Raw genomic sequence first — 72,089 nt, forward strand, 5'->3', positions numbered from 1 at the left:
AGATCCTCCTGCCACTCTGCATTTTAATTTCCTGGGTGTTCAAAGTAATCTTACCTCAATAAAGCTGAATTTGAGGGACCTGGGAAGCCCAGGGTCCTCCTATTTCTCTGCAATTTTAAATCAAGCCTCAACTTTGGTAGTTTTAATCCTCACTATTATTACCTCACTAGGTATTTCCTATATTAGGAATTTCTATATACTATATATACATAGGTAGATATATATATATATATATATATATATATATATATATATACTATATACTCCTATATATATAGGAGTATAATATATATACTCCTATATATATTCTTATATACTATATATACGAATACCTATATACATAGGTAATTCCTATATTACTGCTGAGGAATCTGAGGCTCAAATAGATGAGCTACTTATTTAGAATCACTCAGCTAAGAAATGGCTGAGCCTGGATTCGAGTCTGTCAGACTCTAAAGTTCATGCTGTTTCTCCACTGTGTTACATGTTACTTCTTTGCTCTATCCTTTCTTAGTTCAGTTCTTCTGATCTGATTCTTGGCCCAGTGGACTGTGAGAGAATCACATGGATTTAGAGAGGCCCTGGGAGAGGAAGAGGTCTAGGGACATAGCCCTATTATTTATATAAGGTGTGAGCCAGTGAAGGTATTCTCCCAGAATTTGTATGACTTTTGTGTGACAATCAGATTATGAGTGGTAAACAAGAAAAGTGACACCTCTACAGATCAGGGCACAAACTGAGATCTACAGATTTACATTAAGGAACCAGGTATTCTATGGGGGCTAAAAAGTTGCCTATTGAGTCTATTTGTAGTGACTGGGGCAAGTGAGATTTAGGTGCAGGGGATAAAGCATGCCATCTTTGACAAGCTTGTAGTGATACACCTTTTTGATAAACTCCAGTCAAAGATGGCTCTAGAGCTATAAAATTCAATGGGAAATTTAGTACATTGGATTAATTGCAATGTTTCAGTCTCCTGCCTTTTGTCTTTTATTATGAACTCAAGTGTTCACACAAGGCATATTTGGTTGCCAGTTACAGAAATTAACACAAGTAAAAAGGATGTTATTGTAATGATATGGTAGATAATATTGTGGAACCCAGTTAGAGGAACTCAGTCATGTCTCAAGGGACTGGAAACCCTTTCTATCTTTTGTTCTCACTCAGCCTCTTGGACTGCATGATATCTTATCTTTTTTTTTTTGAAACATCTGTTCAACAATCCTATTCTTGCAAACCAGTGTCCTCTTCTCATTTATCAGAACCAATCACAAATTTACCACAGCCAACGAGGACTATTCAAACATGAAAGTTTCAGCCCTCCAGTCTGTATGACTGCAGAAGATACGTATGCTTTCAGCAACAATAAACAGGAACAACGATAGTAACTTAAACAAATAAGTTTTTTTTTTTCATATAATAAGTCTAACAATGGATGAATCGGTAAAGAAACTGTGATACACACACATACATACATACACTGGAATATTATTCAGCCATAAAATAATTAAATCTTGCCATTTAGTACAACATAGGTGGACTTTGATGTGGGGGATAAGCTTAGGAATCCCCCAGGCTTACACCAATGGGTTAACAAGGCACAAAGAAATACAAAGTCAATAAAATGCTCATACCCAAGTTTGGGTAAACCAGATTGGCACTCCAAGAATAGGGGAGTGCAAAGACACCCCAAGCATAAGAGCAACAAAGGTGCCAGGAATAGGGAGGTGCAAAGGCACCCCAAAATAGAGAGGGGGTGCTGAGCCCCCCAAAATAGAGAGAGAGTGGCAAAGGCCTGAAATAGAAATGGCACAAAGGCGCCCAATACATAGGAATAACAAGACTAGATATTCACGGTGAAAGCACTACAAATTTAGTACTATAGAAGAACGCTATAGGAGAATATAGGAGAATAATATAGGAGAATAGGGCCAGGTTAGGTAAATTGGTGAATTGGACTTTGGAACGATGCGCTGCAGGCAAAGCAGCCCAGAGCGAGATGGTTAAAAAAAGAAAAGGTGTCTTATTAACCCTGAGGTTAATGCCCCTATCTGTCTCATCCCCTAGGCTAGCAAAGATAAACAGGCATTTATTTCACCTCCTGTCTGCTGTTAACAATCATCTACCCATCTGCCCGGCGCCTGGATTTTGTTTTATATTGACCCAAAACCCAAACACTGTATATCTTCAAAATAACCCTTTCCCCCTCACATCCACAAGTTAATGTGCCTAGTTTCTTTGTCTCTTTGTACACACCCATCACGTTTGCAAGCCTTCTGATCTGAATAAATACAGGGCAAGGACCCTTATTCAGGGTTCTTGTCTTTTTCCCGGACATTAGCCATCTCTCATTTTAATCCTGTGTCAGCTCTTTTGCTGGTCAAAAGAGAACTTTAGATTTAGAGTTTACAACATTTTAAGGGCATTATACTAAGTGAAATAAGTAAGACAGAGAAAGACAATTACCATATGATCTCTCTTATATGTGGAAATCTAAAAGTGAATACATTAATAATAAAGCTTAAAGATACAGAGAACAGATTTAGTGGATACCAAAGGTGGGGGGTGATGGGGTAGGGGAACTGGGTGAATTGTTCTTGTTTTTGTTTAAGTAAACTGAATTAAACAAATAAGCCTAGATATAGGGGGTTATTGGTGTTAATAGACTACTTCAATGATGTTAAAGCTAGTATTTCAGGGTTCTACCTCACATGGTTGCAAGACGGCTGCTTGAATTCCAGCTATCATAGCCATGATCATGGTGGGAAAAAGGAGGAAAGGTATAAAAGGAACTGATGTTTATCAGGAAAGGAAAGTATTTCCAGAAATGCTTACCAGGTCTTTCCTTACATTTTACTGGCCAGAACTAAGTCTTATAGCCACCCCAAGTTACAAAGGGGGCAGAGAAAAAGAGCTAGGCACACTGTTTCCCTGGAGAAAAATCTCAGTTCTGCTATCAAGAAACAATATGAAAATGGATAAAATTGGCAGCTAAAGATCTCTGCTACAATGACCTGCCAAGCTCAGTTCCCTGAAGCAAGTAACCTGGTCTCTGTTTACCCTAATCTAAGTCATTGTCCAACTCAGGGAAATGAGGGAACATGGTGATAAGGGCTGTCTTGTTGGGGCTGTGGTTAGGATAGCTTGTCTAGGAAGGAATATAGAAGGATCTGTGTGGTAGGTAGACTTCTACAAGGACTTCCAATAACCCCTGCCTCCTGGTATCCAATGCCTTGTGAAATCCTCTCTACTTGAGGGTAGGCTTGGTCAAGTGACTTGCTTCTGATGAATAGAATATGGTTAAAGTTATGCGATGTCTCTTCCAAGATTATGTTACGAAATATTGTGACTTCTGTCTTGCTAGCCAACTCTATCAACTTCTTAGCATACACCGTTTATAAAACATATGTCTATGTTGAAGAGACTCATGTGTTAATGAAATTAGAGCAGTCTCTGGCCAAGGGCTAGCAAGGAACTGAGGCACCCCCTCCAACCCAAAATCCATGGTTGAATCCTGACAACAACGATGTGAACTGGGAAGTAGATTTTTCCAAAGTTGAGCCCTGAGATAACTAGTCTATCCAATATCTTGATAATTGCCTTTGAGAGACCCTGAAGTGGTAGACCCAATCAAGCTGTGTCTGGATTCCTGACCTACAGAAACCATGAGATAATAAATATGAGTTGTTTTAAGCTGCTAGATTTTGAGAGCAAGTTGTTTTAGTGCAAAAAATGATACAGAAGTGGGGGCCTCAGTGGCTCAGTTAGTTAAAGTGCCCAACTGTTGGTTTGGCTCAGGTTATTATCTCATGGTTCATGGGTTTGAGCCCCTCATCGGACTCTGTGCTGACAGTGTGGAGCCTGCTTGGGATTCTGTCTGTCCATCTCCCTCTACCCCTCCCCCACTCGCACTGTCTCTGTCTCTCTCAAAATAAATAAATAAATTTAAAAAAATGATACAGAAGGAAATGACAGACATATCCAAAACATCAAACTTTGCCTAATGAATCAGGTATTTTCTCTTTTACTCTCCCTTACCCCAGCTTTCTGCTTGTGTAGAGAAAAAAAAAATCTGATATTTAGGTTAGAGAAGTCTAAAATGAAACTGAATTTAAAAAAATGGGTGAATGTTTCCCCACATCTAGAGGTATTTAAGCAAAAGCTATATAACCATCTGTTACAGGTATAAAAAAAGATTCAGGCATCATATAAATGATTGGACCATATTAGTGCTTTCTAACTCTTTTACATTATAGAAAAACAAATAAGGAATAAACAACAAGGATGTTTTTGGTCCAAGAAAACCAGTTATTCCAGGTACCCCCCAACCATTCTAAGGGCAAAAGAGATTCAATACACACCAGGTACATACATTGCTACATACCTGTCATTCTTTACTGGTATATCACTGTGCCTTAGTCCACTGATTTGGAAGCTCAAGCCTAGATTACTTAAGGCTTTCACAATGCTTGATTCTCCAGAGTAATGGATTTCATGGTGCAATCCCCATAACAGTAGGGTGAGCATAACCTGAAAACTCTCAGTCCCACCCTAAATCTACTTAATCAGAAATCTGGGATGCGGCTCAGCAATTTGTGTTTTACCACACCATCCAGAAAAAAAAAATACTGGGTTTAAATCTTTATAATTGAACTTTCCAGCTGTATTCTGGGGAAAAACATTTATTGGGATTCAATTACATCATCTATAAAATTGGCTGAATAATATGAAGAATGAAATCTTACCATTTGCAACAACATGGATGGAGCTAGAGAGTATAATGCTAAGCAAAATAAGTCAGTCAGACAAAGACAAATATCATATGATTCCATTCATATGTGAAAATTACAAACAAAACAAATGAGCACAGGAAAAAAAGAGAGACAAACTAAGAAAGACTCTCAGTTATAGAGAACAAACTGATGGTTATCAGAGGGGAGGTGGGACAGGGGAATGGGTGAAATAGGTTATGGGGATTAAAGAGTACACTTATCATGATGAACACTAAGTAATATATAGAATCATTGAATCACTATATTGTACAGTTGAAACTAATATAACACTGGATGTTAACTATACTGGAATTAGATAAAAGACTTAATAAAAAAAGAAAAAATGGCTGAATAAGGTACCACAAAAGATTAAATAATGTTACATTTTTAAAGCGCCTTGTATAGTGCTTGACATATAATAAGCATTTAATAAATGTTAATTCTATTCTTATTGAAAAAAATAAACTGAATTTATTTTTAAAAGTGTTTATGCCAAGAGTATACTGTATACACTGTATGTTAGCCAACTTGATAAAAAATTATATTAAAATATAAAAGTGTTCATGAACATATTGTACAGTTTACAATTTGCATATAAGGATAGAAAAGAAAAAAAACACCCATAATTTCACTTCATAAAGATTTTCATACTCAACATTATAATCTCTATCATTCCAGTATTTTTCTACACCTAGTTATACTTATGATAAATTAACTACAATTTCTTATTTCTTATTTCTAATACTTCCAACTCTTGATTATCTGTTTGACTACCTATTTTACGGATCATTGGTGACAAATAAAAATCTCTTTTCCCTCTGCCACACAGCAGGTGTCTGTGCTACCTTCCCCTAACATCAATTAATATTTGCCTGGGAATAAAATTTAATTTTCATACCGGCCTAAGGAAAACAAGCTGCCAAGAAATCAGAGTCTACATTCTAGAGCACACTAGAAATGTGATTTAGATTACCCAAGACTTTATCCTTCTCCATTAAGTCAGGGTTCTGAAAATTGGCCCTTTAAGCACCTACCATGTTAAAGGCATTTTATTTAATAAAAAATGAATCAGACACACTCTTAATGGAGATTTCAATTTACTTAGGGGAGTTAAGGTAGGTATATTGAGAATGAAAATATAGGGCAGGTTAGTTTAATTTAAGAAATATTTATAGACTATCCATCATGTTTCATGCATCTGGCTAAGTGCTGGAATGCATTGATGACTGTTATTCTAGTCCTTTTCCTGCTTTCTCCTCTAGGGTTTTGATGGTGTTATTCTAGGCCTAAAGGAGCTCACCACTTAGTGAGGACAAGAAATATATGTAACTCAGATGTTGGCTTGGCCTGCCATACTTCTCAGGGATCTTGAAATAATTGGTTTTGGCCTCTATCATTCGATGATATATGAACTCTTGACTCTCCTTATGATTTCTATTGTCACAGTTGGGGCTTATACCTTCTTGCTTTCCTCGGGCTCTGGCCTATTGCTCCTGTATCTACACATGCTGTCTGTGTTTTACTCCAGCACAATTTATACATAGAGCTCAATCCTTCACCAACTTTCAAATAAATCTATTCACAACAATCTTCTCATGAGTTCTAGACTCTATTGAAGATTTGGAGGTAATAGGCGAAGCTCAGAACACAAACCATGTGGCTTTCCACCATCTATTTTCTCCTATCTCTTCTCTTATCCCATTCCATCCCAGATTGCTTACATAGTTCCAAACACTTCTTCCTCTGTTATGCACAGCTTTCTCTCTTCCCCAGCTTCTCCATATTAGCTTGACTACCCCAACCCATAAAAGGTATGCAGCCAAAAAAAAAGATCCCCCTTCTTAAATGGATAGTTTTTTAGGGGTAGCTGGGTGGCTCAGTTGGTTGAGCATCTGACTTCGGCTCAGGTCATGATCTCACAGATCATGAGTTTCAGCCCTGCATCAGGCTCTGTGTTGACAGCTCAGAACCTGAAGCCTGCTTTAAATCCTGTATGTCCCTCTCTCTCCCCCTCCCCTGCTCATGTTCTCAATCTCTCTCTCTCTCTCAAAAGTAAACATAAAAAAATTAAAATTAAAAAAAATAAATGGATAGTTTTCCTTATAAGGCAGTTAGGTTTCTATTTAGTAGTTTTTTTGTATTACATTCTATACATGAATGTATTAATGTGGCAGACCATGTAAATTGGTTCCCCAATATTCATGCCCCACGTTTTCCTTGCCAGCATAATGCTAAATGTGACTAGCTGAGGCAAGATACTGACTTTTCCGGTTTCCTGAAAGACAGAGTGGCTATGCATCCAGTTTTGACCAATGATCATAAGGAGGAATCAGCTTAGGGGGCTCCAGTGAAAGTTTTTGCTCTTTTAATAAAAAGAACATGGACAGCTGGTGCTACCTTCTTACCCTAGGGAAAAGAGCCACCTGAAATAATGTGCTCACCACTCACGCCCATCCAATCAATGATGGTTAAGGGATATGATTATGTTGTAATATTATGACAGCTTTTATTACAACCATGTAGATGTTGGAGTGGAGGAACAAGATAAGGGGAACAGAATTCCTAGAGATAATTTCTGGATAGATAATTAGAGGTACCTGTTACAACAAAGATAAAAGATATATTGGGAAGAGGCTTTTTGGTATTGGCTAGAATACTCAAGACTGCCCCAATTCTGCCTTACTTTTATTCCTCAATTGCTCACCAAGGAAAGAACAATAAAAACTTGTAAACAGAGCACCATGTTATTATTAATCATACCAGGGCCTAATATGTCCAATAAAGAATTCTGGTAAACCTAATTGGAAGTGCATGGCATAAGCTTGAGGCCTAAGATAGCCTGCTACCTCCTCAACTCAGCATGAATAAAAATACTACAATTATTTTATTACGCAGGGCACAAGAACTTTAGATGAAGAGAAAAAACTTTGACAATCCCAGCAGAATTAAAGGAGGAGCAGCTGACAACAAGGCCATGCCTAGTTGCCTGGTCTTTAGTCTAGTGACCCCATTCCTCAACTCACAAGTAAATGTGACCCAGGCAGTGTATTGATATATGATCTATCAGTTTGGCATTCCCTTCTGCTTAGGAGGGAAGAAAATAGTAGGAAAAAGTGTGGAAACCATCTGTTAGAGATTTTTCTGGTGTGAGGAAAAGGAATGGGAGCTCCTCTCCCCTTATATTCCTCTACATTAGATTCTCTTTTAATCCTTTGGGCTTAAGCCAAGATGATGGTCAACAGAATGGTAATAGACCCCTGTGGGAGAAGACCCATGGAATATCAGGGAAGTTCTGCTTCTCTTTTTGTCAGGGAGTTCACCATCTCCCTGACATTCATCATTCTTTTATTTTATACTCCCAGGACCATAGTTCCATAGCAGGACAAATTTTTATCCATTATTTTATCTCCCACCTCAAATTATGCTTATCTACAGTTTTCCAACATGGATCAATAAGTATTACATGGTAGCAAAGCCCAGATAATGCAGCACTAGCCCAGCAATATAATATTCTACGTTTGAACAATATAAAACTCCTCAAAGTTAAAGTTTTCACATAGAATCCCACATGGAAAACTACTTCCTTTGTAGAAATTAATTTCCAAAAGAAATTAAAGCCAAAAATTATCTTCTCCCCAATATTTAATTTTTCCTTATCTCAGCCAAAGGAGGTGTCATCCAGATGCCTGGTTGGAGTCTGGCTTCCTTCAGCAGCTACAGACTTGGCTCCATTTCACTGGGCTTATAACTTTTCTAACACTTTTGAAGTTGGATTGATACAACTCCAAGTCTCCTTTGAGTTTCCCTTTTCTCAAATTTCAGTCCCATACTCACAAAATGTATAACCAATGACAATCTTGACCAGTGAAAATCCTAAGCAAAAGTGCATTCCCATTTACTATTAACAGTCCTGTTGCTTGGAGAATGAGAACAGAGGGTGAACAGATAAAAACCAAAAATTTTGCTTTAAACTTTATCCATGTGCCTGCCAATTTGTGCTAATAGTGCATTGTCTATAACTATTAACTAAAAATATCCTCCGAGAAATTGTCCGTCAAGAAAACAAGTGAGCTTCCATATTTATTTTCTAAAATCCTTGTGTAATCTCAAATATTTATTAGCTCTGAGTTGCTGCTCTTGGCACTATCAAGCATGGATCTATGTCAGTATTGTTTTCCCTCAGCTTTTGAATTTCCCAAGCTTTGGTTACCTAAATAGAAACACAAAATTTCTTCTAGTACTTTTTTCATACCATGGTAGGATGTGACTTGTTTTGGAGAAATATACCATTATTTAGCTCCAAGTGAGTGAGAGACATGTTGTCATGGGAGGTGAGGAGAGCAAGGTACTACCTCTCCAATCAATGCCTAAAAGCATGTGCACAAAAATGTTTTTCTATGTAAAGGGTCCTTTGCTAGCTAGCCATAAGGAGAACTTTCCTTTCTCTGTGAGGGACTCTGCTTTCTTTTTTTAAATTTTTTTTCAATGTTTATTTATTTTTGAGAGACAGAGACAGAGTGTGGGCAGGGGAGGGACAGAGAGAGAAGGAGACACAGAATATGAAGCAGGATCTAGGCTCTGAGCTGTCAGCACAGAGCCCGATGTGGGGCTTCAATTCACAAACCATGAGATCATGATCTGAGCTGAAGTCAGACACTTAATCCACTGAGCCACCCAGGCGCCCCGGGACTCTGCTTTCTAATGTAGCTTCAGCAGAAGTGCAGCTGTCTCTTCAGTCTATGTTCCCCAAAAGATGTCCTACTTTATGACAGAATCTCTTTTCATCCTAATATGAGTTGCAACTGTGATTACTAAATACAGGGGGCTGCACAAAATATTTCCCGGTGTAGATTGATGGGAAAGCATGGTTAAAATGTGGCTTATTTAAAACCTATGTCAGGTTCCCTAATGGCACTTTTGTTCCCAAGTTCAAATCAAAATGTTAGTATTCTTTGGCCAGCCACAAGTCGCAGGAATATTAATTAATGCCAGGAAGGAGAGAGAGAGACAGAGACAGAGACAGAGACAGAGAGAGAAAGTGCACAGCTGGACCTGCTATAGAGTAGGCTCTGCAAACTGAAGCAGCTACTCAGGAAAACAGTATAGAGGTTCATCAAAAAGTTAAAAATTGCACTACTAGGTACTCATTCAAAGTATGCAAAAATGCTCATTCTAAGGGGCACATGCACTCCAAAGTTTATAGCAGTGCTATCAACAATAGGCAAATTATGGAAAGAGCCTAAATGTCCACTGACTGATGAATGGATAAAGATGTGGCATATATATATATATATATACACACACACACACACACACACACACACACACAGTATAATATTTCTCGGTGATCAAAAAGAATGAAATATTGCCATTTGCAATAACTTGGATGGAACTAGAATTTATGATGCTAAATGAAATAAGTCAGTCAGAGAAAGACAAATATCATATGATTTCACTCATATGTGGAATTTAAGAAACACAACAGATGAACATGGGGGAAGGGGAAGGAAAAATAAGATAAAAACAGAGGGAGGCAAACCATAAGAGACTCAAATACAGAGAACAGCAACTATGGGTTGCTGGAGTGGAGGTGTGTGTGTGGGGGGGGGAAGGGAAGGGATAAATGGGTGATGGGCATTAAGGAGGGTACTTCTTGGGATGAGCACTGGGTATTACATGTAAGTGATGAATCACTGGGTTCTACTCCTGAAACCAATACTACAGTGTATGTTAACTAACTTGAATTTAAATAAAAAAATAAAATAAATAAATAAATAAATAAATAAATAAATAAATAAAGTAGGCTCTGGCTGTCTTACAATATCCACAACAAAGATATGGTAAGAATAGGAAAAGAAGAACTTTGCATGAGCATGGGACTTATTTGCAGACAATTACCCCACCTGCTATTAAGTCTGATCCAATCATGGTTATGTCATCTGACGTATAATATCAGTATTCCCTTTTCTTGAGAAGGAATGAGGAAAGGGTAGAGTAGAAAGGCAGATACCTTCCTGGTACAGGTAGAGGGCCTGAGGACTACTTTCTCTGTAAAGATAAGAATTATTCAGGCAAAATGTTTGTGAGGGGAAGTACAGTTTTCCAGTTAAAGGGAAAAGAATAAACAAAGACATGAGTGTTAAAGAACATGATATGGGAGAACAGTATTTTTTCTTTCAAGAAAGAGAAATTCAACTCAAACTAGCTTGAGTAATAAAATAAATTTAGCATGAGTGTTTTATGGAACCCAAGAATAAGGCAGATGAGCTTAAAAGAATAACCTGGAACTAAGGACTCAATTGTTTTCTGGGCCTCTCTTTCTCATCTCTGCATCTCTTTGTATATATGCTTCATCTTTCATAGCAGACCACCTTTTCCTCTTTCCCAGACCATATGGCATAAAAATGGCCGCTGCCAACAGCTCTGAAAGGTACACTACTTAGCATAAGAAAACAGCCAAAGTGGGCTGAAATCTCAGTCTAGAATCCAAATTTCTGAGGAAGGGCTACAATAGACCTAGATTGGTCAACTGTGGCCAAGGGGTCACATAACATGAAAAGTTCTACAGTAATATTGGGATGGAGTTTGTGGCAAGTGAAACTCCCAGAAGAAGGGGTATGTTTATCAAAGGAGAATTGCAAACAATGAATTTCAGAACATAATATAGAAGGCAGGCAATGGTAGGAGATAAGGCTAGAGAAGAGACAAGTTATAAAGAGTATTATATAGCTTGAAGTGAATTCAGCAGGCACTGTGGAGTACTTGAAATGTTTTTAATCAGGGAGGAATTTGTTAAGATTTGCATTTTAGGTAATTCATTAAAGGAGCAGTGTTGAAGATAGTTTGGAGGAGAGTTAAGAATGAAGGCAGGAGCCCAATTAGAAAGTTGTTGAAATAGTCCTAAAATAAATGATGAGGGTCAAAATTGGTGGCAGAGGAAGTATAAAGGAAATATAGATATGTGAAATATTTAGGAACTAGAATTAACAGGGTGTATTAACTTAATTAGATGGGGTGGGTGAAATAAACTTTTGTTCTTTATTTACCACTGAATACAAAAAAGATCCAGATATTACCCACAGTCCTTCCAACCTTCTTGAAGTAGAGCTAGCATTGATCATTCAGGCCCTGGAAGTAAACCTTGGAGGAATCTTGCCCATAAGCAGACATCTGAGCCCCTGGAAGAAGTAACTGCCAATTGAAATTTCCAAGTGATAGAGGGAGTATTTTATCTCACCTGCCACTGGTCCTTTTCCTTTACTTCCAATGGGCAGAAATCTGAATGAAGTGCAGATATAATTTCATTTTTCCTTATTTAAGATAGAAAAAGACACATTTCTCGCTAATATATGGATAGGTTATAGACACACACACGAATATAGATAGATATAGATATAGATGTAGATATACATATACATATACCCTAGTAGAATTCCTAAACAAAGTCTCTTTAATCAAGGGATATGCAGATTAATTCATTTATTGAGGACTTTCTATGTGCCAGGTACTACTCTAAGCACCTGGAGACACAACAGTAAACAAAACAGACAAAAATCTCTGTCCTCGTTGAGCTTCCATTCAAGCAATACAACTTATTCTTCCTCAATGCATATATGCAGTCTATTTTTCAGTAAAAGACACAGTAGTCTTGACATAACTCATAAAATGTCATATTCTAGTCATTTCATCTGTTTCTGTGAAATGTGTGATGATGACAAGGTCTCCCTTTGGTTAATTTTTTTGAGGCAGATTCTTCCTTAACAAGGAAAAAGAACACATTAGCATGGGAAGATGGTGAGTTCAGTTGTGGACAAAATAAATTTAAATTGTTTTGGGTCATCCAGATAAGGATGTCTATTAGACAGTTGGATCTACTTATCTACATATCAGGAGGCAGGTCTGAACTGTCTACATAGGTTTGAAAGTCATCCATGTGTAGGTAATAGAGTATGGACATAGGCCATGGACAGAGCCATTGGAAAATATAAATATTTAAGAGGTAAGTAGAAGAATAGGAATCCATGAAAGTTACACAAATGTAAAATCTAAAGAGTAAGGAAAAGAACAAGGAGAATGTATGTCTGAAGGTCAACTGAGCAGAGAATTTTAAGCAAAGTGCAGTAATCAACACTATTATATGTGGCAGTAAGATCCAATAAGAAAGGGGTTTAAAAGTGCCCATTAAAAAGAGAAGTTTGGCAGTAAATGGTGTTCTTAACAAATGAGGTTTTCATGGAGAAGTGTAGGTAAAAACCTTATTACAGTGGTTGAAAGGTGAATGGGAAGTGATAAAAGCAGTAAATGTAGATATCCACTTTTGACACCTGTGTGTGAAAAGGAAAGGTGATAACAGTGGACACTTCAAGGAAACTAGAGGAGGCTCCAGGATAAAGGGAAGTGTTTCTTTTAAGGATGGAAAATACTTGAGTATGTTTATAGGCTGTGAGGAATGGGGCAGTGTGTGAGGGTGAGAGGTGTAAGATATTAAAGACAGAAAACCTAATAAAGCAAGATCTCTGAAAGGCTGGGTGAGACAAGGTTCAGGAGCTCAGATGGAAAATTTAGTTTTACACAGTCTATGTAAGGGTGAAGGAATCAAAGTATAGTATGGGAGCAGATAAAGATTGTGAGAAGAAAGCCTGATAACTTCAATTTTTTTTAAGCAAGGCAGGTGATGAAGTAATCAGTTGGATGGTAGGTTTGGTGGTTGAGTGATGAAGTCATCAGTAATAGTGGAGAATGGTTAACATTTGGAATAATAGCTGAGGAGAATTGGAGAGGGACTGACCAAGAAAAAGTTAAAAGATTGCCATATTGTGCCAAGTGATAAGATGAGAAATTAAATCTGTGGTAAGGTCAATTTGCATTGAAAGGTCAGAGTGATTTTCTTTAGCAGAGCCAGAATGGAAACAGGGAACAAAGAGGGTGAGAACTACAGCATATAGACACACAGGGTTCAATCATTTGAAATTCCAGGAGCTACTCCAATTATGGACACCCTTTACATTATAAGTCAAGATGAAATTATCCAAGGAGCTTTCTCAGAAACTTTATCCAAAGTCTATCCACAATACTATATCTGTCCCCTCAAATACACTTCAAATATACCTGTCAACTTATGGTATTTCATTTATGTTAATTATTATCTTGACTTTTACATCCAATCAATTGTAAGCTCTTTGGGGTTGGGGCACTGTTTAATATTTGTGCCAGACCCCCAAACAAGTATGAGTATGTTATCCTATTTTAGTTATTAGATATAGACCTTTTCCAAACTCTGGCATGGTATCAAAGGCATTTCTCAATCTTTCACCAATCTGTGTCTCTATACTGCATTGCACCCTTAGACTGCTCAGCCCCTAAATACAGATATAGTATGGGTAAATCCAACTTTTCTACTTTCACTGAACATACCATGGGCTTTAAAATTTTCTGGCCTTTGAACAGACTTTTTTATTCACTTGAAATATTCTATTTCATTCTGGAAAATTCCTACTCATCTGTCAACAGCCAGAGCAATGCCACCTCTTCTATGACTTTTTTTAAGAAAGACCTCCTCATGATTTACTAGAAGCCATCTACTGTGTGAGCACAGAGTTCTGTTTTAGAACAACTCACTAAATTATAAAGGTAAATAAAGGTGAGTAAACAGAAAAACTATTTCTTCCATTCCACTTAATGCATCTCTTTGGTGGGGACACAGTGGGTGTGTATCCTTTCTCTAATTTTTGGAATGCAGATAAATCTCTCCAGGTACTAGAAAGGCTCAGTCTCCAGTTTTAGAATGTAGACGTTTTTTTAAGTTCATGAGCCATATTCCCCTCTGAAATGTAAAGACATATCTACAGAGATAATGTGGGAGCCCATCTCCAGATGTAACCATTTGACTTCCAGGAAGATTCAAAGTGTCTTTTGGGGAAATAGATGTTTTGTTACTCTTTTGGAGGAAGTCAATTAACTAAACACATAGCCACTACAATTTTTAAGTGAACTTTGTATTTGCTTTTCTCTATAAATTGTGTGGAATTTTATACCGACTTTATAATCTCTCTAAGTCTATTTATATGCATGCACTGTGCTGTGCTTACTCAATAATAAATGTTTTTTTTTCTTTCCATATTGATGTGGATAGGTCTCTCTTTGTTGATAGGTGTTTCTACTTTGCTAACATAGTAGAGGCAGATACACTGATGTGTGCAAAGGAGCTCAGATTTTATATTGAAACCCAAGGAAAAATATTGAAGGAGTTTAAGTGCAGCAGTGACACAGTTCTATATGTAAAAAAGGAAGAATTAGTGACTAGTAGAATTTTATGTATTTATTCCTCTGTCTCACTATAGAATGTAATGAGCTCAATAAGTGAACAGAAAATACAGGTTATTTCACTTAGCATAACACTCTCCAGTTCCATCCATGTTGCTACAAAAGGCCATATTTCATTCTTTCTCACTGCCACGTAGGGTGGGTGATGGGTATCAAGGAGGGCACCTGTTGGGATGAGCACTGGAAACCAATTTGACAATAAATTTCATATTAAAATTAAAAAAATAAAGAAACCCTTTTGTGTAGGTAAAAAAAAAAAAGAAAATACAGGTTTTATATGACTAAGTACAGATTTTAGAAGATCTAAGCAAATTGTTTTAAAAGTCTGTCCCTTTGAGTTGCTGATGGTCCTTGGAAAAGGCTGAACACCAATAAATTGTTTTACTTTGAACTTGAAAGGCATATTTGTATCTTATGGAAGGAAAGGTATGAAGTCTATCCAAGCTCACTGCCATATTCACAGTTGTAATACATATTCCCTATGTTGTGATCTTCCCTGTTGATTACAGTTTGTTGATTATTTTCATCTGGTACTTCTATTTAATTAGTCTTAGAGTGATTCACTCTTTTTCACGTTTCCAATTGTTCTTCTCCTTTTTCAATATTTTCTGGCAGCCTGGTTCTCAAAGTTTCATTTTAATTTTTTTAATGTTTATTTATTTTTGAGAGAGGGAGAGAGACAGAGCGTGAGTGGGGAGGGGCAGAGAGGGAGACAAAGAATCCAAGGCAGACTCCAGGCTCTGAGCTGTCAGCATGGAGCCCAACAGGGCTTGAACTTACAAGCCTTGAGATCATGACCTGAGCCGAAGCTGGACGCTTAACCACAAAGCACCAGGCGCCCCTCATTTTAGTTTTATATTCCATTTGAACTTTTCACTGATGTTTCTGTAGCAGTTCTAGGGCCTCTCAGACTTCCTACACATGGTACAGCTATTTTTACACTTCCTAAAATGTTTAAACCTTTTATTAAATAAACATACAGCAGGGCCCATGATGTTTGTAAATACATTCATGCATTGTATTAAGTTCAAAATTGGTGACATATTTTTGTCACTATACATTATAGAAACTCTAAGCCTAATTTCAAAAAATTGAGTAAATAAGCCTCCAGAAAAACCACACAAATTTGTAAACAATCAGTATCTATGTGTCAATTCTCAGTGTCAATATTTAAAAATTAGCATGTGTATTTTGGGAAAGATCACTTACACATTTATTAATTGGAGGTATTTCATAGAATTCTTTCCCAGATGAACCTGGGGAAAATATATCTAAGAACTTTATAGATCTAGATGTATCCCCAAAATTGCAAGGACTGATTTGGGGCTAGGTGCCCAAAGGGGAGTGGAAAAGAACTAGAGCTAGAAAAGTAGAGGCAAGATCTCAGGGGACCTTGAATACTAAGTTAGGGAGTTTATGCTTCAACCTTTATTATAGGCAACGTGATTAACTTAAAATAGCTCCAATTTTTACTGCTTATTCTGGTGCCAGAGTAAGTTGTGTATGTTAAATGCTTTACTTGCAGTCTCTCATTTAATCCTCATAACTACTCTGTAGGTATTATAACAATCCCCATTTTACAGATGAGGAAACAGATTCAGAGAGGTTAAGCATCCTGGCTCTAGGAAACATAGATATCCAGTGTTAGGGCAGAAATTCAAAACTGGCTCTAACTCCAAAGCCCTTCTCTAAACCAGAGGGAAGTGAGAGTAGATTTATGTTTTACAAAGATCACTGTGATGGAAGTATGTGAACGGACTGTAGAAAGACAAGTCTAAAGGTGAGGAGACCAAAGACAATGCTGTTGCAGTACTCTAGAACTGTTAGGCCCTATTAAGGTGGCTGTTCCTTAACCACCAGAGTTATGCAGATGAGTGACACGGTCGGAGAGGTTATTTAGACAATTCCCCTGGAATTCCTGTTAAGAATGGATTCGAGAAGGCAAGACTAAATAATAAGTTAGGAGGTCGTTTGACTGTCACTCTCAGCCACCGAGATTCCTGTCGAGGAGTCGGGAAATTGTGGCACCCTAAGTCTTCTAGCCTCTTCCATTTGCAGAGCATCTGCACCTCTCCTCACCTCACCTTGACGTCGCTCTATCCAGTATCTAGGAAGTGCGCTCTAGGAAGTGGGATTTTACGTACTTTCTGTAGGTCGTGGACTGAGCCAGGACAGAAGCGCCAGCGGTGGCGGCAGTCGCCGGCGGGGGTGGGGCGCATGCGCGCGGTTGCTAGGCGACGGCAGCCTGGGCGCAGTTGCTCTAAAGGCGCTGGGGTTGTGTGTGTAGGCAGCGGCGCCAGAGGAGGAGGAGCACAAGGATGCAGCTGCGACCGCGGCCCGGAGAGGGAGCCGCCGCTGCTCTGTGGCCGCGGGGGCTGAGGGACGGGAATCAGGCCTGGGGGTCGGGTCTCTGAGGGGGCCGGGGGCGGCGGTCCCGCCTGAGCTCTGGCCTAGTATCCCAGGAAGGTACTGGCCGCTGGGCGAGGGCCTCTTCCCCAGTGCCTCCTCTGGCTCCTCCACGTCGATGGTGGTGAAGTTGGCGCCAGGGAGCGCAAGGCACCAGGCTGCCTCCTTTGCACCCAGCTCCTCCTGGGGCGCATCTCTGGCCCCGGCTCACGGACACCTGCGCCGCCATCTCCTCTCGCCCGCTGAGCCCACCCCTGGCGGCGGGCGGGGGAGGGGCTCCCTTGCAGGGGCTTTGTCCAGCAGGGCGACGACGGGGACCATAGGAGAGTAGGGGTGAGTAGTGGCACCGCACTCGCCAGGTGCTGGGACGCCTTTCTGGCCTCCGGGGCTCTGGGAGACGACCAACGCGCTGCTTTCTCCTGCAGAAGCTTCTAACGCCTCTCTTACATCTGCTCGCTGCTCCCTATTTCCTTCGAGGTAGTTTTCCTTCTAAAAATCACCACTCTCTGGTCTCAACCTCGGCATCCAGAAATGAGTGTCTTAGGCCTAGCTTTGCTTCCTAGGTGCTATAAATGCTTATAATTCTACGTACAATCACGCAGCTTGGTCTCTGATTCCGGGACAGACTTTCCCAATACCGTTCTCACCTTTTCCCTCGCTCTTGCTCTCCAAAAGCTCAGTCAGACCGGAGGCTTCTTAAGAGGCATTTCTCAGACTGCTGTCTCTCCATGCCTCAAAGCTTGAATGGCAGATGGCCTGGCCCCTTTTTAGTTTTCTTGATACTGCTGTGCTGACAGCTTCTGAAAGTTCCTGGCTTCTGAATCGTGACGTATAAAGAGTTAGAAGTCAGTACTTACATTAAATAATAATAATAAAACTAGCAAACACACACACACCACTTGACTTCCAAAGTGGCATCAAATTTGAAGAGAAGTAGACAGTGACTGATTGATAACAGGGAAACAGGTTTTATGAAATAACTACTCTTCATTCAGAATGACATAACTTCCTTTTTAGTAAATGTGATGAAACCTAAAATGTCCCTAGTAAAAGCAAGGATGTGTTATGATCTATCTGTTCTTCCTGGGCTTTCCTGCAATTGAGAATAGTTGCTTCCCAAAAACATGGCCATGAGGGACCTGAAGTGGTGTTTTGGACAGGATGATTAGATGAGGATCTAAAGTTGTAAGATGCTTTTTTAAAATTAGCAATATTATCTTTGAGTAGTGAAGTTATTTCTTTAAAAGCAAATGGCTGAAAAAAATCACAGTTCACACTTGACCGTTTCTAAAAGTGGAATGAATTTAGATCAACTAGTAATTTTGATTTTAAGGTACTTTCATGCACAATGAAAGATGGGTTCCTTGTTTTATTTGGCTCTCTTCCCTCCCTACCAGTTTTTAAGTTATTTCATGTTTCTTTTATTAAAAAAAGAAGAAAGAATTAAAAAAAGAAGTGCAGTATTAAAAAAACAAAATTCAGTTTTGGGCAAATGCTTTTAGGCTAAAAGGTTTTAAAAAGGATATACATGCCATTTGTGATTAAATAACTTTAGCTAGGGAATCAGTCAAGACTTGATAGTTTTGGGTAAAATGTAGCTTTCATGTTGTTTGAGGTTCTTTGGATATGGTTTAAAGCACAGTATAATTCTAGTATCACTACAAAGTAATCTTGGGGCTCAGGGAGTATTTTATGTTGTTGTTGTTGTTGGTGGTGGTGGTGGTGGTGGTGAATTGTCAATTGTCATGCTTCTAGTTGCTAGATTCCAAAGTTAGAGATGTTATGTTTTGGAAAAGCTCTTGATCAAGTCAAGTCTGAACTATGAAATAAAATGTACTATGTGGATACTTGCTGTTCATTTCACACACTTTTAGAACCAAGCAGTAATTTGGATCCAATTTAGAATTTGATTTTAGTGAATATGGTTGTAATGCTGCCACATACTCAAGAGCATTTACCTAGAGTGTCATAAACACATTATAAGATAATATTAATAGTTAATTTTACAAGTACAACAAAGCACTTAGCCAGTGAACTCTGGAAAGAATTAGGTATTTTTTTAAATTAATTGATTTTCAACATGTTTTCTTTTTCCCTAGCTTCACTGAGTGTCCATTACTATACTAGTTACTGTGGAGAATAGTAGAGTAATAGGCCCCAGGAGAAAAGTTGCTTACCTGTTGCTGAAAGAAAAAAATATGTATGTGGTCATGGTCAACAGTTGGAACACACTGTAGTACAGAATAAGAAATAAAATAATTATAGGGTAAAATAAGAGCTTTGGAGGCTGGCATTTGTCTAAGAAGGCTTTGTAGAGAAAGTCAAACATTATTTGATTCTTTATAGAATTATAGATTTTGTTGGAAGGTGGCAGAGTCAGCATAGAATGAACTGAGGCACTTGATTTTCTAATCTTCCTAAATATTCCTCTCATGGATAAGCCTAAAGGGCACTATCTGTGGCAATTAACTCCTTTGTAGTGGGAATAGTGTTTAATGATAAATTATATATTAAATCAATAAATTAATATTAAATAATTTGTCAAATGTTCATTATAGAAGTCAGATTTCAAATAAACATTCTATTTCTTTGGGCAAGTGAAAATTTTTTCTAAGCAGATATAGATAGAGTGTTAAGTTCACATATTATCACCTGTATGTTTTCACTATCTCCTAAAGCAGTTATAATCTAAGTATTTTTATAAGACTTATATTATTATTACAACTTTAGATTAATAGTATTTTCCAAAGACTATTTCTTAATTAGGTAAATTGGGAAATTCTTTAAGCAACATTAATTTTGGTCTATGAAGTATATGATAGCTTAGTTTTTAGTACTGCTAACTAGTATTGCTATTTCTATTATTTTCTGAAAACAAAGGGAGATATGCCAGAGTCCTACAAATTGATATCTGTCAAAGTTCTAATATAATGCTACTAATAGCATTGTGTTAATAATTGTGTTAATAATTGGCAACTAGCCTCAGTGTTTAAACTGGAATTACAAACCTTTATAAAACTTATTTTAGTGCTTTTCTAACAACTTTCTACTGTGTTGAGAATTAGTTACATGAGTTCTTGGTTTTAGTCAACCACTGTAAGTTGCTGTTTGTATATAGAAAAATAACAATAAGAAAGTGTGCTATAATTATTATGTCAAAAGAGAGTATGCCTCCCAACAGAAAGCGAAAGAATTTTTGAGTTAATTTATAGATTTACCCTAGGGAACAATATTCCAAAACTTGAAAAATGTTTGAGACTTCTATATACCACCTTATACCTTTCATGTAGTATCTTTGCTGCTAGCAAGTCTTCTTTGATTATAGTTATTACTAATGAATGTTAATTCACAGTAGATAATAGTTTTGACAAATATAATTGTTGTTTTGAGCATCCTCTGCTTAGAATGTCAGCTATTAGCTAAATAAATAAATTATTTGAGAACAGAATAGTCCGCACAGACATACCGAATGAATATTGGATCATTGGAAATTAACTAGTTGATTAGTCTCCTTTGCTAAGCAAGTGTTGCTCATTTCTGTCCTTAGTTGATTAGGTTGGTATCAATAGGGTAATTTTTTGGAAAGAAAACTGGTGAATTTAAATGTTGGGGAAACTGCTGCAAAAATTAAAATTAGTTTGTATGTCGTGTTCTATGTACTATGATGATTTAAGGCAGGTAAACATCTTAGGTAAACTGCTAAATCTCAGTGGTGGCTGCATGTGAAATAGGGTAAAGAATTGTCAGTTTCTATTACTATATACTAGAAATTTCTCAATATATGTGTCATATTTGAGTCTGGAGGTAGAGCAGCATTACACTGAGTAGCAAAGATGTATCCATAAGTTATAATTTTCTTTAAATATGTAGTTTTTTTTTTTAATTTTTTTTTTCAACGTTTATTTATTTTTGGGACAGAGAGAGACAGAGCATGAACGGGGGAGGGGCAGAGAGAGAGGGAGACACAGAATCGGAAACAGGCTCCAGGCTCTGAGCCATCAGCCCAGAGCCTGACGCGGGGCTCAAACTCACGGACCGTGAGATCGTGACCTGGCTGAAGTCGGACGCTTAACCGACTGCGCCACCCAGGCGCCCCAAAATATGTAGTTTTAAAAGTGTCATATTTTTTCAAATATTTTTTCAATATTTATTTTTGAAAGAGAGTGCAAGCCTGTTGGTGGGAATGCAAATTGGTGCAGCCGCTCTGGAAAGCAGTGTGGAGGTTCCTCAGAAAATTAAAAATAGACCTACCCTATGACCCAGCAATAGCACTGCTAGGAATTTATCCAAGGGATACAGGAGTACTGATGCATAGGGGCACTTGTACCCCAATGTTCATAGCAGCACTCTCAACAATAGCCAAATTATGGAAAGAGCCTAAATGTCCATCAACTGATGAATGGATAAAGAAATTGTGGTTTATATACACAATGGAATACTACGTGGCAATGAGAAAAAATGAAATATGGCCTTTTGTAGCAATGTGGATGGAACTGGAGAGTGTGATGCTAAGTGAAATAAGCCATACAGAGAAAGACAGATACCATATGTTTTCACTCTTATGTGGACCCTGAGAAACTTAACAGGAACCCATGGGGGAGGGGGAGGAAAAAAGAAAAAAAAAAAAAGAGGTTAGAGTGGGAGAGAGCCAAAGCATAAGAGACTGTTAAAAACTGAGAACAAACTGAGGGTAGATGGGGAGTGGGAGGGAGGAGAGGGTGGGTGATGGGTATTGAGGAGGGCACCTTTTGGGATGAGCACTGGGTGTTGTATGGAAACCAATTTGACAATAAATTTCATATATTAAAAAAAAAAATAAATAAATAAAAAGGAAAAAAAAAAGAAAGAAAGAGAGTGCAAGCAAGGGAGGGGCAGAGGGCGAGGGAGACACAGAATCTGAAGCAGGCTCCAGGCTCTGAGCTGTCAGCACAGAGCCTGACACAGGGCTCAAACCCATGCATGGTGAAAACATGACCTGAGCCGAAGTCGGATGCCTAACTGACTGAGCCACCCAGGCACCTCTTTTTCATATTTTTAAATGTTTATTTATTTTTCAGATTGAGAGAGAGAGAGAGCATGAGTGGGGGAGGAGCAGAGAGAGAGGGGGAGACACAGAATCTGAAGCAGGCTCCAGGCTTGGAGCTGTCAGCACAGAGCCTGATGCAGGGCTCAAACTCACGAACCTGGAGATCATGACCTAAGCCGAAGTTGGATGCTTAACCAACTGAGCCACCCAGGCACCCCAAAAGTGTTATTATATTCTTAAGTATGATATTTATTATGTCAATGGATTGAAAAATTTCCCAGATGAGCACATCTCTAGATTTTATCATGGAAGCTTATGGGAATCTTTTCCACAAAGTGAAAAATACTAACAGCCAATTCAATGCAGGAAGAAAAGTGGAGAGTAGAATTCTTTCTTAAAGAATGGTACCTACAAACAAAATAAAACAAAACATTCATATATAAGTTCTAAAGTAATATTCACAAGAACTTACACACAATTATTGTTTTCTTAATATCACATCATATATTATAAATTGTTAACTGTCTTTGGACTGTTGGCACCCAAGAGTTCCCCTGTGGTCTGATTCATTCCTTTTTTCTTAATAACAAATGCATCTCAGGTATTTGATGGTGAGATTTCATTACTGAAATGCAAACTTTTTGTAGTAGCTTTTAAAATGAGATATATATTAACTGAAAACCTGAAGTTGAATTTTGAAATGATTCATAATGAGGAAAATGGATATTTTTAAACAGTCTTCACTAAAGCTATTGTACATTAAGTTGTTAGTATCTCCATAACCTTTCAAATCCCTAAATTATATAGTTGGCTCATTATGTTCACTTTCTGTACCTCATTTCCACTTTTCCTAACAAATATGGATATTGGTTTGTTCTCACTGGTACTTTTGAGCTACTTCTGTGACCCCCTAAATGAATTTTACAAAATACATTTATATTGTTAAAAAAGTTATTTAAGAGGAGCACCTGGGTGACTCAGTCAGTTGAGCATCCAACTTCAGCTCAGGTCAAGATCTTGCGGTCTGTGAGTTCAAGCCCCACATCAGGTTTGTCGCTATCAGCACAGAGCCTGCTTCAGATCCTCTGTCCACCCCCTCTCTGCCCCTCCTGTGCTTGTGCTCTCTTAAAATAATATATATATATATATATATATATATATATATATATATATATATATATATAGTTATTTAGGAAAGATTTCCTGTCATAGTCAAGAAGCTGAATCCATACCAGATAAACTGCATTTGAAACTGGGTGATTTGACTGGAAGTAGTGACAAGAAGATGACTAAAGCAAATTCTTTGAAAATACTGTGTCTAACTTAGGCAATTTTTTTAATTACTAGATTCAAAAATAATTTCTGTTTTTCTTTCAAATTGAAAATCAGTTGATAGGTGTGACATAAGTAGTAAGTTTAATTCCAGAGATCATATATAAGCCATTCTTATTACTTATTAGTTGCTCCTTGACCTTTGATGGGCATTTAATTGTTCTTGTTGAGTTTAATTTCTAAATGTGCACACAGGTCCTTATATTCCTTTTCTCTTCCTGTGTACTTTCAAGGCTATAATTACTGACCAGGTGTTTTTGCTTATTATCAATAGACTTAATTATCATGGATTGTACTGGTTTTGCTGCCAAATTAGTTTAGATACCTGTGATTCCATAGAAGAAGAGGAAAAGTAGGGGTATAAGAAAAATGGATATTAGATTTACATATTTAATTTTTTTCTTAATTTGCAATAACTTCAGTAGGATAGGTATAAAATTGTTGAAGTTTTGAGGCACCTGGGTGGCTTAGTTGGTTAAGTGTCTGACTCTAGATTTTGGTTTAGGTCATGATCTCACAGTTTGTGAATTTGAGCCCCACATTGCCTCTGCTATGGCAGTGTGGAGCCTGCTTAGGATTCTCTCTCTCTCTCTCTCTCTCTCTCTCTCTCTCCCTCCCTCCCTCCCTCCCTCTCCCTCCCTCTCTGCCCCTCCTCAGCTCACCCTCTCTCTCAAAGTAAATAAAAATAAACATAAAAAATGGTTGAAGTTTTGTATTTTAGAATATTTTTTATGTACTGCAGTTTTTATGACTTCCTTGTATATGTTGTAATCAGAACTAGGTTAACAAAGTATAAAAAAAATAACTCTTAAGGATCTTGCTTTAATAAATATATGAGAATGATTTTTAGTTAGTATATCTATGAATTATATGTAAAGAAATATTTCTAAGGTATTAAAATGTGCCTGGAAGCACGTATTTTCTCTACTATTTGTTTACACTATTAATTTGCTTAGCAAAATCTTTGTTAATAAGTAATACTAAGGTCAATTTAATATCAGCCCCTGTTTGAATTATCTCAAATTTTAGATCAGTGGGGTCCAATGATAGTACAACAAAATTTCCTTAATTCAGGCTCGACTAATCAAAATTTGTTACAGCCTGGATATAATAATTATGCTAAAAAATATATTGCTGTAGAGTGCCAAACCCATGCTGGTGTTCTCCATGGGAGAAGCAGGCAGAGCCCTACCAGAGGTTAGGAAATGTCAGAGCTTCTTTGCTGGCTGTGAAAGTATTGCCAGGTGAACTGGGGAGACCCCAGGCCCTGAGGCCTTGATCTAGCCTGTTCTAAAGATGGTGCCAAAGGCTCTTGGTCTTGTCAGGAGAGAGAATTCAAGGGCAGACACAACATAGTGGATGATGGACACAGGTGGGAAAGTTTATTAAAGGAAAAGTGCACTCTCAATATGTGAGAGTGGGTGAGCTCGAGAGAGGATGAGAACTGCAACTTGAGGTTTAGGTTTCCATCTTTTCTGCAGTTGTTAACAAGGTAGTGGAATATTCATTACTTGGGGAGGGGATTTTTCTTGGAAGCAGGGTTTCAGGGCTTTTCTTATTTGGTTAGGAGTGGGTCTACTTGTCAGCCATCTTGGGCCTGTCTGGTTTGATCCAGCTTCTTGTGGCTTTGTTTTGGAGTGCTGCCAGAATAGTCCTCTGACTTTCCAGATAGCTGGCCATGGCTTCCTCTTTGCTGGCCTCCAGGCCTCCTGTTTGAACCTAATCGCCGCTAACAAAAGCAGTTTGAATTATTTTTATTGAATTAAAATAAGTGAATTAAGGTAGGAACCACTAAATTTTATGTATTTAAAAATGTCTCTTGGGGTGCCTGGCTGGCTGCCAGTTGGTTGAGAAGCCTACTCTTGATTTCAGCTCAGGTCGTGATCCCAGGGTTGTGGGATCAAGCCCCACATCAGGCTCTGTGTTGACCATGAAGCCTGCTTAATATTCATTTTCTCTCTCTCTCTCTCTCTCTCTCTCTCTCTCCCTCTCTCTCTCCCTTTGCCTCTGTGCCCCCAAAATAAAAAAAAGAAAAAACACTGTCTACTAAGTGCTGTGTTGAGCATATGAGGATTTGTTTATTAATTACATTGGGCTGTTGACAAGAAAAGAGTTTGAACATCAGTTAATAGTGTAAGCAAAATTGCGACAATAGTTATGATGAACTGCTCTCAGATGTTTTAAAAACTGTAGTAGCGATATTATTTGCATATAAATTCTGTGCACTTAAATTCTTATCATTTCTTCAGAGTAAGAAAGTGAAGTAAGTGTGCATTTAAAGTTACACTCAGTAGTCTTAATATGTTAATGGTGTTCCAACAGCTCTGAAAGTAGTAAAACTTTAGGACCTCCTTTTCTCTAGTTTTGAATTAATAATCATATAATGCATGCATGCATATTGATATAGCTTTGTTCCATTTATGTGATGATACAAAAAGTTGTAAAAACCAGCATTACTGATATCATGGGATGAAATTCTTCTAACAAGAAACCAAAATAAAAGTGAAAGTTAACCAAGACAGAGCACAACTACACCTAATGATAGGGTTGCTAGAGGCTTGTTATTTACTACTGATGGTCTTTGGGGAGGGGAAAAACTAGTTCTTTGTTTCATGCCTTTTACAGTAATGATAATTTGCCTCTACTGTGCAACTCATTGCTCTCCACTGATAGATTTTAGGAGTAAGAGCAAAGGAAGCAATAACACAGAGGTTATTAGATCAACTTGAATAAAAATTTAGCTCCCCGGAAGTTTTAACTAATTAGAACTCTCCATCTCCCACCCCCTTTGCTATTATAGATGAGAGGAAAAGAGACTATTTATGTAACACTTTTCTCATAGCTAAACGTACAATGCAAAATAGGAATTAGTGAACTCTAATTCTTAGTCTTTGCTAACAGAGGGGAGCTGAAACTTAGAAAATATTTAAAATCAATTGATTTAGGAAGGAAATTTTTATGTTTGCATTTGAATATGAATGTTTCTAATCTAGGTAGTCCCAGAGACTCAGTTAACTAAAGGCTATTGAATGAAATATCTTGCTTAATGAATTTTCTAATTAATGATTAATCTAAGTATGCAATGAAACTGAGGCAAGGATGCTTTGCATAAGATGTCTCGAACTTTGTGTACAGTTTTTTGTTGTTGTTGACCACTGACCCAATTGTGTCTGTTTTAATTAAGTTTTTTTGTTGCAAATAATAAAGGTCTAATTCAAACTAAATGAGAACAAAACAGGACTTTATATTAAAGATATGAGTGATTCTCAAGGAACCCAAGGGCAGAAAGTATAATCCAGGCACATGAGAAAGTGTAACTAGGAATGAGAAGCCGTCAATGGCTAAGGGAGCTTTCCTCTTTCTTTCTCTCCTCCTTTCCCATCCCTGGGGCCTTTGGGTCTCTTGTTTTTCTTTGTTTCTTTCTACCCAAGAGCTCCCAAGTTTTACATTCTAAATTCAGGCAACCAGCAAAGACTGCATTTCTGAATCCCCAATTTCCAATTCTGATTGACCCAGTTTGGACCAGATGTCAGCCCAGGATTTGATTATCTATGGCTGGGTTCGAAAGATCATGTGGTATAAATATGGTTATTAGGCCCCAAACCTAAGTGAGGGGACATAAAGTTCTTACAGAAAGGGAGGTGGTGGGATGAAAAGAACATCAAATGCTGTCCGCCATTAAGTATAATCAGAAATAGAGCACATTTGCCTGTGCCTCTCTGCTTATCTTCATGCATTAAACAAGAATGAATGTCAGATTGCATATTATCTAGTTTTATATTAAGGACTATCAACCTAAGGCCCAGAGATATTTTAAAAATTATTGAGGGCCACATGAAAAACTGTTACTGGAATCCTAACCTTGTGGTTTCTAGTCTTCCTAACTGCTAATAACCAAGTAAGCAGAATATCTAATAAAATGTTAACATACTTTAAAAGAGATCTCATAAAATATAAAGTAATCTTGATGAATATTTTTGCCTAAGCAAAGTAAATATAGAGGAAAAGCAACATCATTTTCCCATGTTATTACAACGAAGCAGAGGTCTGTGGATAATGGCCATTATTTTCAAAAGTAAATTAAAAAAAATTTTTTTTTACGTTTATTTATTTTTGAGACAGAGAGAGAGAGAGAGAGAGAGAGAGAGCATGAACGGGGGAGGGGCAGAGAGAGAGGGAGACACAGAATCGCAAGCAGGCTCCAGGCTCTGAGCCATCAGCCCAGAGCCCCACGCGGGGCTCGAACTCACGGACAGCGAGATCGTGACCTGAGCTGAAGTCAGACACTCAACCGACGGAGCCACCCAGGCGCCCCTCAAAAGTAAATTTTTAAAAGAATATAAAAACATAAAAACAGAGGGTGATTTTGAAGAACAAATAATTGGTCTATATGACTTAATGTTGCTAGGCTTAAAGAAGGAGTCATGTAAATATGATATTTTGGCTACTGGGAAACACAGATTATAAACTGAATCTGTCTTCCCCTTTTGACCTGTGCATTCATTCAGTTTTTATTTATTGAATGTCTGCTATGTGCTGAGCCCTATTTTAGGCACTGAGGATACAGTGATGAACAGAACAAAGTTCCTGCACTCAGGGAGTTTGCATTGTAGAGACCAATGCAGGCAATGAACAACAAAATAGTAAAGAACATATAATGTCAAATAGTGATAAGGGCTATAAGTCTAATAAACCAAGATAATGGGATAAAGAATTATAAGTGGTGCTACTTTAGGTAACAGTGGTCAAGGAAGGTGTCTCTGATGAGGTGACATTGAATAGAGATTGGAATGAAACAAGGGAACAGGGTATCTGAATATCCAGTAGAAGAGTATTTGAGGCAGAGAGAATAGCAAATGTAAAGGCCTTGAGGTGGGAATCTGCTTGGCCTATTTATGAAACAATAAGGAGGCCAATTTATAGAGCAAGGGAGACAGTGGTAGAAAATGTCAGAGATGTATTCAGAAACCAAATCATGTAGGCCTTTTAGGACAAAATAGGAGTTTTGGATTTTACTCTTTGTATTGCAAAGGCATTGGGAGGTTTGGAGAATAAGAACTTGATTTGATTTATATGTAGAGAATATTCTGGCCGTTGTGTGGAGAATAAACTTCAAGAGGAAAAGAGAAGAAGCAGGGAGACCAGGGAAGAGAACGTTATAGTAACCCAGGCAAGAAAATGCTTGAGTTAAGGTGTAGTAGTGAGGGAAGTAAAAAGTAGTTATATTCTGAAGGCACACATACATGTACATAAATACATATGTATGATTTTTGAAATAATTTTAGATTCATAGGAAGTTGCAATAAATGTACAAGAGAGCCTGTATAACTTTCACCTGGCTTCCCTCAATGTTATGGTACATAACTATAGTACAATATCAAAACCCAGAAAATTGACATTGATCTTACTTAGATTTCCCACTTATATAAATAGTTATGTATGTATGTGTATATCTACTTTGATGTAATCACCACCACATCAAGATACTTCACTGTACCATCACAAGGCTCTCTCATTCTATTTATAAAGCCATACTCACCTCCTTTGTCCTCTTCCCTTACCTCTTACCTCTAATCTGTTCTCTGTCTCTATATGTTATTTCATGAATGTTGTGTAATGTTCCTCTTTATCCCTTGTAATTTTCTTTGCTCTGAAATGTACTTTATGGGAAAGTGATTTTTTTTCCTCCAAAGTTTTATTTAAATTCTAGTTAGTTAGCATATAGTGTAATATTCATTTCAAGAGTAGAATTTAGTGATTCATCACTTACATATAATACCCAGTGCTCATCATAACAAGTGCCCTCCTTACTACCCATCCCTCATTCCCCACTGACCTCCCTCCATCAATCCTCAGTTTGTTCTTTATAGTTAAGAGTCTCTTATGGTTTGCTTCTCTCTCTCTCTTTTTTATGGGAAAGTAATTTATTTATTTATTTATTTTTCAATATATGAAGTTTATTGTCAAATTGGTTTCCATACAACACCCAGTGCTCATCCCAAAAGGTGCCCTCCTCAATACCCATCACTCACCCTCCCCTCCCTCCCACCCCCCATCAACCCTCAGTTTGTTCTCAGTTTTTAAGAGTCTCTTATGCTTTGGCTATCTTCCACTCTAACCTCTTTTTTTTTTCTTCCCCTCCCCCATGGGTTTCTGTTAAGTTTCTCAGGATCCACATAAGAGTGAAAACATATGGTATCTGTCTTTCTCTGTATGGCTTATTTCACTTAGCATCACACTCTCCAGTTCCATCCATGTTGCTACAAAGGGCCATATTTCATTCTTTCTCATTGCCACGTAGTACTCCATTGTGTATATAAACCACAATTTTTTTATCCATTCATCAGTTGATGGACATTTAGGCTCTTTCCATAATTTGGCTATTGTTGAGAGTGCTGCTATAAACATTGGGGTACAAGTGCCCCTATGCATCAGTACTCCTGTATTCCTTGGGTAAATTCCTAGCAGTGCTATTGCTGGGTCATAGGGTAGGTCTATTTTTAATTTTTTGAGGAACCTCCACACTGTTTTCCAGAGCGGCTGCACCAATTTGCATTCCCACCAACAGTGCAAGAGGGTTCCCGTTTCTCCACATCCTCTCCAGCATCTATAGTCTCCTGATTTGTTCATTTTGGCCACTTTGACTGGCATGAGGTGATATCTGAGTGTAGTTTTGATTTGTATTTCCCTGATGAGGAGCGACGTTGAACATCTTTTCATGTGCCTGTTGGCCATCCGGATATCTTCTTTAGAGAAGTGTCTATTCATGTTTTCTGCCCATTTCTTCACTGGGTTATTTTTTTTTTGGGGGGGTGTGGAGTTTGGTGAGCTCTTTATAGATTTTGGATACTAGCCCTTTGTCCGATATGTCATTTGCAAATATCTTTGTGGGAAAGTAATTTAAAAAAAAATTTTTTTTAACGTTTATTTATTTTTGAGACAGAGAGAGACAGAGCATGAACAGGGGAGAGGCAGAGAGAGAGGGAGACAGAGAATCTGAAACAGGCTCCAGGCTCTGAGCTGTCAGCACAGAGCCCGACGCGGGGCTCGAACTCACAGACCGCGAGATCATGACCTGGGCTGAAGTCAGACGCTTAACTGACCGAGCCACCCAGGCGCCCCTGTGGGAAAGTAATTTTTAAAAAAATCTATGTATATCTATGTACATCTTTTTTTTTTCCCTATCCATTTGCTTTTAGTCTACACATGTCTTTATGTTTGAAGTAAATTTCTTGTAGACAGCATATACTGGACCATATTGGTTTTATCCACCATGCCAATCTCTTTTAATTGGTGGATTTGGACTATTTACATATTAGAATAATTATTGATATGTTAGGGCTGTCTTCCAAATTTTTAAAAGTTTTTTTTTAAGTTTATTTATTTATTTTTGAGAGAGAGAAAGAGAGAGAAGCAGAGAGAGAGGGAGACAGAAAATCCCAAGCAGGCTCCACTCAGTCAGCACAGAGCCTGATGCAGGGCTCTAACTCATGAGTTGTGAGATCATGACCTGAGCCGAAACCAAGACTTGGTTGTTAAAGCGACTGAGCCACCCAGGCACCCCTCCAATTTTTTTTTATTGTGGTAAAAACATATGAAACCTACCTTTTTTTAAAATTTATTCTTGAGCGAGAGAGCTCTAGTGGGGGAGGGGAAGAGAGAGAGGGTGACTGAGAATCAGAAGCAGGCTCTGTGCTGACATCAGCAAACCTGGTGCAGGGCACCAACTTATGAACCCTGAGATCATAATCTGAGCTGAAGTCAGATGCACAAACAACTGAGCCACCCAGGTGCCCTGAGACCTACCTTCTTAACATAAATTTAAGTGTTCAGTAGAGTGTTGTTCCACGAGAGTTCTCCAGAACTTTTTCATCTTGTGTGACAAACTCTATACCCATTGAATAGTAATTCCCCATTTCTCTCGCCCCAAGCCTTTGGCAAATACTATTCAACTTTCTGTTTCTATAAGCCTGACTACTTTAGATATCTCACATAAGGGGAGTTATTCAGTATTTGTCCTTCTGTGACTGACTCCTTTCACTTAATGTAATGTCCTCAAGGTATATATGTTGTTGTGCATGTAATAGCATTTCCTTCTTTTTTAAGGCTGAATGATATACAATTGCATATTTCTATCACATTGTCTTTATCCACTCATCTGTCAATGGACATTTAGGTTGTTTCCACACTTTATCTATTGTAAATAATGCTGCAGTGAACGTGGGAGTACAAATATTTCTTGGATATCCTATTTTCAATACTTTTGGATAAATACCCAGAAGTGAGGTTGTTGGATCATGTGGTAGTTTATTTTTTTATTTTTTGGGGGGCTCTAAATACTTTTTCCCCCAAGTTTTTTATAATGATTTTTTAATGTTTATTTTTAATTTTTTAAGAGAGAGAAATCAGGGGAGGGGCAGGGAAAGAGGAGAGAGAGAATCCCAGGCAGGCTCTCTGCTGTCAGCAGAGCCCATGTGGGGATTCAATACCAGGAACTGTGAAATCATGACCTGAGCTGAAATTAAGAGTCAGGTGCTCAACCAACTGAGTCACCCAGGCACCTGCCCCAAGTTTTTATTTAAGTTCCAGTTACTTAACATACATTGTAATAATAGTTTCAGGTTTAGAATTTAGTGATTCAGCAATTACGTACAACACCAGGTGCTCATCACAAGTGCCCTCCTTAATTCCCATCACCTATTAACCCATCCACCACCCACCTCCCCTCCAGTAACCCTCAGTTTGTTCTCTATAGTTAAGAGTCTGTTTCCTGGTTTGTCTCTCTTATTTTCCCCCATGTTCATCTGTTTTGTTTATTTTTTTTTAAGTTTATTTATTTTGAGAGAGAGAGCGAGAGAGCAGGGCAGTGGCAGAGAGAAAGGGAGAGAGAAAATCTAAAGCAGGCTCCTTGCTGTCAGCCCAGAGCCCAATGCTAGGCTCCCTGTCAAGAACAAAGAGAGCTGAATCAAGAGTTGGCCACTTAGCCTACTGAGCCACATGGGCGCCCCCATCTGTTTTGTTTCTTAAATTCCAAATATGAGTGAAATCATATGGTATTTATGTTTCACTGACTGAATTATTTCACTTGGCATAATACTCTCTAGCTCCATCCATGTCATTGCAAAATGCAAGATTTCATTCTATTTTATGGCTGAGTAATATTCTATTGTATATAAATACCACATCTTTAAAAAATTAATTTATTTAAATTCAAGTTAGTTAACATGCAGTGTAGCATTGGTTTCAGTAGAGCCCAGTGATTTACCACTTACATATAACATCCAGTGCTCATCCCAACAAGTGCCCTCTTTAATGCCCATCACCCATTCAGCCCATCCCCCCACCCACCTCCCATCCAGCAACTCTCACTTTGTTCTCTGTATTTAAGAGTCTCTTATGGTTTGCCTCCCTTGCTGTTTTTATCTTCGTTTTCCTTCCCTCCCCCTTCTTCATCTGCTCTGTTTCTTAAGTTCCACATATGAGTGAAATGACTTACTCATTTCACTTAGCATAATAACCTCTAGTTCCATCCACGTTGTTGCAGATGTCACTATTTCTTTCTTTCTGATCACCAGGTAATATTCCATTGTGTGTGTGTGTGTGTGTGTGTGTGTGTGTGTGTATATTTATCCATTCATCAATTGATGGACATTTGGACTCTTTTCATAAATTGGTTATTGTTGATAGTTATCCTATAAACATACGGGTGGATATGCCCCTTTAAATGAGCATTTTTGTATCCTTTAGCTAAATACCCAGTAGTGCAATTGCAGGAACCTCCATACTGTTTTCTAGAGTGTCTGCACCAGTTTGCATTCCCACCAACAGTGCAAAAGGGTTCCCCTTTCTCTGCATCCTCTCCAATATCTGTTGTTACTGAAGTTGTTAATTTTAGCCATTCTGACCGGTGTGAGGTGATATCTCATTGTGGTATTTCTCTAATGATGAGCAGTGTTGAGCATCTCTTTTTTATGTGTCTGTTAGCCATCCGGACGTCTTCTTTGCTAAAGTGTCTGTTGATGTCTTCTGCCCATTTCTTCATGGATTATTTATTTTTGGGGTGCTGAATTTGGTAAGTTCTTTACACATTTTTGATGCTAATCCTTTATTTGATATGTCATTTGCAAATATCTTCTCCCATTCCATTGGTTGCCTTTTAGTTTTTCTGATTGTTTTCTTTGCTGTGCAGAACCTTTTTATCTTGATGAGGTCCCAATAGTTTGTTTTTGCTTTCATTTTCCTTGCCTCTGGAGACATGGCAAGTAAGAAGTTGCTGCAGCCAAGGTCAAAGAGGTTGCTGCCTGTATTCTCCCGTAGGATTTTGATGGTTTCCTGTCTCACATTTAGGTCTTTCATTCATTTTGACTTTATTTTTGTGTATGGTGTAAGAACATGGTCCAATTTCATTCTTCTGCATGTTGCTGTCCAGTTTTCCCAGCACCATTTGCTGAAGAGACTGTCTTTTTATCCAGTGGACATTCTCTCCTGCTTTGTCGAAGATTAGTTTGCCATACATTTGAAGGTAAATTTCTGGGTTCTCAATTCTGTTCCATGAATCTATGGGTCTGTTTTTGTTCCAGTACCGTACTGTCTTGATGATTACACCTTTGTAATACAGTTTAAAGTCTGGAATTATATGCTTCCAGCTTTGGTTTTCTTTTTCAACATTACTTTGGCATGGAAAACCCAAAAGACTCCACCAAAAAAACTGCTAGAACTGATATGTGAATTCAGCAAAGTTACAAGACATAAAATCAATGCACACAAATTGGTTGCATTTCTGTACACCAATAATGAATCAGCCAAAAGAGAAATAAATGAATCAGTCAAAAGAGAAATAAATGAATCAACCCCATTTACAAATGCACCAAAACCATAAAATACCTAGAAATAAACCTATCCAAAGAGGTTATATCTGCATGCTGAAGACTATAGAAAGCTTATGAAAGAGATTGAAGAAGATACTAAGAAATGGAGAATAATTCCATTCTCATGATTGGAAGAATAAATATTGTTAATTGTTTATACTACTGAAAGCAATCTACACATTTAATTCAATCTCTCTCAAAATACCACCAGCATTTTTTTTCCAGAGCTAGAACAAATAATCCTAAAATTTATATGGAAACTTTTAAAAATTTTAAATATTAGTTAACATACAGTGCAATATTGGTTTTCAGAGTAGAATTCAGTGACTCATCACCTACATCCAACATCCAGTGCTCATCACCCACGTAGCCCATCTCCCACCCACTTCCCTCCATCGACCCATAGTTAAGAGTCTCTTATGCTTTGTTTCCCTCTCTTCTTCCCTCCCCTTTTCATATATCCATCTGTTTTTTTTCTTAAATTCCACATATGAGTGAAATTATATGGTATTTGTCTGTCTCTGGCTTATTTTGCTTAGCATAGTATGTTATAGCTCCATCCACATTGTTGCAAATGACAAGATTTTGTTCTTTTTGATGGCAGAATAATATTTCATATTATTCCATATCCATATATATATACACATATATATGTATCCATATATATGTATCCATATATATCCATATATATATATCCATATATCTATATCTATCTCTCTATATCTATGTATCTATCTATCTATCTATATATATATATATATCACACCTTCTTTATCCATTCATCAGTTAATGGACATTTGGGCTCTTTCCATAATTTGCCTATTGTTGATAATGCTGCTGTAAACATTAGGGTGCATGTATTCCTTTGAATCAGTATTTTTGTATCCTTGGGGTAAATACCTAGTAGTGCATTTCCTGGATCATAGGGTAGTTCGATTTGATTTTTAACTTTTTGAGGAACTTACATACTCTTTTCCAGAGTGGCTGCACCAGTTTGCATTCCCATCAAGAGTGTAAAAGGATTCCCTTTTCTCTTCATCCTTGCCAACACCTGTTATTTCCTGTGTTGTTAATTTTAGTCACTCTGACAGGTGTGAAGTTGTATCTTATCATGGTTTTCATTTGAATGTGTCTGTTTCATTTTCTTTTTATGTGTCTGTTAACCATCTGTATGTCTTCTTTGGAAAAATATCTATTCATGACTGCTGCCAATTTTTTATCTGGGTTATTTGTTTTTTAGTGTCACAGGGTAGTTTAAAAAAAGTTTTGTGGAACTCCCATGCAATTTTCCATACCACCTACACCATTTTACATTTCCACCAACATGGCACAAGGGTTCTAGTTTCTAAACATTCTCACAAATATTTATTTTCTGTTTTTCAATTTGTTTTTTTCTTTTAATACTGGCCATCCTAACTGGTGTGAAGTAATATCTCCTTGTGGTTTTTGTTTGCATTTCCATGATAATTATTGATGTTAACCATATCTTTTAATATACCTGTTGGCGATTTCTATGTCTTCTTTGGAAAAGTGTTTATAATTTCCTTGTTGTTTTTAATTTTTAACATTTATTCATTTTTTGAAAGAGACAGAGAGAGACAGAGAGAGAGAGAGAGACAGAGCATGAGCATGAGCATGAGCATGAGCATGAGCATGAGCATGGGACGGGAAGAGAGAGAGATAGGCACAGAATCTGAAGCAGGCTCCAGGCTCTGGGCTGTCAGCACAGAGCCTGACCTGGGGCTAGAACCCATGAACCACGAGATAATGACCTGAGCTGAAGTCAGCCACTTAACCGACTGGTCCATCCAGGTACCCTTTCTTGTTTTTTTAATTTATGTTTTTTTTGTTTGTTTTACTATTGCATTGTATAAGTTCCTTACATACTTTTGAAATTAACCCTTTATCAGAAATATAGTTTGCAAATATTTCCCCCATTCCATAGGTTGCCTTTTCACTTTTTTAAAAAAAATGTTTATTCATTTATTTTGAGGGAGGGATGGAGGGAGACAGAGAGAGACAGAGAGAGAGAGAGAGAGAATGGGACAGAGAAAAAGAGAGAGTCCCAAACAGGCTCCATGCTGTCAGTGCAGAGCTCAGTGTGGGGCTTGATCTCATGAACTGTGAGAATATGATCTAAGCTGAAATCAAGAGTTGGACACCCAACCAAATGAGCCACCCAGGCGTGCCCCCCCCCCATGGGTTGCCTTTTCACTCTTGATTTATTTTTTGTGAGGATGCTTTTTAGTTTTATATACTTATTCCCTTTATCTTTTTTTGCTATTGTTTCCTGCATTTTTGGTGTCCCATCAAGGAAATGCTTGCTAATATCAATGTCAATAAGCTTTGGTTTTTAATGTTTTCTTCTAGGAGTTATATGGTTTCAGGTCGTACATTTACATTTTTAATCCATTTTGATTTGATTTTTGTGTATGTGTAAAACAAGGGTCAAATTTCATTCCTTTGGATGTGGATATTGTTTTCCAACACTGTTTATTGAAGAGAGTGTTCTTTCCCCATTGTGTATTATTAGCATTTTGTTGAATATCAGTTGACTGTAGATGCATGGGTTTATTCCTGCTCTCTCTCTAGTCTTTTCCATAGGTCTATATGTACGTCTTTATGCTAGCAGTATACTGTAGCTTTGTAGTATGTTTTGAAAACAGGAAGTGTAAGGGCCCCAGCTTTGTTCTTTTAGCTCAATATTATTTAGGGTCCTTTTTTATTCCAGTTGAATTTTAAGAGAGAGAGAGAGAGCGAGAGAGCGAGAGCATGTGTGTGTGTGTGTGTGTGTGTGTGTGTGTGTGATCTTTACAATGTTATACACATAAAATCATGTCACTTGTGAGCAGAGATAATTTATTTCACTTATGTTTAGCTTTGCATGTCTTTTAAATTTACTTTACATGCCTAATTGTTCTAGGTAGAAATTAAAGATGGCATAAATAATTGGAAAGACATACCATGTTTTTGGATTGGAATACTTAATATTGTTCAAATGTCCTTGCTACCAAAAGCAAGCTACAGATTCAGTGCAATCCCTATCAAAATCCCAATGCTTTTTTTTTTCAGAAGTAAAGAAAAAGTCCCAAAATTCAGTACTATCTTGAATAAAAGTGGTGTGAGTGGGTATCCTTGCCTTGTTCTGATCTTAGAAGAAAAGGTTTCAAAATTTTTATTGAGTATTATGTTAACCATAGGCTCTTCATAAATGGCCTTTTTTGTGTTAAGGTAATTTCTTTCCATTCCTAATTCATTGAGTGTTATTTTTCATAAAATGGTGTTAAAATTTGTCAAATGCTTTTTCTACATCTATTGAGTTAATCATATATTTTTTCCTTTGTTCTGATGTGAGGTATCACATTGATTTTTATCTCTTGATCTATCTTTGAATCTCAGGGATAAATTCCACTTTTTCATGGTGTGTGGTCCTTTTAAAGTACTACTGAGTTTGGTTTGCTGGTACTTTGTTAAGAAATTTTAAATCTGTATTCATCAGGGATCTTCTTTCTGTAATTTTCTTTCTTCTAGCATTTTTTTTCTGGCTTTGGCATCAGGGTAATGCTGCCCTCATAAAGTGAGTTTGGAAGTCTTTCCTCTTCTAATTTTTTGGAACAGTTTGAAACGGATTGGTGTTAGTTCTTTACTGGTTGGTAGAACTCATCCATGAAACCATCTGGTTCTGAGCTTTTTTTTTGTTGGAACATTTTTGATTACTTATTTTGTCTCCTTACTAGTTATAAATCTGTTTAGTATTTTATTTATTCCTTATTCAGTTTTTGGTAGGTTGTATCTTTCTAGGAATTTATCCATTTCTTCCAGATTATCCAATTTGTTGGCATGTAATTACTCATAGTAGTATCTTATAATCCTTTACGTGACAACAGTTGTTAATATCTTCTCTTGAATTTCTTTTATTTTATTTATTTGAGTCTTCTTTCTATTTTCCTTAATCTAGCTGATTATTTTTTAATTTTGTTTTCATTTTAAAAGAAGCAACTCGACTTTTTAGAATTTTCTATTTCATTTATTACTGCTCTAATATTTATTATTTCCTTCTGCTAACTTTGGATATGGTTTGTTCTTTTCCTATTTCCTTGAGATGTAAAATTATGCTGATTATTTGAAATCATTCTTCTTTTTAAATGTAGGTGTGTACTACTATACACTTAGTATGGTGTTTGCTACATTTTACATGTTTTGATATGTTGCATTTTCATTTTTATTTATCTCAAGCTATTTTCTTATTCTCCTTTTTCATTCTTATAATAGTCTTTATCAAATATTGTTATTGAAATAAAATAGGTATATAACACTGTGTATGTTTCAGCATTTCAACATATTGACTTGATATATTTGTTATGTTGCAATGATTACTACCATAGAGTTATTTAACACCTTCATCATGTTTTGTAATTATTTTTTTGGTGGTGGGCATAATTTAGATCTAGTCTGTTAGCAACTTTGAAACTTATAATGCAATGTCATTGACTATAATCACTATGCTGTGTATTAGCTTCACCAGGATTTATCTACTAGTTTCCAGTGTTTACCCTTAAACAATTTATCCCAAATTCCCCTAGCCTCTGGTAACCATTATTTTACTCTATTTCCTTGAGTTAAGCTTTTTTTTAGATTTCAAATATACATGATACCATACAGTATTTGTCTTTTTGTCTGACATATCTCAGCATAATGTCCTCAAGGTCCATTCATCTTGTCACAAATGGAACTCTCTCCTTCCTTCTCATGGTTGATTAGTATTCATATATGTTCATATCCATTCATTTACTGACAGGAACTTAGGTTGTTTCCATATCTTGGCTATTGTGAATAATATTGAAAAAACATAGGAGTGTGTGTGTGCATGTGTGTGTGTGTGTGTGTGTGTGTGTGTGTGTGTGTGTGTGTATCTTTTCAGACTCCCATTTTCATATTCTTTGGATGTTTACCCAGAGTAAAATTACTGGATTGTATGGTAGTTCTATTTTTACTTTTTTGGGGAACCTTCATACTATTTTCTATAGTGGCTGAACCAACTTACATTCCCATCTATACTGTAAAAGTGTTCCCTTTTTTCTATATCTTCACTAACACTTTTCATCTCTTGTCTTCTTGATGGTGGTCATTCTATCAGATGTGAGGTGATGACTTGTGTTGGTTGTGATTTGCATTTTTCTGATGATTCGTGATGTTGAGCATCTTTTCATAAACCTGTTGGCCATTTGGATGTCTTTTTTGGAGATCTATTTAACTTCTCTGGCAATTTTTATTTTAAAAATAATTTTTTTAATGTTTATTTATTTTTGAGAGACAGAGCATGAGCAGGGGAGGGGCAGAGAGAGAAGGAGACAGAGAATCTGAAGCAGGCTCCAGGCTCTGAGCTGTCAGCACCGAGCCTGATGCAGGGCTTGAACTCATAGACTGAGAGTTCATGACTTGAGCCGAAGTTGGACGCTCAACTGACTGAGCCCCTCTCTGGCCATTTTTAAATTGAATTATTTGTTTTTCTGTTATGAATTGGATTAGTATTTTATATATTTTGGTTGTTAACTCCTTGTCTGATATATGGTTTGCAAATATTTTCTACCATCCCATAGGCTGCAGTTTCATTTTTTTCATTGTTTATATTTTTTAATTTTTAAAAAATAAAAGTTTATTTATATTTGAGGGAGAGAGAGAGACAGAGCGCAAGTGGTGGAGGGACAGAGACAGAGAAGGAGACAGAATCTGAAGCAGGCTCCAGACTCCAAGCTGTCAGCACAGAGCCCGATGTGGGATCTAACTCAGGAACCGTGAGATCATGACCTGAGCTGAGGTCGGACGCTTAACCACCCAGGCGCCCCTTCCCCTAGGAATTTTATAGGATCAAGTCTATGTTTAAGTTTTTAGTCCATTTAAAGTTAATTTTTTTTATTAAAGGATAATTAACATACAGTATTAGTTTCAGGTGTACAATATAATGCTTAACAATTGCATACATTTCTAAGTACTCATCATAAGTATACGCTTAACCTCCTTCACTATTTCACCCATTCCTCTACCCACCTCCCTTCTGCAAAACACCAGTTTGTTCTATGTATTTAAGTGTCTGTTTTTTTGTTTTTTGTTTTGTTTTTGGGTTTTTTTGGTATCTTTTTTCTTTGCTTGTTAATTTGTTTTGTTTCTTAAATTTTACATGTGAGTGAAATCATATATCATGTATCAAATATCATATATTTGTCTTTCTTGGACTGACTTATTTCACATAGCATTATACCCTCTAGGTACATCATGTTGTTGCAAATAGCAAGATCTCATTTTCTTATGGCTGAGTAATATTCCACTGTATATGTATATCACATCTTTACCCATTCATTTGTAGATGGACACTTGGGTTTCTTCCATATCTTGGTTATTGTAAATAACGTTGCAATAAACATAGGGGTGCGTATACCTTTTTGAATTAGTCTTTTTGTTTTCTTTGGATAAATACCCAGTAGTGGAATTAATTGATCATATAGTAATTTTATTTATAACTTTTTGGGGAACATCCATACTGTTTTCCACAGTGTCTCACAAATTTAAATTATCAACAGTTGTGTGTGAGGGTTATTTTTTCTCAAAATCTTTACCAACACTTGCTGCTTCTTGTGTTTTTGATTTTAGCCATTCTGGCAGGTGTAAGGTGGTAATCTCATTATGGTTTTGTTCACATTTAATTAATTATTAGTGATGTTGAGCACTTTTTCATGTGTTTGTTGGTCATCTCTGTGTCTTCTTTGGAAAAATGTCTTTTCAGGGTTTCTGCCTGTTTTTGAATTAAATTGTTTTTTTTTTTTAGAACTTGTATAAGTTCATTATGTATTTTGGATATTAACTCATTGAATATATCATTGCAAATATCATCTCCCACTCAGTACATTGTCTTCTTGTTTGTTGATGATATCCTTAGTTTTTTTATTTTGGTGTAGTCCCAATAGTTTAATTTTGCTTTTCCCTTGCCAGAAGTGAACTCTAGAAAAATGTTTTTTATGGCCAAAGTCAAAGAGATTACTGTCTATGTTTTCTACTAGGATTTTTATTCTTTCAGGGCTCACATTTAGGTGTTTAACAATATTTGATTTGTATTTATGTATTATGTAAAAAATAGGTCCATTGTCATTCTTTTTTTTTAAATTTTTTTTTAATGTTTATTTATTTTTGAGACAGAGCATGAATGGGGGAGGGTCAGAGAGAGAGGGAGACACAGAATCTGAAGCAGGCTCCAGGCTCTGAGCTGTCAGCACAGAGCCCGACGCGGGGCTCGAACCCACGAACCGTGAGATCATGACCTGAGCCGAAGTCGGATGCCCAACCGACTGAGCCACCCAGGTGCCCCCATTGTCATTCTTTTAAATTCAGCTGTCTAGTGTTCCCAAGACCATTTGTTGAATAAGACTCTCTTTTTAGCCTTATATATTCTTCCCTCCTTTGTCTTAGATTAATTAACTATATAAGCATTGGTTTATTTCTAGACTGTCTTATTTCTTCCAGTGATGTGTCTATTTTTGTACCTCTATCATACTGTTTTGATTACTACAGCTTTGTGGTATATCTTGAAATCTGGGATTATGATATATCCAGCATTGTTCTTTTATTTCAAGATCTCATTGGCCGGCCATTCAGGGTCTTTTGTGGTTCTATGCCAATTTTAATATTATTTTTTGTAGTTTTGTGGAAAATCCTGTTGGTATTTTGATAAGGATTGCGTTGAACCTGTAGATTGCTTTGGTGGTGTGGCCATTTTAACAATATTAATTCTTAATCCATGAGTATGGGCTATCTTTCTGTTTGTGTTTTTAATTTCTTTCATCTGTGTTTTATAGTTTTCAGAGTACAGGTCTTTCACCTACTTAGTTATGTTTATTCTTGGATATTTTTTTTTTTGGAGGATGCAGTTGTAAATGGGACTGTTTTCTTAATTTCTCTTTTCTGCTATCTAATTATTAGTGTAGAGAGGTAAAACAGACTTCTGGGTATTATTTTTGTATCATGCCATTTTACCGAATTCATTTATCAGTTCTAGCAGTTTTTTGGTGGTCTGTTGGTTTTTCTATATACAGTACCATGTTATCTGTAAATAGTGAGTTTTATTTCTTCTTACTGATTTGGATACCTTTTATTTCTTTTGTTGTCTGATTGCTGTGGCTAAGATTTCCAGTACTATGTTGAATACAAGTGGTGAGACTGGACATACTTGTCTTGTTCCTGACTAGAAGAAAAGCTTTCAGTTTTTCCCTATTTAGGATGATGTTAGCTGTGGGGTTTTCATATATGGTGTTTATTAGGTTGAAGTATGTTCCCTCTAAATCTATTCAGGAATGGATGTTGTACTTTGTCAAATACTTTTTTCTGCATATATTGAAATGATCATATAATTTTTATCCTTTCTCTTATGAGGTGATGTATCACACTGATTGATTTGTGAATATGGAACCACCCTTGCAACATAGGAATAAATACCACTATTCCCATGAATTATTTTTTAATGTATTGTTAGATTCTGTTTGCAAGTATTTTGTTGAGTATTTTTGCTTCAATTTTCGTTAGGGATATTGGCCTGTAGTTCTCTTTTTTAGTGGCATCTTTATCTGGTTTTGGTATTAGGGTAATGATGGACTCATAGAATGAATTGGTAAGTTCTATTTTTTTAAATCGTTTTAGAAGCACAGGTGTTAATTCATGTTTAAATGTTTGGAAAAATTCGTCTGTGAAGCCATTTGGCCCTGGACTTTGTTTGCTGGGTTTTTTTGATTACTGATTCAATTTCTTTGCTTGTTATCAGTGTGTTCAAATTTTCTATTTCTTCCTGATTCAATTTTGTTAGTTTATGTGTTTCTAAGAATTAATCCATTTCTTCTAGGTTGATCCATTTGTTGGCATATAGTTTTTAATTTTATCATAATTGTACTTCTGTGGTTCAGTTGTTATTTCTCCTCTCATTTGTGATTTTATTAATTTGATTTCTTTCTCTTTTTTCTTAATAAGTCTGGCTAGACATTTATAGTTTTTATTATTTTTTTTCAAAGAACCATCTCCTGGGTTAAGTGATCTTTCCTATTTTTTCATTTCTATTTCATTTATTTCTGTCTAATCTTTATTATTTGCTTTATTATTTGCTTTATTCTGCTGGTTTTAGGTTTTGTCTGTTGTTCTTTTTCTAGCTCTTTTAGGTGTAAGGTTAGGTTGTTTATTTGAGATTTTTCTTGCTTCTTTAAGTAAGCCTGTCTTGCTATAAACTTCTCTTTTGGAACCACTTTTTCTGTATCCCAGAGGTTTTGGACCATTGTGTTTTCGTTTTCATGTATTTCCATGTACTTTTTCATTTCTTCTTTTATTTCCTGGTTGGCTGATTCATTGTTTAGTGGCATATTATTTGACCTCCATATATTTGTGGTCTTTCAAGATTTATTCTTGTCATTGACTTCTTGTATCATAGAGTTGTGGTCTGGAAAGTTGCGAGGTATGAGCTGGATCTTCTTGAATTTGATGAAACTGGTTTTGTGGGCTAATATGTGATCTACTCTAGAGAATATTCCATTTGCACTTGGAAAGAGTGTATATTTGGCTGTTTTAGCATGGAATGTTCTGAATATATGTGTTGAATCCATCTGTTCCAGTGTGTAATTCAAAGACATTTTTCCTCAGTGATTCTCTGTTTAGATGATTTGTCCATTGATGTAAGTGGGGTATTAAGTAACCTACTATGATTGTATTATTACCAAATAGTTCCTTTATGTTTGTTATTAATTGTTTTATATGTTTGGGTACTGCTATGTTGAATGCATCAATATTAACAATTGTTATGTCTTCTTGTTAGATTGTCTCCTTTATTATTACATAGTGTCTTTCTTTGTCTCTTGGTACAGTCTTAGTTCTAAAGTCTATTTTGTCCAATATAAGTATTGCTACTCTGGCTTTCTTTTGACATCCATTTGCAAAGTAGATGTTTCTTCATCCTCTCATTTTCTTTTTGTTTTTTTTTAATGTTTATTTATTTTGAGAGAGAGAGAGAGAGAGAGAGAGAGAGAGGGGAAGGTGTGAACTGGGGAGCGGGAGGGGCAGAGAGAGAGAGGGAGACACAGAATTCAAAGCAAGCTCCAGACTCTGAGCTGTCAGCACAGAGCCTGATGTGGAGCTCAGACTCACAAGCCTTGAGATCATGACCTGAGCTGAAGTCTGACACTTAACTGACTGAACCACCCAGGCATCCCTCATTTTCAATCTGCAGCTATCTCTAGGTCTAAAATCAGTCTCTTGTAGAAAGCATATAGATGGGTCTTATTTTTTTTTTTACCCATTCTATCTTTTGATGGGAATATTTAGTCCATTTACATTCAAAGTAATTGTTGAAAGATATGTATTTCTGGTTATTATTTTTGTTTTGTAGTTGTTTCTGGAGATTTTCTCTGATGATTTCTAGTCTTTCATGGTTGGCTGATTTTATTTAGTGATATGTTTGGATTTTTTCTCTTTATTCTTTGCATATTTATTGATGGTTTTTGATATATGGCTATCATTAGGTTTGTATATAACCTCTTCTGAATATAGTAGTGTATATTAAATTGATGGTCATTTACATTTAAATCCATTTTCTACTTTTCTCTCCTCCCCACCTTTTAGGTATGTATTGTCCTATTTTACATCCTTTTATTTTGTGAGTTCCTTCACTGGCTTTTTTACAGAAATATTCATTTTTACTGCTTCTATGTTTCCTTCCTTTATACTGTCCCTTTTGGTCTTTCCTTTTGACTCAGAGAGTCCCCTTTAATATTTCTTTCAGGGCTGGTTTAGTGGTCATGAGCTACTTTAATTTTGTTTGTCTGGAGGCCCTTTATCTCTCCTTGTATTCTGAATGATAGCCTTAATAGATAGAGTATTTTCAGCTGCAGATTTTAATATATCATGCCACTCCCTTCTGAGATGGATAGTTTTTACTGACAGATCCCCTACTATCATTATGGGTTTTCCCTTGTAAGTTACTGTATTCTTTTGTCTCGCTACTTTATTTTTTTTTCTTTTATCACTACATTTTGCCAATTGAATTACAATAAATCTTGGTGTAGATTTGCTTTTGTTAATTTTGATGGGGGTTCCGTATGCCTCCTGGTCCTGGATATTTCTTTCCTTCCCTAGATTAAGGGAAGTTTTCAGATACTGTTTCTTCAAATAAATTTTCTGGCCCCTTTTCTCTATCTTCTTCTGGGATCCTTACAATACAAATTTTGTTATGTTTGATGGAGTCACTCAGTTCCTTAGTCTATTCTCATTTTGCATAATTATTTTGTCTCCCTTTTGTTCAGCTTTATTACTTTCCATTACTCTGTCTTCTAGGTCATTAATTCCCTGTTTCTTCAGCCTGCTGTTCCTTCCATCAGACATGTTTTTTGTTTCATTTATTTAGCCCTTTATCTCTGCTGTGTTATGCTTTTTCTCAGTGTTAGTGGTCTCACTCATGTCTTTCACTGTTTCAAATCCAATGAGTATCTTTATAATCATTACTTTAAATTATCAATCAGGTATGTTACTTAAATCTGTTTCTTTTAGATCTCTGGCTGTGGGCTTGTCCAGTTCTTTCTGTTGGGATACATTTCTCTATCTTCTCATTTTGTATAAGTCTCTGTGCCTGTTTCTGTGTGTTAGGAAAGTCAGTTTTGTTTCCTATTCTTGAGGGTAATGGCCTTATGAAGAAGAGGTCCTATAGTGCCCTGCCATGTGATGTCCTCTGTTCTCCAAGGCCTGAGACATTCAGTGGTGTCTCCAATGTGTGCTGCATGTGGTCTGACATTTTGTATTGGTTTCTTTATCTTCCAGGTCAGTAGTCTTCAGAGTATCTCTCTGAATGTTTTTGGGCAGTGTTTGGTCCCCAGCCTGAATGAGGTATATTATAACTAGGTGTGCTCTGATCTGTTTGTGAATTGAGACCTGTTGTCACTGCCAGCAGAACCGAGGCACTGCAAAATCCCATGTCAGGAGACACAGTGAGACCAGGGTTTTGGGCCAACCTTACAGAGGAGGGTGCCTGCTCTCCTAGATCTGGGGCAAGCATGACTGGGAAGGGCAGTTCTACCAGAGCACAGGAGGTGGGGCTTGGTATAAGCAAGTCAGGTAGCAAGTGTCTGCACTGTCCCAGTTTCTGCAGGTGGCCTGTGCTTTTGATGAGGGTTGGGGAAGGAAATGGTGCCTGCCAGTTCCTTTTTTCTGGAGGGGTCTCTCCGTGAATCTGCTTCTCTGGGTCATGCACTGAAATGAAAGAATAAACTCCCCACTGTGCACCAGGCACTCATCAGATCGCTGTTTCCATGCTGTATGTCCACAGGTTGTTTGCCTCTCTTCTCTCCAAAAGCAGTACAGTGCCCTCCACACTCTATTCCATGATTTCCACTGACCTTTAAAACTCCAGACTTTAAGCCTAGCTAGTTGTAGGAACTCACAACATTTGAAATTTGGTCCCTCTCACTTTCCAAGGCAATTGCTATGGGGATTATTTCCCCTGTGCACTTCCTTGTTCTAGTCTGTCTCTTGTCCTTTGACCAAGGCTGTCTCCCCCACCACAGTGGCCAAGATCTATTTGTCTCCCAAAGTTCATCTTTGCACTTCTAACTTCTTCAACATGGTCTCTTTTCTATGTTTAGTTGTGGAATTTGTTTTGCCAGGGTTCATGTCAGTTTCTGGGGGTATTTAGGATGATTTGTTATCTCTTGTATTCATGGGATGAGATGAGCCTAAGGCCCTCTTACTCCCCTACCATCTTCCTAAATTCCACCAAAGTAACTGGTATTAACTCTACTTTAAAAATTTGGTAGAATTAACTTGTGAATCCATGTGGTCCTGGGCTTTTGTCTGTTGGGAATTATTTAATCACTGAGTCAATTTCATTAGTAGTGATTGGTTACTTTAAATTTTATTTTTTTTCTAATTTAAATTAGAGTTAGCTGGCATGAAGTGCAATACTTGTTACAGCATTAGAATTCAGTGATTCATCATTTATATATAACACCAAGTAGTCATCACAGTAAGTGCCATCCTTAATCCCTATCACCCAACTACCCATTTCCCAACCACCTCCCTCCATCAACTCTCAGTTTGTTCTCTGTTATTAAGGAGACTCTTTTGGTTTGTTTCCACCTCTCCCTCTTTTCTTCCCTTTCCATATGTTCATCTGTTTTGTTTCTTAAATTTCACATATGAATTAAATCATATATTTGTCTTTCTCTGACTTTTGCACTTACCAAAATACATTTTAGTTCCATCCACATCATTATAAATGGCAAGATTTCAGTATTTTTGATGGCTGAGTAATATTCCATTGTATACCACATCATCTTTATCCATCCATCAGTGGATGGACACTTGGACTCTTTCCATAATTTGCCTATTGTTGATAGTGCTGCTATCAACATTGGGGTGCATGTACCCCCTAGGAATCAGTATTATTTTATCCTTTGGGTAAAGATCTAGTAGTGCAATTGCTGGGTGATACGGTAGTTCCATTTTTAACTTTTTGAGGAAACTCCACACTGTTTTCCATACTTATGGCACCATTTTGCATTGCCACCAACACTGTAAGAGGGTTCCTCTTTCTCTGCATCCTCACCAACAACTTTTGTTTCCTAAGATGTTCATTTAGCCATTCTGACAGGTGTGAGGTGGTATCTCATTGTGGTTTTGATTTGTATTAGCCTTATAATGAGTGATGTTGAGTTTTTTTCATGTAAATTTAGGCAATTTTTTATGTCTTCTTTGGAGAACTGTCTTTCATGACTTCCGCCCATTTCTTAACTGGATTATTTGTGTTTGGGGTGTTGAGTTTGATAAGTTCTTTAAAGACTTTGCATGCTAACCCTTTATCCGATATGTCATTTGTAAATATCTCTCCCCATTCCATCAGTTGCCTTTTACTTCTGTTGTTTCCTTTGATGTTTAGATTTTATCTTGATGAAGTCCCTAGTTCATGTTTGATTTTGTTTTCCCTGCCTCTGGAGACCTGTCTAGAGTAAGAAGTTTCTCCAACCAAGGTCAAAGAGATTGCTGCCTGTGTTATCCTCTAGGATTTTGATGTTTCCTGTCTAACACTTAGATCTTTCATCCATTTTGAATTTATTTTTGTGTATGGTGTAAGAACATGGTTCAGTTTCATTCTTCTGTGTGTCGCTGTCCAGTTTTCCCAGTACCATTTGCTGAAGAGACATTTTTCCATTGGATATTCTTTCCTGCTTTGTCAAAGATTAGTTGGCCATACATATATTTGTGGGCCCATTTCTGAGTCCTCCATTCTATTCCATTGATCTATGTGTCTGTTTTTGTGCCAGTACCATACTGTCTTGATGATTACAGCTTTGTAATACAGCTTGAAGTTTGGAATTGTGATACCTCCCACTTTGCTTTCCTTATCAACCTTACTTTGGCTATTCAGCATCTTTTCTGGTTCCATACAAATGTCAGAATTGTTTGTTCTAGTTCTCTGAAGAATGCTCATGTTATTTTGATAGGCATTGCATCGAATGTTTAGATTGCTTTGGGTAGTATTGACATTTTAACAATATTTGTTCTTCCAATCCATGAGCATGGAATGTTATTCCATTTCTTTGTGTCTTCTTCAATTTCTTTCATAAGCTTTCTATAACTATAGAGATATAGTTACAGACCTTAGGGGAAAAGCTCTCAGTTTTTGCCCATTGAGGATAATATTAGCTCTGGGTCTTTCATATATGGCCTTTATGATGTTGTGGTATGTTCCTTCTATTCCTGCTTTGCTGAAGGCTTTTATCAAGAAACAATGCTGTATTTTATTAGATGCTATTGATAGAAAGATGTTGTTCTTATCCTTTTTTTTTCATTACTGTGGTGTATCATGTTGATTGATTTGTAGAATTGGTCCACCCCTGTGGACCTGCGCCCAGGAATTAATCCCAGCTGATCATGATGAATAATTCTTGTACTGTTGAATTTGATTTGCTAGTATCTTGTTGAGAATTTTTGCATTGAATTCATTGAAAATATTGGTGTGTAATTCTTTTGTGGGGTCTTTGGTTTTGGAAACAAGATAATGCTGTGCTCATAGAATGCATTTTCCTTGCATTTCTATTTTTTGGAATAGTTACAAAAGACTAGGTATTAACTCTTCTTTAAATGTTTGGTAGAACATTTAAACCTGGGAAGCCATCTGTCCCTGGACTGTTGTTTGTTGGGAGATTTTTGGTTACTCCTTCAGTTTTTTACTGTTTATGGGTCTGTTCAAATTTTCTATTTCTTTCTATTTCTGTTTTGGTAGTTTGTTTCTAGGAATTATCAATTTCTTATAGATTGCCCAATTCTTCGGCACATAATTTTTCATAATATTCTCTAGTAATTGTTTGTATTTCTGTGGTGTTACTTGTGATCTCTCCCTTTTCATTCATGATTTTATTTATTTGGGTTTTTTCTCTTCTTTTGGATAAGTCTGGCTAAGGGTTTATACATTTTGTTAATTCTTTCAACGAATCAGCTCTTAGTTTTGTTTTTCTACCATTTTTTAAAAACTTCTGTATCATTTATTTCTGCTCTAATATTTATTATCCCTTTATTTTGGTTTTGGGCTTTATTTGCTGTTCTTTTTCCAATACCTTTAGGTATAAGGTTAGTTCGTGTAATTGAGACTTTTCTTCCTTCTTGAGAAAGGTCTGTATTGTTACATACTTCCTTCTTATGACCTCCTTTGCTGTATCCCAAATATATTGGAGTGTCATGTTTCCATTGTCACTGGCTTTCATTATTTTTTTTTATTTCACCTTTAATTTTCTGGTTAACTCATTCATTCTGTGATAGGATGCTATTTAACCTCTATATATTCATGGTCTTTCCAAATTTTTTCTTGTGCTGAACTTCAAGTTTCATAGCGTTGTGGTCTGAAAATATGCGTATTATGATCACAATCTTTTTGTACTGGTTCAGGCATGATTTGTGACCCAGTATGTAATCTATTCTGTAGAATGTTCCATGTGTACTAAGAAATGTGTATTTTGGTTGCTTTGTGGTGAAATGCTCTGAATGTACTTGTTAAGTCCATCTGATCCAGTGTGTCATTCAGTGCCATTGTTTCCTTATTGATTTCTGCTTAGATGATCTGTCCATTGATGTAAGTGGGATCTTAAAGTCCCCTCCTTTAATTTTATTATTATTAATGAGTTTCTTTACATTTGTAATTAATTGATTTATATATTTGGCTTCTCCCAATTGGGGGCATCAGTATTTACAATTATTAGATCCTCTTGATTGATAGACCCCTTTATTATGATAAAATGCCCTTCTTCATCTTTTATTACAGTCTTTGTTTTAAAATCTATATTGTGTTGGAGCACCTGGATGGCTCAGTCAGTTGAGCATCTGACTTTGGCTCAGGTCATGGTCTTGGGGCTCATGAGTCTGAGTCCCTAGATTGGGCATGCTTCCATCAGCAAAGAGCCCACTTTGGATCTCTGTCTCCCCCCTCTCTCTGCCCCTTCCCCACTCATTCTCTCTCTCTCTCTCTCGCTCTCTCAAAAATAATAAATAAATAAATAAATAAAATCTAGTTTGTCCTATATAAGTATGTCTACTCTAGCTTTCTTTTGATGTCCATTAGTATGGTAAATGGTTCTCTATCCCCTCACTTACAATTTGGAGGTGTGTTTGAGTCCAAAATGAGTCTCTTATAAGCAGTGTATTGATAGGTCTTTTTTTCCATCCAATCTGATACCATATGCCTTTTAATTGAAGATTTTATCCCACTTAATTTCAGAGAAATTATTGATAGATATGAATTTAGTGCCATTGTATTACCTGTAAAGTCGCTGTTCCTTAGGTTGTCTCTGTTCCTTACTAATCTTTGTTTCTTTTGGTCTCTTTTTCCCAGTAAAAGGTTTCACTTTAATAATTTTTTAGAGTTGGTTTAGTGTTCCCATGCTCCTTTAGTTTTTGTTTGCCTTATAAACTGTTTACCTCTCTTTCTATTCTGAATGACAGCCTTGCTGGAAAAAGAATTCTTGGCTTTATATTTTTCCCTTTGAACACATTGAATATATCATGCCACTCCCTTCTGGCCTGCCATGGTTTTGTGGACAGGTCTACTGCTAACCTTATGTGACTTCTCTTGTAGTTTAAGGTCTTTTCCCTAGCTGCTTTTAGAATTATCTCTTTATTGTTGTATTTTATAAGTTTCACTATGATATGTCTTGATGTTTACTGTTTTTGTTGATTTTGAGGGGAATTCTCTGTGCTTCTTGGACTTGAATGCCTGTTTCCTTCCTAGATTAAGGACATCTCAGCTATAATTTGTCCCTTTTTCTCACTCCTCCTGCTGGGACTCCTATGATATATATATATTATGTGCTTTATAGAAACATTGATTTCCTTAATTCTATGTTTGTGATCTAGTAATATTCTTACCCTCTAATTTTCAGCTGAATTATTTTCCATAATTTTATCTTCTATATCACCATTCTACTCTCTGCTCCTTTAATTAATATTATGATTACATACAATAAATTTGCATTTCAGTTATAGCATTTTTTTATTTGGGCCTGTCTAGCTTTTAGGTCTTTTCTCTCTGTATCAGGGGTTTCTCTGGTGCCTTCTATGCTTTTTAAAACCCAGCTATTATTCTTATGACTGTTGTTTTAAATTCTTGTTCAGATACATTATTTATATCTGTTGTGAGCAAATCCCTGGGTGTGGTTTCTTCTTGATCTTTTCTTGGGGGAGAATTCCTCCATCTTGTCAATTTATGTCTTTTGCATGTTATGAAAGCTTGTTATGTTTCCTGCTCCTGAGAGTTATGCTATTTTAAGAAGCGGTTATATACTCTCCATGCCTGGTGCTTCAGGAAGTGTTTTTGGTGTATGCTGTGTGCCCTGTCCTGTTGTGATTTGGCTGCTGTTTCCCCCAGGTCAGTCCTCTGCAGAATTCCTCCTTGCTTGCAGTGGGGAGTATTTGGACCTTTAACTATGTGTGCTTTGATTTGTTTGTATATGCCTGATTTAAGAAAAAGAAGAAAGGCCTGTTCCAAAGAGAGAGAGAGAGAGAGAGAGAGAGAGAGAGAGAGAGAAGTAAAAGGAACATAATAACTCCCAAAGTAATAGACAAAAATTTGTAAGCCACATTACAAAGTGAAAGAAAGCAAAAAAGAAAAAAAAACAATTTTAAAGAAGCCTGATCCAAAATAGAAGAAAAGGAAACAAAAAACCAAAGAAACAAACATACAAAAAACTATGTCTGATTCAAAACAAAAACAAAAACAAAAGCCTGGTCCTATTTCCACCAGAACTGAAGCTGACACTCTGGAACACCTTATAATCACTATACTTGATGCATGCAGGGGTGCCTTTGTTGGTCCTCTGGGGGAGAAGCCCCCTGGGCTGGCTCCACAATCAGACCTGCTTTTGTAAAGATGTACCTGTAGGGTGCATGGGGGGTGGGATTTGATGTAAGTGGCTCCAGCCCCCTTTGAGGGTGTTGTGTTACTCCCTGAAGTCTGACCATGCTAGTGGGTGGGTGAAGATATCACCCCGCTCTCTCATCCCTGGATAAGATATCTGGCTCCTACCTCTGTTCAGGTAACCTTCACAGACATATCATTAGGAACAATCTCACTTCCTGTGTCCCAGGCCTCTTTCAGATCCCTGTCCTCAACCCTTCTGTGCCCAGGCTACTGACACAGTTGGCAGCACAGCTCTCCTGTGTTTTATCTCTGGTGTGAGACTGGGGTTCAAAACTCCAAATCTTAAAGGACCTGGCAAGGCAGGGACCCACTGCCGTCCTCCAGAGGAAAGCCTCTCAGCGCTGCAGCTGGTTCTGTTCTGTCCCAGAAAAGCAGTTGCATGTCCATACAGGTGTCTGGGGTTTATGGTGAAGCACAGAAAAAAGCTGTGACCCCTTTTTCTGCCCTTTGTGCCTCTGCTGTTAAATGGCTGCTCAAAGATGCCAGCTGGGTTTTTTTGTCCTTGGAGAGGCAATATACCCTCTTCCAAATGCATTCCAGGAAGGGGAAATTTGTCTTCCAGTACAACTCAGGGGATCCCCACACCACACTGTTTGCTGTCTGCTCTCTGCTCCTAGGCCTTCCCTCTTTCTCCCCAGTGGCACCACCACCCTCCTGGATCTACTCCAGCAAATGGCACAGACTTCCAAAAACTCAGAATTTCAGCTCCACCATTTTCAAAAGCTTGCAGTAATCAGTTCCTCATGATTCTCCCATCAATGGTTTTGGGGGTGTGCTTTTCTTATGCAAGCCCAACATGCTCCTCTCTCATCCCCCACCTCTTTCTCCTCTCTGTGAAATGGGCTCCCACCTTCTGTGGTACCATGGCTTTTCCTCCTCCAATTCCCCTCTCCGCACTTGTGTACCTCCCAATTCTCTCCCTTAAATTATGCAAATTGTTCTCTTAATCCTCAAATTGACTTCTGAGGTGTTCAAAATGATTTGATGTTGATCTAGCTGTGTTTGAGGAATGAGAAAAGCCCAGGGTACCCCTACTTCCCTGCCATCTGTTTTTACTTCTGTTTGCATGGTAGATGTGTTTCTGTCCCTTCCCTTTCAATCTGCATGTCTTTAGGTCTTATCTCTTATAGACTACATATACATGGTTCTTGTTTTTTATCTATTCCATCACCCCATGTCTTTTAATTGGAGAATTTACTCCATTCACACTTAAAGTAACTATTGAGAGGTATATTCTCTTTTTTTTTTTTGTTATTTGTTTTCTGGTAGTTTTTGTATTTCTTTGTTCCTTTTTTTCTTCTGTTGCTCTTTTCCCTTCTGTTTGATGGCTTTCATTAGTACTATGCTTAGATTATTTTCTTTTTATTTTTTGTGTATCACGTTTTTGATTTGTTGTTATCATTAGGGTCATATATAATTGCTTATGCATATAGCAGTCTATATTAAATTGATGGTTGTTTAAGTTTTAACTCACTCTAAAGCATTAACTTTTACTCTCCCCCGTGCTTTTTGTATATTATATCACACTTCACATCCTTTTTTTTGTGAATTCTTTGACTGATGTTCATAGTTATAATTTATTTTTCTGTTTTTGTGCTTTAACCTACATACTATTTTTATAAATGATTAATCTACTACTTTTATTATATGTTTTCATTTACCTGTCAAATGTTTTCCTTTCATAATTTTCTTTCTCCTAATTATGGCCTTTTCTTTCAACTCAAAGAATTCTGTTACATTTCCTGTAAGGCTGGCTTAGTGGTGATGAACACCTTTAATTTTTGTTTGTATGGGAAACTGTTTATCTCTCCTTTTGTTCTGAATGATAACCTTGCTGGGTAGTGTATCCTTGGTTGCAGGTTGTTGTTTTTTTTTCTTTTTTCAGTTCTTTGATTATATCATGCCACTCTCTTCTGATCTGCAAAAATCTGCTAAAAAAATTTAGCTGATAACTTTATGGAGTTTCTCTTCAATATAACTATCTTTCATCTTACTGCTTTTAAGAATCTCTCTTTATCATTATTTTTTGCCATTTTAATTATGTTTCTTGGTATAGACCTCCTTTGCTTCATTTTTCTTGGGTGCTCTCTGTGTTTCTCACATCTGTGTATTTGTGTCCTTCCTCAGATAAGGGAGATTTTCAGCTATAATTTCTTCAAATAAATTTTCTGCCCCTTTGTCTCTCTCTCTCTCTTCTTTTTCTGGGATCCCTAAAATGTTAATGTTATTATGCTTGATGATGTCACTGAGGTCCATTAACATATTTTAATTTTTTTATTCTTTCTTGCTTTTGCCATTCAGTTTGGTGCTTTCCATTACACTGTATTTCAGGTAGCTTATCCATTCTTTTGTCTCCTCTAATCTATTAATTCTCTCTAGTATATTTTTTATATCAGTTATTATGTCTTTCATCTTTGATTGGTTCTGTTTTGTACTTTCTATTTTTTAAATGTCTTACTGACATTTCTTATCTTTTTCAAGTCCAGGAAGTATCCTTATCATTATTACTTTGAATTTTTCTTCAGACATGTCACTTACCTCCATTTCATTTAGCTCTTTTGCTATGGTTGTCTTATTCTTTCATTTGGGACGTATTTCTTTGCCTTCTCGTTTTGTTTAACTCTCTGTGTTTGTTTCTATGTATTAGGAAAGTCAGCCATATTTCCTGATCTTGAAAACAGTGGCCTTATGAAGAGAGGTCTCTTATGCCCAACTGTGCAATGTCACTGTTCATTAGGTCCACGTACTCCCCAATGGCAGGAGTCTCTTTGGAAGAATGTCTGCTGAGTGGTGTGGTTTGGATGGGAAGGGATCCACAGAGGAACATGTGGGCAGGGCACTCAGTATTAGTAAGATAGGTAGAAAGTGCTGATTTCCTAAAGTGTCCTTTTATCTAATTATCAGAGGAAGGGAGAGTAATGGAGTCGGAGAACTCTTTTGTTCTTCCAAAGTCTTTTAAGGATTTCTGGACTTCCAGCACATGTTCTGAGATTAGTAAATAAATATTTTTCACACATATCCCAGGCACTTTTCAAACTGTTGCTTCTATGTTGTATCTATTCTGGATTGTTTGTTATGCTGTCTCTTTAATGGCAGGGGTCCAGTTTCCTATCACCCATGGCTCTCCTAGCTAATCCCACTAGTTTTTTTAAAGTGCCAAGAGGTAATTTGCCCTGATTGTAAAAACTCATGAAGTTATTCCCCACTCATTTTCAAAACCAAATGTTACAGGGACTCATCTTCCCAGTTCGTCTCCTGTGCGTCAGTGCCTGGTGAGGTCTGATCCTCTTGCTTTTCCATGCTGGTGGTGTCCCTCCCCTTTGTGGTTAGTCTCGTTGCAGGTTTGGTTCTCAACTCATCTCTGTCCCTCTTGCCCTTTTTGATTTGTCCTTCTTATGATTAACTGTGAAGAGTCTGTTCTGCCAGTCTTTGGGTTGCTTTTTGAGTTAGCTGCACTGATGTGCCTATTATCTTGGTGTGTCTGTGTGATGAGTTGAAAATCTCCTTCTTCACCATCTTCCCAGCCTCTCTCTTGACTGATTTTGTAGAGTTCTTGGTTGTAGTTTTTTTTTTTTCCTTTCAGTACTTTAGGTTATATCATGCCACTCCATTCTGCCCTACTAAGTTTCTCCTGAAAAATCAGCTGATAGGCTTATGGGGTTCCTTTTGTATGTATGTAACTGTTTTCTTTTGTCTTGCTGCTTTTAAGCTTATCTTCCCAGTGCCAAGGATTCCTGGTGTGGGATCTGATACTTTCATTTCTCTGTGCTTATGGTGTTCTTCTCGTTTGTGATTAGTCGTGCTGGGAGTTTGGTTCCCAACCTCATGTCTGCCCCTCCTACCCTTTTGGATGTGGCCTCTTCTCTACAATTAACTGTGGTAAGTCTGTTCTGCCAGTCTTCATGTTGTTTTCAGAGTTAGTTGCATAGATTTTACCGTTATCTTGATGTATCTGTGGGTCAAGATAAGCTCAGGATTCTCCTATTCCATTTCCCCTGACTCTCTCTCTCTCTCTCTCTCTCTCTCTGTCTCTCTGTCTCTGATGCATCTACCCAAAGATTTATTAATTTATCTTTTACAAGAACTAGTTCTTAATTTAATTGATTTTTCTGTTGTTTTTATACTCTATGTAGTTTATTTTCACTTTGATATTTATTATTTCCTATTTCCTTCCTTATACTGTTTGTGGGCTGTGCTTATTTTTGTTTTTAGTACTTTTTAGATGTTAGATTGTTTGAGATTTTACTTTTTTTTTTTTTTTGAGGTAAGACTATATTGCCATGAATTTCCCTCTTATAACTGCTTTTTGTGCATCCTATAGATTTTGGAAAGCTGCATTTCCATTTTTATTTATCTTATTTATTTTTTTCTTTGATTTCTGTGTTTAACCATTGGTTGTTTAATATCATGTTGTTTAGCCTCCACACGTTTATTTTTTTTTCAATTATCTTGTAGTTGATTTCTAGTTTCATAGTGTTGTAGTCAAGAAAGATACTTGATATGATTTCAGTCTTTTTAAATTTATTGATTTGTGGTCTAACATATGATCTGCCTTGGTGAATGTTCCATTTGCACTTGAGAAGAATGTGAATTTTGCTGTTTTTGGATGGATTGTTCTATATATAACCATTAAATTTGTGTGGTCGATTGTGTCATTTAAGGCTAGTGTTTCCTAGTTGATTTTCTATTGTAATGAACTATCCAGTTATGTAAGTGGGGTATAAAGGTCCCCCACTATCATTGTCTGCCTGTCTACTTCTCCCATTATGTCTCTTAATGTATACTTTATTTATTTAGGTGCTTATATGTTAGATGTATAAGCATTTTCAAATGTTATATCTTCTTGTTGTATGAAATTCTTCATCATTATATAATGCTTTTCTTTGCATTTTGTTACAGTCTGTGTTTAAAGGCTTTTTTTCTGATAAAATATTGGTACCCTACTATCTTTTTATTTCCATTTGCATGGGATATGTTTTTCCATCCCTTCTCTTTTAGTCTGTAACTTTTGGTCTGAAGTGAGTCTCTTGTAAGAAGCATGCAGAAGGGTCTTTTTAAATAAATCTGTTCTTTCACCCTGTGCCTTTTGGTAGAGGGATTTATTACATTTACATTTAAAGTAATTATTGAGGTGTCTGGGTGGCTCAATCAGTTAAGCGTCCAACTTCAGCTTGGGTCATAATCTTGCGGCTCATGGGTTTGAGCCCCGCATCTGGCTCTGTGCTGACAGCTCGGCACCTGGAGCCTGCTTCAGATTCTGTGTCTCCCTTTCTTCCTGCCCCTTACCTACTCACACACACACTCTCTTTCTCTTAAGGATGAATAAACATTTAAAAAAATTTAAAGTAATTATTGATACATATCTATTGCAATTTTGTTAATTGTTTTCTGGTTGTTTTTATATTTATTTTCCTTTTCTTTCTTCTTTTCCTGCTCTTTTCCCTTATGGGTTAATGACTTTCTGTAGTGTGCTGGTAGGATTCCTTTCACCTTTGTGTGTGTCTCTATTATATGTTTTTTATTTGTGGCTACCATGAGGTTCATTTATAGCAACATATTTATAAAGCAGTCTATTTTAAGTTGATGTTCACTTAAGTTTGAAGTTATTCTAAAAACACATTATTACTCCCTCTTTACATTTTATGGTTTTGACGTTATATTTTACATCTTTTTTTGTGTATCTCTTAACTAATTATTATAGTTATAATTGATTTTAGTACTTTAGTTTTTTAACTTTCATACCAGCTTTATAAGTGGCATATCCACTACTTTTATTATAATAAAGTAACAATTGCCTTTACCATTGAGACTTTTCTTTCATATGTTATTTATTTATGGTCTTACTTTTTCAATTAAGTCCATTTAATATTTATTGTAAAATTGGTTTGCTGGTGATGGACTTCGTTACCTTTTGCTTTACTAAGACATTTTTTTTTCTCAAATTATGAATGATAACCTTGCCAGCTAGAATATTCTTGGTTGTAAATTTTTTCTTTCCTTCAGTACTTTGAGTATATCTTGCCATTACCTTTCTGGGCTGCAAAGTTTCTGCTGAAATTTTACCTAGTAGTGTTATGATGATTCCCTTATATAGAACTAGCTATTTTCTCTGGATTATTTTAAGATTCTTTGTTTAACTTTTTAAAGATTTTTAAAATTTAAGTATAATATGTCTTGATGTGGATCTTTTTGGGTTCATCTTGTTTGGGACTTTTGTGTTTCCTGGACCTAGATGTCTGTTTCCTTCTGTAGTTCAGAAAAGTTTTTAGCCATTATTTCCTCACATAAGTTTTCTGTAAATTTTCTCTCTCTCTCCTTCTACAACCTTTATAATGAGAATGTTAATATGCTTGATGCTGTCCCTGAGGTCCCTTAAGCTATTCTCATTTTTTAAGCAATAAATATTTATGTAATGAGCAAGTGATTTATGATGTAAGTTTCATTTAAAAACCTCAGTATCTCAACATCTCTGATTCCACTGCTAACCCACAGATCACCATGCCCTTTTTACTTTAGTTGCATTGCAACTTTTGGTCACAAAACATGAAATTCTACTTTTCATGGTACGAAAGCTCTATAGTTTCAGTTTATTTAGAGTTTTATTAGTGAACTATGTTGTGAGAACTCCACACTGAATATTTGCAAAACCATTGTTTTTATACTTTTGTGAAAACAGATGTTCACTGACTGGTTCCCAGGCTCAGAATGGGCTTTTATGTTTGTTTGTTTTATTTTATTTATTCTCAAGTTAGCTAATGTGCAGTGTAGTCTCAGCTTCAGGAATAGATTTCAGTGATTCATAACTTACATATAATACCCAGGGCTCATCCCGACAAGTTCCCTCCTTAATGCCCATTGCCCATTTTCCTCCCTCCCCCTCCCTCCAACCCCATCAACCCTGTTTGTTCTCTGTATTTAAGGTTTTCTTATGGTTTGCCCCCCTCTTTATTTTTATCTTATTTTTACTTCCTTTCCCCTATGTTCAAATGTTGAGTTTCTCAAATTCCACACATGAATGAAATCATACATCTGTCTTTCTCTGACTGACTTCTTTTGCTTAGCATAATACCCTCCAGTTGTTCCACCCACATTGTTGCAAATGGCAGGATTTCATTGTTTTTCATCGCCAAGCAGCATTCCATTGTATACATATACCACATCTTCTTCATCTATTCATCAGTCTATGGACATTTGGGCTCTTTTCATAATTTGGCTACGGTTGATAGTGATGCTAGAAACATTGGGGTGCATGTGCCACTTCAGATAAGCAGTTTTGTATCCTGTGAATAAATTCCTAGTAGTACAATTGCTGGGATGTAGGGTAATTCTATTTATAATTTTTGAAGGAAACGTCACACTGTTTTCCAAGAGTGGCTGCACCAGTTTGCATTCCCACCACAGTGCAAGAGGGTTCCCCTTTCTCCATATCCTCGCCAACATCCATTGTTTCCTGAGTTGTTAATTGTAGCCTCTCTGACTGGTATGAGGTGGTATCTCAATGTGGTTTTGATTTGTATTTCCCTGATGATGAGCAATGTTGAGCATCTGTTCTTGTGTCTATTAGCCATCTGGATGTCTTCTATTCATGTATTCTGCCCATTTCCTCACTGGATTATTGGTTCTTTGGGTGTAGAGTTTTGTAAGTTCTTTATAGATTTTTGATACTAACCCTTTATCTGATATGTCACTTGTAAATATCTTCACCCATTCTATTGATTGCCTTTTAGTTTTGCTGATTGTTTCCTTTGCTGAGCAGAAGCTTGTTATCTTGATGAGGTCCCAATAATACATTTTTGCTTTTATTTCCCATGACTTCAGAGACATATGTCAAGTAACATGTTGCTGCAGCCGAGGTCAAAGAGTTTGCTGCCTGTTTTCTCCTGTAGGATTTTATGGCTTTCTGTCTCATGTTTAGGTCTTCCATCCATTTTGAATTTATTTTTGTGTGGTGTAATAAAGTCGTCCAGTTTAATTCTTCTGCATGTTGCTGTCTAGTTCTCCCAGCCCTGTTTTGCTAAAGAGACTTTTTTCCATTGGATACTCTTTCCTGCTTTGTCGAAGATTAGTTGGCCATATGTTTGTAGGTCCATTTCTGGGTTCTCTTTTCTATTCCATTGGGCTATGGGTCTGTTTTTGTGTGAGTATCATACTGTCTTGATGATTACAGCTTTGTAATATAGGCCAAAGTCGGGATTGTGGCACCTCCAGCTTTGCTTTTCTTTTTCAACATTACTTTGGCTATTTAAGGTCTTTTGTGGTTCCAAATTTTAGGATTATTTGTTCTAGCTCTGTGAAGAAGGCTGGTGCTATTTTGATTGGGATTGCACTGAATGTGTAGATTGCTTTGTGTGGTATCGACATTTTAACAAATATTGTTCTTCCAATCCATGAGCATGGAATATTTTTCCAGTTCTTTGTGTCTTCTTTAATTTCTTTCATAAGTTTTCTATAGTTTTCAGTGTACAGAACTTTTACCTTTTTGGTTAGGTTTATTCCTAGGCATTTTTTGGTTTTTGATGAAATTGTGAGTGGGGTTAATTCCCTGATATCTCTTTCTGTACATTGATTTTATATCCTGCGACTTTGCTGAATTCCTGTTATCAGCTCTAGCAGGTTTTTGGTGGAGTCTCGAGTTTTCCAACAAGAGTATCATGTCATCTCTGAGGAGTTAAAGCTTGACTTCTTTGTCAATTTGGGTGCCTTTTTATTTCATTTTGTTGTCTGATTGCTGAGGCTAGGACTTCCAACATTATGTTAAACAATAGTGACAAGAGTGGACATCCCTGTTGTGTTCCTGATCTCAGGGGGAAAGCTCTCACTTTTTCCCCATTGAAGATGATATTAGCTGTAGGCCTTTCATATATGGCTTTTATGATGTTAAGGTGTGTTCCTTCTATCCGACTTTCTCAACAGTTTTTATTAAGAAAGGATGCTATATTTATCACATGTTTTTTTCTGTATCTATTGGCAAGATAATATGGTTCTTATCCTTCCTTCTATTAGTGTGATATATCATGCTGATTGATTTGTGAATATTGAACCAGCTCTGCAGCCCAGGAATGAATCCCACTTATCATGGTAAATAATTCTTTTAATGTACTGTTAAATTTGATTTGCTAGAGTCTTGTTGAGAATTTTTGCATCCGTGTTCAACAGGGATATTGGACTATAATTCTCCTTTTTAGTCGGGTCTTTGGTTTTGGAATCAAGGTAATGCTGACTTCATAGCATGAGTCTTGGAACTTTCCTTCTGTTTCTATTTTTTTGGAACAGTTTGAGAAGGATAGGGATTAACTCTGCTTTAATTGTCTGGTAGAATTCCCCTGGGAAGCCATCTGGCCCAGGACTCTTATTAGTTGGGAGATTTTTGATAACCGATTCAATTTCCTCACTGGCTCTGAGTCTGTTCAGATTTTCTATTTCTTCCTGATTGAGTTTTGGTAGTGTGTGTCTAGGAATTTGTCCATTTCTTCCAGATTGTCCAGTTGTTTGGTATATAATTTTTCATAGTATTCACATATTTGTTTGGTTTTCTGTTGTGTTGGTTGTGAAGTCTCCTCTTTTGTTTATGATTTTATCTATTTACGTCATCTCTCTTTTCTTTTTGAAAAAAAATCTTTTAGATTCATTGATCTCATATACTGTTTTTTATTCAATATTGTTTATCTGCTCTAATCTACATTATTTCTCTCCTTATGCTGACTTTGGGCTTTCTTTTTTGCTGCCTTTCTAGGTCCTTTAGGTGTAGGGTTCAATTGTGCATTGGGATCATTCTAGCTTCTTGAGATAAGCCTGAATTGCAATGTGTTTTCCTCTTAGAACTGCCTTTTATGCATCCCAAAGGGTTTGGACTGGCATGTTTTAATTTTCATTTACTTCCATATATTTTTTAATATCTTCTTTAATTTCCTGGTTGACCCATTAGTTCTTTAGTAAGATGTTCTTTAACCTGCATATATATATGGGGGCTTTCCAAATTTTTTCTTGTGGTTGATTTCAAGTTTCATAGCATTGTGTTCTGGAGATATGCATGGTATGATATCAATCATTTTGTACTTGTTGAGGGCTGTTTGTGACCCAGTATATGATCTAATTTGGAGAGTGTTCCATGAGCTATTGAGAAGAATGTGTATTCTGCTTTAGGATGAAAAGTTCTGAATAAATCTGTTAAGTCCATCTGGTCCAATGTGTCATTGAGAGCCATTGTTTCCTTATTGTTTTTCTGCCCAGGTGATCTGTCCATTGTTGTAAGTGGAATATTAAAATCCCCTATAATCATGGTATTCTTATCTATACATTTGTTTATGTTTGTGACTAAGTGATTTATATATTTTGGTGTTCCACATTGGGGACATATTTACAATTGTTTGCCCTTCTTGATGAATACATTCCTCAATTATTTTTTAATTAAAATAATTTAACATTTATTTATTTTTGAGAGAGACACACACAGACTACAAGCAGGGAGGGGCAGATAGAGAGGGAGACACAGAATCTGAAGCAGGCTCCAGGCTCTGAGCTGTCAGCATAGAGCCTGATGTGGGGCTCGGTCCCACAAACCATGAGAACATGACCTGAGCTGAAGTCGGATGTTTAATTGACTGAACCACCTGGGTGCCCCTAAACCCCTTAATTATTATATAGTTCCCTTATTCATCTCTTGTTACAGTCTTTGTCTTAAAATCTAGTTTGTCTGATATAAGTATGGCTACTCTGGCTTTCATTCATTTATTTATTTATTTATTTATTTATTTAAATTTTTTTTTCAATATATGAAATTTATTGTCAAATTGGTTTCCATACAACACCCAGTGCTCATCCCAAAAGGTGCCCTCCTCAATACCCATCACCCACCCTCCCCTCCCTCTCACCCCCCCATCAACCCTCAGTTTGTTATCAGTTTTTAAGAGTCTCTTATGCTTTGGCTCTCTCCCACTCTAACCTCTTTTTTTTTCCTTCCCCTCCCCCATGGGTTTCTGTTAAGTTTCTCAGGATCCACATAAGAGTGAAAACATATGGTATCTGTCTTTCTCTGTATGGCTTATTTCACTTAGCATCACACTCTCCAGTTCCATCCATGTTGCTACAAAGGGCCATATTTCGTTCTTTCTCATTGCCATGTAGTACTCCATTGTGTAAATAAACCACAATTTCTGCTAGAACTGATACATGAATTCAGCAAAGTTGCAGGATACAAAATCAATGTACAGAAATCAGTTGCATTCTTATACACTAACAATGAAGCAACAGAAAGACAAATAAAGACAATGATCCCATTCACAATTGCACCAAGAAGCATAAAATACCTAGTAATAAATCTAACCAAAGACGTAAAGGATCTGTATGCTGAAAACTATAGAAAGCTTATGAAGGTAATTGAAGAAGATTTAAAGAAATGGAAAGACATTCCCTGCTCATGGATTGGAAGAATAAATATTGTCAAAATGTCAATACTACCCAAAGCTATCTACACATTCAATGCAATCCCAATCAAAATTGCACCAGCATTCTTCTCGAAGCTATAACAAGCAATCCTCAAGTTCATATGGAACCACAAAAGGCCCCGAATATCCAAAGTAATTTTGAAGAAGAAGACCAAAGCAGGAGGCATCACAATCCCAGACTTTAGCCTCTACTACAAAGCTGTAATCATCAAGGCAGCATGGTATTGGCACAAAAACAGACACATAGACCAATGGAATAGAATAGAAACCCCAGAACTAGACCCACAAAGGTATGGTCAACTAATCTTTGACAAAGCAGGAAAGAACATCCAATGGAAAAAAGACAATCTCTTTACTCTGGCTTTCTTTTGATGTCCATTAACATGATAGATGGTTCTCCATCCCCTCACTTTCAATTTGCAGGTGTCCTCAGGTCTAAAATGAGTCTCTTGTAGGCAGCATGTAGATGGATCTTGTTTTTTGATACATTCTTATACCCTATGTCTTTTGATTGAGGCATTAATCCATTTACATTCAGAGTAATTATTGAAAGATATGGATTTAATGCCATTGTGTTATCTGTAGTTTTTGTATTTGTGGTGATGTCTTTGGTCCTTTGGAGTCTTTGCTACTTTCCACTCACAGAGTCCCCCTTAAGATCTCCTGCAGGGCTGGTTTAGGGTCATGAACTGCTTTAGTTTTTGTCTGGGAAAGTCTTTATCTTTCCTTCTATGTTGAATGGCAGCCTTGCTGGATAAAGGATTCTTCACTACATATTTTTCATATTCAGCACATTGAATATTTCCTGCCACTCCATCCTGGCCAACTTTCAGTGTACATATCTGCTACTACCCTTATGTGTCTACCCTTGTAGGTTAAGGCCCATTTGTCCCTAGCTGCTTTCAGAATTATCTCCTTATCTTTGTATTTTGCCAGTTTCACTATGATATGTCATGGTGTTGATCTGTTTTTGTTGATTTTGAAGGGAGTTCTCTGTGCCTCTTGGACTTGGATGTCTGTTTCTGTTCCCATATTAGGGAAGTTCTCGACTATAATTTGTTCAAATAAACCTTTTGCACTTTGTTTTCACTCTTCTTCTGTAACTCCTATGATTTGGATTTTTATTTGGTTTCATAGAATCACTTAGCTAATTATCCCCTTGTGGTCTAATAATTTCCTATCTCTCTTTTTCCAACTTCATCATTTTCCATAATTTAATCTTCTATTTTAGCTTTTCTCTCCTCTGCTTATTCCATCCTTTCTGTCACTGTATCTAGTTTATGCTGTATCTCATTTATAGCATTTCTTAATTCATCCTAACTAGTTCTTAGGTTTGATCTCTGCAGCAAATGAGTCTTTGCTGCCTTCTATGGTTTTTTTTCAAGCCCAGCTATTAGTCTGATGACTGTTACTCTAAATTCTTATTCACATATATTGTTTATATGTGTTTTGAGCAGTTCCCTGGCTGTCATTTCTTCCTGGATTTTCTTTTGAGGAGAATTCTTCTGCTTTGTCATTTTGGCTATGTTTCTTTTATATGTTTTGAATGTTTTTTTAATATTTATTTTATATTTTTGAGAAAGAGAGAGATAGAGTGCAAGCAGGGGAGGTGTAGAGAGAGTGGGAGACACAGAATTCGAAGCAGGCTCCAGGCTCTGTGCTGTCTGCACAGAGCCCCATGCAGGGCTTGAATTCATGAAGCATGATATTATGACCTGAGCTGAAGTTGGACTTAACCAACTGAGCCACCCAGGTACTCCTGTCTTTTACATGGTTTAATAGTTTGTTATGTGTCCTGCATCTGTGAGTACTACTATATTAAGAAGGTGTCATACACTATCCAGGGCCTGGCATTTCAGGAAGTGTTTTTGGAATGTGTAGTGCATACTCTGTTGTTGCCTTTTATCTACTCTATCCTACTGGTTAGTTGTCTGCAAAACTCCTCCTTGCTTGTAGCTATGGAGTGTTTGGACCTTCCACCAGGTGTGCTTTTATTTGTTCTTTGATGTAATTCTGGAAAAAAAGGAAAGGGGTGGAGCCTGATCACATACAAACACAAAAATGAAAGGAGCAAAATAAAAACCTAGCAGAGAATCAAACAAAAACAAAAACAAAACAAAACAAACAAAAAAACTGTAAGGCTGAATCCAGAGAGAGATAAAGGAAAATAAAGGAGGAGACATAGTAAAGGTATAAAAAGAGTAGAGTAAAAATGGCCTTTTATTTCCCTTTCATACCTTAGAGAGTCCTGTTAAGTTTCAATTCAAGACACAGAAAGAACAGGTAGGTGCTCTGGATGTCCAGCTGGAAATTTCTTTCCTTAGGTAGATAGATGTGACTCAGCTCAGATCTGACCTTCCTCGGGAAAACTTCACTGGGCACATTCCCTTTTAGGCTAGCACATTCTGATCACTGCACCTCGACTGCACTCCCCAGCCCCAGGTGGTGCACCCCAGCCAAGTGCCAAGCTCCTGGGTCTAAGGGAAAGAAGGTCAGGTTGCCAGAAATGGGTCTAGTCCACCAGCACTGTCGATGGACCAGTTATAGACCATAAGGGTCACTGAGGCTGCTGAGTCCTTGTGCCATGTAGGCACAACCACGTATAGAGAGCTGACTGGGTTAGCCAAGGGGGCCTGGGAAGTGAGGCCATGGAGGGCCTGGCTGGAAGCCACAGTTATAGTTTTCTCTGCATTTAATCAGAGGGCTCAGGCAGGTTTTGCGGGTTATGAGGAAGGGAACTTGGAGTGAGTTGCTGTGGCCCAGAGCATGTGTCCCTGTGGAGTATACATTCACTTATAGAGTGCTCTGCCCCCAAACTATTCTCATTTTTAAAAATTATTTTTTCTTTTTGTTGTGTGGATTGGATGATTTCTACTACCTTGTGTTTCTCTGATTCATCCTTTTGTATCATCTAACCTGCTGTTGATTCTCTCTAGAGTATTTTTCATTTCACTTATTGTATTCTTCCTCTGATTGGTACTTTCTTACATTTTGTCTTTTTTTAATCTTACTGTGTTCATTCATCTCCCGAGTTTGTTGTGTATCTTTATTACTTCAAATTCTTTATCAGGTAGATTACCTATTTCTCTTTTGTTAGGGTCCTTTTCTGAGGTTTTATCTTGTTCTTTCATTTGGAATGTGTTTCTCTGTATCCTCATTTTTTTTCTTTTTTCTATGTGTTAGGCCGATCAGCTACCTCTCCCAGTTTTGAAGGAGTGATCTTGTGTAGGAATTGTCCCATGGTGTCCATAAGTGTAATCCGCTTTGTTCACCAGAGCCAGGTACTCAAGTGGCACCCCCTGTTGAGCTTTGTTTGCCCACTTGTTGTGCAACAGCCATTGTGGCATGGTTGTGGGCAGGGCTATTCCCCACACCTGCCAATATGGCTCAGGATTTATGGCTGTGGCTTCAAATGCATAGCTGTCTTGGGTCCTGCCTGCAGCCTGGCTGGTTTGGGCTGTGATCATGGGCAAAACTATCCCCTGGCAAGCTTGCTGGCACACTATGGCTACCTCTGTGGCTACATGAGTGGTGGGATCATCCCTACCACCCCAGCTGCTTGGGGTGCTATGGTTCCTGCTGTGGCTATGACATTCGGCAGGGCTACCCCCCTCTAACTGTCTGGGACAATGCAGCTCCTCCAGTGGTTGGGGCTCTCCCCCAGCCCAAATGGCTGGGGCTGTGGTGGCAGGTGGGTGGAGACTTACCCTGTACCAGCTGGTGATGTTGCCTTCCTGCTGCTGTGACCATGGTGTTGTATGTGGCTCTCAGCATGCATGCCTAGAAGTGTTATCAGGTTACAGTGGGAGTCCCAAGATGTTGTTCACCAGCACTGGTATTAACAAGATAGAACTTAATCATACAAATTGTGCCCAACTGTGTCTCACTCCCCAGAGTGTCTCAGCAGTTTCCTATCTCTCTAGCAAATACTGCAGGACCAATAAGTGGGTCTCCTTTACCTGTGTTATAGGAACTTTCCCACCTGGTTTTTTATTGCTGAGTCCCAAGGTGAATGAGACTACATACAAGTCCTTTTAGAGTGGTTTCTCTTTTCCCTATAGCTCTGTGATTTTCCTGGACATAATCCTTGTTAGTTTTCAGAGCCTAGGTTTTTGGGGAGCTTGTCTCCTGTGTGGGATGTAAGGGTTAGAGTGCATGATATTGAGCTTCAACTCCTTGCTCCTCAAGGAGAATTTGTGTGTTTTTGAGATCCCTCCCAATTGTGGATTGCCACTCTTGGGGTGTGTTTTTTTTTCTTTTTCAGTGAGACTTGTCTCTGCCAACTCCTACACATCTTGATGCTGCCCCTTTGTCTCTCATTGTGGAAGCTCTGTTCATTTACTTTTAAGGGCTTTTTTCTGAGTCAGTTATTCCATATGGTGTTGTATATTTGTTTGCTGTGGAAGGAGGTAAGTTCAGGATCCTTTTATACCATCATCTTTAACCCTCCTCAGCTTTTTATTTTTTAGATGTTGAGTTCTGTGCACAAGGTATAATACAAGGTAATGTTGCTAAGAGTATTTAATTTTTTAATGATACTTTATATAAACATTATTAATCCCTTTATATAGATGAGAAAACTGAGGCTCAGAGTGATAATGTGATTTGCAGAAGATCATACAATGAATGTCTTAGTAGTCTTTAAATATAGGTTTTGAATGATGAAGCTGTGCTTGTTTGAGCACAAGGAGTATATAGGAACTCTCTGTACTTCCTGTGCAATTTTAGTGTGAATGTAAACTTGCTTTAAAAATACAATTTATTAATTTAAAAATTAAGCATAAAGCCAAGGAGACAGACAAAACCAGATTTTTCCAACTGCAAAACCTGTTGATGAAGCAGAATTTGAATGCAAGTCTGTATGGTTTGAAAAACCCGTTATCCTTTACACTATACCAGTGTTCCTTATAGTATGGTCCAAGGACCCCCATGGGTCCATGAGACTCTTCTAGGGGTTCTGTCAGATTAAAATTATTTTCAAAATAGTGCTATTATGTTATTTTGCTTTTTTTTGTACTGTGTTGATATTCCCACTAATGGGATAAAAGCAATGGCATTTTAGCACACATAAATCAAGGAAGTGCTACCAAACTGTACTAGTGGTTACTGTATTATTTACTACTACACACCACAAGAAAAATCACCTTCACTTAAAAATTTCTTTGATGAAAAAAATAATTAAAAAATTTTTTGGAATCTCGACCCTGAGTATGTATCATTTAGTATTCTTTGTGACAGAATAGGAAGTACACATAAAACATTTTTGCTACATAAAATAGTTGGATGGCTGCCTTTAAGAAAAGCATATGCATGGTTGAATTTTGAGCGAATGTAGCAGTTTTTCTCATAGAATACCATTTTTGCCTGAGGGTCAATAGGCAATAGAATCTACGGTTATTTCAGTGTTATTCCAATGTATTTTGCAGACATCTTCTCAATAATGGATGAAGTGGATCTGTCATTTCAAGGCAAACAACTGGGAGTATTTGTTACAAAATGATAAAGTTTGGGCTTTCAAATGAAAATTAGAGTTTTGGAAAAAAATATGTCCTTGACCATGAGCTTGACAGCTTTCCAGTATTTGAAGACTTTTTGATTAGATCATTGGTGATATTAAATGAAGTGATTGTTTTAAATGTTGTATAATGTCCAACTTTCAACAAAACATGATTGAGGAATACTAAAGGTAAAAAAACCCATAGCAATTGAAGAGACAGAGCAAACATTAGAACCAGAGACAGATATGGTAAGAATGCTGGAATTATTAGACCAACAATTTAAAATAATTATTATGATTAATATGCTAAAAATCCAATAGTGTAAAAGTAGATGACATGCAAGAGTAGATGGGTAATGTAAGCAGAGAGAAGGGAATTCTAAAAAGAATCAAAAAGAAATGCTTGAGTTAAAAAAAAATAAACACTGTAACAGAAATGAATGGCTTTGTTGGGCTTATTAGTAAATTACATACAACTGAGGAAATACTCTCTGAGCTTGTGGATATGTCACTAGAAACTTCCAAAACCAAAAAGCAAAGAAAGAAACCTGAAAATAATAATAAAAAACAGAATATGTAAAAACTATGGAACAACTACAAAAGGTGTATAATATACAGAATGGTAATACCAGAAGGAGAAGAAATAAAAGAACAGAAGACATATTTATAGCAATAATTACTGAGAATATCCCCAGATTAATGTCAGACACCAAACCATAGATCCAGGAGTCTCAGAGAACATCAAAGCAGGTTCCACGCCAAATTAAATTAAAATGTAAAACCCACTACACTTAGGCATATTATACTCAAACTGAGGAAAATCAAAAAGAAAGAAAAAATCCAGAGGAAAAAACACCTGAACAAAGGATAATAATTCTAATCAGAAGCTATGCAAGCAAGAAAAGAGTGGTTTAAAATACTTAGAGTGTTGAGAGAAGAGAAAAACCCACCAACCTAGAATTCTGTACCCTACAAAATTCTTCTTTAAAAGTAATAAAGACTTGGGGCGACTGAGTGGCTCAGTTAGTTAAATATCCGACTTCAGCTCAGGTCATTATCTCATGTTTTGTGAGTTTGAGCCCCATGTTGGGCTCTGTGCTGACAGCTTGGAGTCTGGAGCCTGCTTAGGATTCTATGTCTCCTTCTGTCTCTGCCTCTCCCCTGCTCATGCTCTGTCTCTCTATCTCAAAAGTAAATAAACATTAAAAAAGTAATAAAGACTTTCTCAGATAAACAAAAATTGAAGAACTTTGTTGTCATTAACTCTGCCTTGTAAGATATGTTAAAAGTTCTTCAGAGAGAAGGAAAATAATATAGGTCATAAACTCAGATCTATATAAAGATAATAAAAGTATTGGAGAAGGAATAAACAAAGGTAAAATAAAATCTTTTGTTTTTTGTTATATTCAGTTGATTTAACAGATACCAGCTTGTTCAAAATAACAGCATCAATGATGTATTAAATAAATATAGCTTATGTTTAAGCAAAATGAATGGCAGCAATGATATGAGGGATGAGAAGGAGGAATTAGGAATACTTTGTTATTATAAGGCACTTGTACTACCTGTGATGCCATGTAATGTTATTTGAAGTGGAGTTGGATTAATTATAAAGATGCATTCCAAACTCTAGGGCAACCACTAATGTTAGAGAAAGGAGAGAAAATAGAATCATAATACATACATAGATTAAATGTCAAGTAAAGGAGAAAGATATGCTATGCTAACACTAATCAAAAGAAAGCTTGAGTAGCTCTATTAATTTCAGACAGAGCAGGCTTCAGGGCAGGAAAATTACCAGAGATAAAGAGGATAATGATAAAGGGATCAGTTCTCTAAGAAGGCATAACAATCCTTAATGTGTATGTGCATAACAACAGAGCTTCAAAATACATGAGGCAAAGTGCAATAATCAGTTGTATATTTTTTCCAGGTCTGAAGAA

This window comes from Prionailurus viverrinus, chromosome X (genome assembly GCF_022837055.1).
Source record: "Prionailurus viverrinus isolate Anna chromosome X, UM_Priviv_1.0, whole genome shotgun sequence".
In the NCBI taxonomy this organism is placed as follows: Eukaryota; Metazoa; Chordata; class Mammalia; order Carnivora; family Felidae; genus Prionailurus; species Prionailurus viverrinus.